At 37.7% G+C, this 72,089-nt stretch overlaps 2 long non-coding RNA genes across 3 annotated transcripts; both read right to left on the bottom strand.

Moving 5' to 3' along the window:
* Positions 1-17,293: 17,293 nt before the first annotated feature.
* Positions 17,294-23,393, bottom strand: LOC310880247. 2 transcript variants are annotated; one of them, XR_014571567.1, is made up of 4 exons: positions 23,305-23,393; positions 18,909-19,091; positions 18,291-18,410; positions 17,294-18,177 (listed from the first exon to the last, which is right to left on the bottom strand). It is a non-coding gene; the product is annotated as an uncharacterized lncRNA (long non-coding RNA). The 2 variants fall into 2 exon arrangements; XR_014571566.1 differs by having other exon boundaries at positions 17,294-18,410.
* Positions 23,394-43,699: 20,306 nt separating this feature from the next.
* Positions 43,700-52,641, bottom strand: LOC310880258. Its single transcript, XR_014571575.1, has 3 exons — positions 52,618-52,641; positions 44,799-44,821; positions 43,700-44,349 (listed from the first exon to the last, which is right to left on the bottom strand). It is a non-coding gene; the product is annotated as an uncharacterized lncRNA (long non-coding RNA).
* Between the last annotated feature and the right edge of the window lie 19,448 nt (positions 52,642-72,089).

The raw sequence follows: 72,089 nt of genomic DNA, 5'->3' as shown, positions 1-72,089 counted from the left end.
ACAGGACGAGAGGCAGCGGGCACAAACTGAAGCACAGGAAGTTCCAGCTGAATATGAGAGGGCACTTCTTTACTGTGCGGGTGACAGAGCGCTGGAAGAGGCTGCCCAGAGATGTTGTGGAGTCTCCTTCTCTGGAGATATTTAAAATCCGCTTGGATGTCATCCTGAGCAATGTGCTCCAGGTGATCCTGCTTGGCAGGGGGGTTGGACTAGGTGATCTTCAGAGGTCCCTTCCAACCTCAGCTATTCTCTGTGATTCTGTGATATAGAAATGTGAATAGAAATGGACCTGAGAATTTTATTAAATTGTAAACTTGCTCTATTTGTCGATTCTTTGTTGTTTCCTGAACAAAGCTTAAAGTAGAAATGTGCACCTACATAAACCAGTCAAAAGTGAAGAACAAAATGGGTCCTTCAAATATTTTCAGCTTTTTGGAAAAAAACCACAAATGTATACAATTGGTAAGGAAAAAAAAAATCCATGGACCAGAAGGACCAAAGAACTATCTATTTATTTTTGAAAAACTTCTACCCCAGGAACTATTGGACAGGTACACAAGGAAAAAAGATGGATAATTTCTTGTCTCTGAAAAGACAATTTGTTGAACTAAGGTCAACGTTTGGATAACATTGATAATTCTGCCTTGCAGCTCCTTACTTTGAATCCAGCCTACAGACACAGGCTTCAGCTCAGAACAAAGCTATTTTATAATTTTCTCAATAAGCATAAATATTGGTTCAATAAAATGTATGACTATTTCCATCAGTCCTTTCTGGGCAAATAAAACATATGTATTGACCGTTTCAATGGTTACGTGGGATTGTTTTACATTGTATCTTTTCACTAATAGCTTATAAAATGACAATGCAGAGCAACCTGTGTTCTAAATATAGATTTTTTTTCACCACTATTATTAAGATATGTTTGCAATTTATAACTGATTTTGGATGAAAGGGGATAAAATCTATGATCTGTTAGATTCTGTGATGCCAGTAAAGAGACTGCCAATTCCCACTCCCTGAATGTGTTGTAGCAGCACAATATCCCCAGATGCTGGCTGGAAAGCTAAACCACAATTACTTACCAAGGAGAGAAACTACTGAGACACAGTGCAACATTGTTTGATTTTTGTGGTGAATTTAACTAAAGACCACAATAGAAGTAGAGCCCTGATGCTAATAAAGCTATCCAAGGACTGAATATAATTCTTCCTCTGCCTCCTTCTGGCAAAAGCTTTTCATATTTATTTTGACTTTTATAACATTCCTTATTAAACAATATCCCTTCTAAAATAGTATTCCCACAATCAGTTATCTCTTTCCAGTAAATCCAGGCTTCCCTAAAGGTATTAGCAACTTTAAGGAGTGTAAGCAAGAAGCCTGCTCTGCACACTCATGGACTGTATAACATCCTTGCATTTATAGGGAACAGAAGCCCTGGTGGTGGGTATTGAGCTAATTAGGTCCCTAGGGTCTCCTGATATTCACTGAATAATGTTTCAGTGGCTAGGGTCTCTTTCTCATCTGGAAAATACAGAACAAGGCAAGCTCTGAAAATCATTGCTGGATTTTCTTTAAATTTCCTGATGGGTTTAATAAGTCTGTGTTACTGTGCTAAACTTTTAATTAAGCTGATATATATTTTTCAAATGTTTGTACAGTATTTTTCTTTCCATGAAAATATCCTGCAGTGACTCTCTATTTGAAAAAGATATTCACAGCATGCTCACAGCATTGCAGTAGGATCAGATGGGATAATGAAGGGAATATGTACTCTTCAAAAGATCTGGTAATGTTGTGGATTTTGACAGAAAAAGGCAAAGCAGTGTTACATATATTTTACTGATTAGCACATAATCCACATGAATAGCTAGTTCAAGAGTCTTCAGAGTGCTTATATACATTTGGTAAACATGACTTGATGCTTAAGACTTTTGTTGCTCCTGCTTTTGATCAAGTGCCTCAGGCTCAGATAGCAATTTGTGTCCTTTCCTCTCCAATCTAATTTAACGAAGGAAAGATTCCTATTTTCCTTTTATTTTTAAATTGAAATGTAAATCTTTACTTTTCAGGTGGCACTGGGTTTAGGCAGTTGGGAGGTTTTGGCATCTCAGCAAACATAAGACATGTTCTTAGCCCATTGAAAACCCTCTTTGCACCTTCTCACTTGCCCCTCACCAGGAGCTTATTGGTTCTTGTCCTGCCTGACTGCTCCCTTCAAGCACAGGGAGAAAAGGAGGCTGAAACCATTTTCAGTATGTCAGACATACCTTTCTCCTCACTTGTTTATAACCTTCCTTTCAATGCAGGAAGAAGCCTCATTGCTACCAATTGGTTTGAGATGGCTGCAGGGAGAACCAGGGTGGACAGCTGGTTTCCCTCACCCATTGTGTGCTGTCCTGCAAACAACCTCTGCTTGAGTAAGGCAGCTTTACCTTCTATCAGCCTGCCTTTCAGATGTTGTAAAGGCATATAGTCTCCCTTAAAATTAATTAAATGTAGGTTGACTTACACAATGAAGAATTTGTCTGCTTGCTGAATTTTCAGTGGGACCCTTATGTTTGTGTTGCTCTAATGACCTAACAAGTAGCCACTCTTTGCACAGCAATTTGGAGCGATGAGCTTCTGCTGAAAGGCAGCTCCGGCTGTCAGGCTCCGGCAGTGACAGACTACCAGCAGTGAAGCCAGCCTTCCCTGCTGCCCCATCTCCCCTCACCCCAGCAGAGCCCTGGGGTGGTGCCAGCTTGCGAGGGGAGTGGAGAGCAGGAGGTAGGCAGGAAGAAGAGTCGACCCTTCACAGAGGAACGGATAACACTGGTAATCAAAAGCACTGAGAGGTCATATGGGTACGTGCCCCTTCTCCCTCTCCTCCAGATTACAATAAACTAGATATTTATAGTCTTTCCCAGAATCACAGGGTTTCTCTTCACAGGAGCTAGAGCATGGAGCCAATAGCTAGAAGATATGTTTTAAACTATGTAAAATAGAGCCGTTACCTTTCTTCACTCTTAATAGTTTCTTGTAACAAGCGTGTACTCAGTGCTGAAGATGGATTACAATATGTCTCTGAAGGTAGAAATTCATTTGATGGCAGTCTGACTGGATTTTGGCAGTTAGAGCACTCAGTGCACCATTGCCAATTCTCTGTGTTGCTTCACAGTAAGTGACACTTCCTTCAGCTCATCTCCTGTTAAAATTCACAGAAGCTTCCAAAGAAAGCTTTCCAAAGAGCAGTGCTCTGCTTTGCATTGCAGACTTCATGAGAAACTCCCCTGCATAGATCATTGGAACAGCTGAAACCTACATGGCAGAACATTTAAGCATGCAGTTATAGACACGTTTAAGTGTATTTCCAAATGCTTTGAAGTCTCTGGCTCGTTGCTTGATCCTAAGGGCTGACGAAGGAAATGGGACATTTCCAAGCTTGGGTTTTGGCTGGAAGCTGGTGAAATTTTTCTTTCCATATAGATGTAGCAAAGCTTCTACACAGCGTAGAGGACTCAAACGTCGGAGGGTAGGATTTGGCCTGTACACACAGATATGCAATTCTCTGTCATAAGAACCAAAAGAAAATCCAGTTATAGAGCTGTTGTTTTGGCGAGGTAAACGAGTCACACAGATCTAAGGAAAAATGGTGCATACCTGTAAGTATATTTGTTTGTGTTCTGTTAAGAAAGAAGTATTATACCAACAATAAAGGTGATAAGACTAAACTTTGATCCTTGCAGATTTCCTTCTCTGTAGCTGGACTGAGATGTTAGAAAATGCTGGGGACCCTACAGAAATGAGTGTGATTGTTTATTTTTACTTATTGCTAATAAAAGTAGCTTTTGCTTTCAAATCTATTGCGTGGTAGAGATTCTGATAGCTTTTTGTATTCCTTTAAGTATCTCAGACAACAATCCAATCCTATTCCAATCTACCATCTACTGTTAATAAAGAATATGCAAAAGGTCATTTCTATGATTCTTTTCATTTTCTTTCTCATTTCCATTTTCAAAGAGTTTAATGACACTCAGCAGAAAGAAAGGGATTAGGATTCAAAGGAGTTTGAAATTGCTTCCTATTTTTTATTTGCATGTGTTTTTTTCCCCTACTTTTTATGATGATGTAATATTCTTTTCATTATGCACTAGCTTCTAATGGGGTTTCTGTGTGCTTAAAGTTAAGGATGTAAAATATTTTGCATACATGGGAAGTTATTGTAGGGCCCTATCATGTTTGTAGACATTATTGAATTGCTTATTGTCAGTGATTGATTTAAAGTCTTTTCCCCTGTACACACCTGATTCACAGACGTACAGAAAAAAGAACAATCTCCTGTATCTGCAAATGAATAAAAATCAACAAATTCCAAATGGTAAGTTTCAGATATTAGGAAAAGAAAGCACTGGCTATTACTCAGTGCCCACTTTTCTTTGTGGTTCTGTGTCTGGCTGAGAGCAAAGCTGGTAAGTAAACCTAATGTCAGTTCTAACTCAGCCCTGGAATTGGTATGAGTTTTGGATGTTTTCAGTACCACAAGGTAGCAGCTAAATAAGTTGTTATGTAACTGAGAATGAAACCTTATCCTTTCACATTGGAAAAGCAAACTAACGAAAAAGTACTTTTGCAATAAAGAACTGTAAACTTTCCTTTTTGAGCACTCTGAACAGTTTAAGTTGGAACAATAGTTTATATGCTAGGCTTTGACACTAAAATATTTAATATTTAATTTCCTGAAACATGTATTCCTGCTCTTGGCTCCTTAGACTGACAGTAAAATGAAGTACAAAGGCCTTGGATATAATATACTGCTCCTGTAGTCTGGAGTGGTCTCTGCAGGCTCCAGGTAAGTTCCAAAACCTGCCAGGAGACCAGCTATACCACAATTAATTTATTGCATATTGCTCCTTTTAATGATCTTTCAACAGTACCGAACCGATTTCATTTCTCCAGCTGCTGTTCTTCCCTATCTTGTCTTCATTGTCCCTCTCAGCTTGAATTAAATAACAGAGATGAGAGATTTATTTTTGATAGCTCATTGTTATAAGCCAGATAGCTCTGTGGCATTGGATAATATAAAAATCTTCATTACACAGATAAATTTGAGTACACTCTTCTCAAAGGAAAGTCATATAGCTGAATTAACTCTTAGCATACTCAACACATAAAACATCACTTTGATTGTGGTACAGCTCAGTAAGCACTGCTGAATTGCAACAGGGTGGGAAAGGTTACCAGCGCTTTCAAAAAAGGTAGCAGATTATAAGCTCACTTCCTATAGTCACCCTGATACACAGTAATAAAAATAGGCAATCCCAGTTCTGATTTATATTTTAGTGACCACACAGTTGTACAAAGACACTTCAATGTGCAATCACTTGACCACACACTGAAGTCACATTGTGAATGCCTGTGTATTGTGTCCTACAGAGCTTTTGACACAGAGGTGCCAGAAACTCACTGCTAGACCATTAAAGCTGCTGGATCTTTTCTGATGCCATCTTCAAAGAAAGATAAAGTGCTTTTGGGAAGCTGTAGGAAGTAATTGCTTTTTGGCATATTAGATGGATTGAGACAGCCAGGGAGTTGCATTTCTCCAGAGATAATTTTATGATTTAGTTGTGTGTATACATCCAAATTCTAATTAATATTCTAATTCCGTATAATCAATAAGGAAAGCACCCTGTGTATATTCTGCTCATTACACTGAATTACTAATAGCTTTGGGCTAACTTGTACCCAGCAGAGCAGAGATATACATACAGATGGAAAAGCTCAAGGAAGCATGCTATGCCTGCAAGAGTCAGGAACAGTCATAACTAAGAGTCGTGCTTTGCCTCAGTGACATGGATTGCTGTGATGAGTGTCATTGCTCTGATGCCAAAAGATGGGAAATGTCTTGTTTCTTTTCATATTGAGCAAAGGAGGTGGAAATATGCACTGTATTCTCAAAGCTAAAGCAGTAGTCCCAATCCCCCTTTTTATTCTACAGGAGGTGTGGTGTCTTTAGTACTTTGCCCCTGACGCTCCTGGTGGACCAGCATGGTTGTATCATATTTCCTATCCTGAAAGTTACTTCAAAACTCCCATATAATCCTTTACTCCTTCCTTCCTTCCTTCCTTCCTTCCTTCCTTCCTTCCTTCCTTCCTTCCTTCCTTCCTTCCTTCCTTCCTTCCTTCCTTCCTTCCACCTATCTGTCTGCCTTCTTTTGAGTAAAAACTTTCTGAGCATTGGTTTCTTTTAATTATTTACACAAATTAAAATTATTTACATTATCACTGTGCCCAGCAGCTCATGCAAGATGTTAGGTAAGCAAAGGATATAAGGTTGTTAGAACAGACATTTTTCCAAATAGCTTGCAATTTAAATGCATCACAAAATTAATCTGATGCATACAGAGAGATGTGGGATGAAATGAAGAGCTGATCCCAGCCAAGCTGTTATCCGTTTTTACTTCTGAATAGTACGGTGAGGGGAATTTTAAGGAGAATTTGTGAAAAACAATGAAACATCTTTGTGGCTGGCTCCTTGTACATATGAACATAAACATGTAAAATCCCAGTAGTATCTCTTCCAAAATGTAATGAAACTGTCAGATGGGGCGGACAATGCTGTCATATCAAACAAGAATGAATATGGTGAGCATATAGCAAAAAGGGTTTTGACAGTGAAGACTATCAGCTTGTATATGACAGGAAGAAGGGCAGCGAACAGCAGACGCAAAGGGAGAGATGACTTTGTTAATGATCTTTGGAGCAGCAATGCTCCACACATTGCTAAGAGAATATGGGCTGTGTGACAAGGTGGGTGGCTACTCAGAAAAGGCTGATCTTAGAGATGAAAGAATGTGTAAGGCTTAAAAGCTAGAACTGTCAGTGAAGGCTGAGTCAAAGCCTATAGACCTGAATGACAGGCAAAAGGACAGCTCTGTGTAACAAATACGAAAAATGAAGATAGCAAAACTGAAGGAGGAGAAAATGAACTCATCTGATCTCAGAATTTCTGCCAGGTATATTTCCCAATATAGGATCAGTAATGGAGCTACTAATGTCAAAGATAAGCCACATCTAAAACTACCAAAAGAAGCATTATAATAGGAGAGACAAGAAAAAGAATCAAGGGGGCAACACAAACATAAAAGCAATCAACAACTGTATCAGTGGAGGAGAGGAAAGCAGAAGATGAGAAATCAATGATGTTGGAAGACATGAGATCAGAAAACATAGTGTTCTGAGGCATGAAGGCTGGGGCTGATGATGCAGTAAGAAAACTGAAATCATAAACAGAAGAAATTGGTGCTTGTGGAAGATAAGTAAGCAACTCTTGATGGTGAATAGGAGAGCTCCGAGCTAAATGTTGTCAAGGGAAGACCATCCTATGTCACCTACCTGAACTTCTGTAAGACTTTTGACATAGTCCCACACGACATTCTGGTCTCCAGTTTGGAGAGAGTTGGATTTGATGGGCGGACCATTCAGTGGATAAGGAATTAGCTTGAAGGCCACACCCAGAGAGTGGTGGTCAATGGCTCCTAGTCCAGATGGAGGCCAGTGACAAGTGGTGTCCATCAGGGGTCTGTCCTGGGACTGATACAGTTTAATATCTCTATCAATGACATAGTGGGACTGAGTGCACGCTCAGCAAGTTTTCAGATGACACCAAGCTGAGTGGTGCAGTCGATACAACAGAAGAAAAGGATACCATCCAAAGGGACCTGGACAAGCTTGAGAAGTGGGCCCATGTGAACCTAATGAGGTTCAACAAGGCCAAGGTGCTGCACCTGGGTCAGGGCAATCCCAGACATGAGTACATACTGGGTGAAGAACTCATTGAGCAGCCCTGAAGAGAAGGACTGGGGGGTTCTGGTAGAAGAAAAGCTTGACACGAGTCAGCAGTGCACACTTGCAGCCCAGATGGCCAACTGCATCCTGGGCTGCATCAAAAGAGGTTTGACCAGCAGGTTGAGGGAGGCGATTGTGCCCCTCTATTCTGCCCTCATGAGGCCTCACTTGGAGTGCTGCATCCAGGTCTGGGGTCCCCAGCACAAGAAGGATGTGGATCTGTTAGAATGGTCCAGAGGAGAGCTACAGAGATAAACAGAGGGCTGGAGAGCACCTCTAATACGGAAAAAGGCTGAGAGAGCTGGGGATGTTCAACCTGAAGAAGAGAAGGCTCCAGGGTGACCTCACTGCAGCTTTTCAATACTTAGCTTACAAGGGGGCTTATAAAAAAAAAGATGGAGATGGACTTTTTGCTCAGGCAGAAAATGACAGGACAAGGGGGAACAGTTTTAAACTAAAAGGGGAGATTTAGATTTAGATTAGATGTTAGGAGGAAATTCTTCACTCAGAGGGTGGTGAGGTACTGGAATAGGCTGCCCAGAGAGGTTGTGAATGCCCCATCCCTGGAGGTGTTCAAGACCAGATTGGATGGGGCCCTGGCCAACCTGATCTAGTGGGTGGCATACCTGCTCATGGCAGAGGGGTTGGAACTAGATCATTATTTAAGTCCCTTCCAACCTGAGCCATTCTATGATTCTGTGATTCAATGATTGTATGAGTGATAGAATCAGAGTGAAAGAAATGGAATTACAGGCTGAAATTTTTTATTGACTAAATTCAACAAGGGTAGTGCTGAAGGAGGTTACATAGAGAACCAAGGCTCTGATTGCTACTCCAACAATGATTTTAAATTGCTTTCAATCCAAAGCTGGTTTATGCATAAAATACTCCAGGGATCTTGATGAGGAACCTTATCATACCCTCCGTTCCTTTTTCTCCTTCTTTCCTTTTGAAAATTTGAGTTTTAGCAAAATGAGTAAAGAAGATAGTTATTCAGGCCAATCAGTCAAAAGCCCAGAATTCATATCTCTATCTTCTGCCACACCAGAGGTGTTGGTCATTGATCTGACTACAATTCTTTTTAAAGTTTGCCAGGCAATTCAGTGGTCCCACCTAAGCTTGGATCATATTTGAACTTTATGCCTTATTTATACCTACGAGAGTAGGTATTTATGGATCGGTATTTATGTATTTATGTACCTGGTTGCACAAATGAAGTTAAGCAATGCCTAGCCAGGTTTTGGACTAAATAAAAAGTCATCTAAATAACTTAGCTGCCAGCCCTAGAAATTAAGAGAGTATATAGATGACACAGATAGCTAAGTCTGGATGCCATTCAAAGTATTTGACATACATTTCTGCTTATGTGCTTGTGATACTCAGTTGTTCACCAGTGAGGCTATTATACATGTGATCTCAGATTGTTTTGCATGACTCATCTTTTTAAAAAAGTTGTGAAGTGGGATTTTGGAAGTTTCTGATTCATATATTTTAGTAGTTGTAATTATTTAAACAGAGGAAGAAGATCATTGTCATCGAACTGTACAAGCAAAGAAAGTAGTGAAATGTAATTAAACTTTATAGCTTATAATATAAGTAAATCGCTTGTGCAGAGCAGGAATATTTTTCACCTCTATTATTCTAAACATTAAATACTGGCTAGTGCCCAAAAGAAGATAATAAGCAAGATGGGACAGTGACGATGTGATATGTAAAATTCAGGTATTCTTCAAAGGAGGGAACAGTAATCTTGTCTCACATCTCCCATAAATACAAGGAGCCATCTAACAAAGCACTGAACTTCTGTTTTTCTCTCCTTGTGACTACAGTATGGCATCCTTTTGACATTTTGTCTAAATACTTAAATCAAAATGGCTGTCATTATGTATCTGGTACACCCTGCAGCTCAGAGGGAGGTGCATTTTTTTTTTTTCTGATGTGACAAAGCTGTTAAAGAATCTCTTTTTAGTTTAAGTGTATTTAGCCATATGGCATATCAAATTAAGTTTTCAAAATGCCCTTAGTCTTTATTCAACTGAACATGAAACAAGATACTTGATAAACAGACAGATCAGGTATATATAGAAATAGATCAGCTAAAACTATGGTAGGATTTTTTTTTTTTTAATTTTTCAGTTTTCTTCTGAAGACTATCTAGATGAATGGGATTTTTGTCTCACTCTTGGGAAAACTGAAGTAGCTAAAATGCTTTAGTGCTAAATCAATCAGTTCATTTTTAAAAACTGATTTTGTGCTTTCCCTTTGTCACTTCATTTTTATTGTTTCTTACAGTTATCCACATTCTTTCCTGATAGTGACTATCAATTCATCATTTCACACTCATTTAATCATTTCATTTTGTACTACAATCTTCATTACTTCAAATTCTTTAGATTATAGTTAAAAAGGAAAGTACCAATTGTTCAACTTCCCTCCCCTCCCCTCCCCTCCCCTCCCCTCCCCTCCCCTCCCCTCCCCTCCCCTCCCCTTCCCTTCCCTTCCCTTCCCTTCCCTTCCCTTCCCTTCCCTTCCCTTCCCTTCCCTTCCCTTCCCTTCCCTTCCCTTCCCTTCCCTTCCCTTCCCTTCCCTTCCCTTCCCTTCCCTTCCCTTCCCTTCCCTTCCCTTCCCTTCCCTTCCCTTCCCTTCCCTTCCCTTCCCTTCCCTTCCCTTCCCTTCCCTTCCCTTCCCTTCCCTTCCCTTCCCTTCCCTTCCCTTCCCTTCCCTTCCCTTCCCTTCCCTTCCCTTCCCTTCCCTTCCCTTCCCTTCCCTTTCCTTCCCCTGCCTTTCCTCTTGCCTTTCCTGTTTTTTTCTCCTTCAAAAATTTTAAACTCAGAGGCAGAAAAATGAAAACCAGCAGTCCTACTAGTCCTAATTTGTATTTATATTATTAATATACAATATAATATTCCATACTTGTCAGTACTTAATTAAAGTATTGACATTGTTTAAAATTAAACATCAGATATTACTGGTGTCTACAATAATTTCACTTTTCCTTGTAAGGTCTTCTTATTCCTATTACCCTCAAAGCAAACATTGACATTTATATATATTTTTTCCTTTAAAAACACAGCAAATTCATAAGTAGAAATAGAGGTAGTATATACTAGTTATATATATATATATATTGCTTAAGTTTATTTAACTCTCCTCTAATACCCCCAGATCTTAGATCTGCTATTACATTCTTCCACAGGCTACCTAATGCATGGAATGTGATTTTGTACAGAAGCTGTTTCATAGGAATTTCTCCTCCTACAGAGGCATTTTATGGTCTCTTAGGATCACCTCTGTTCCTCCCTCCACCTTCCAGTGCAATGACAAGTATAATTATTTTTAACAACAAAAAAAGTAATAGCTTGTGCCAAATGTAAAATGATTTTTTCCCTACACACACAATGGACTGAAAGACAAGCTAGGACAGCTCATAGACAAGTGAACTGGATTTTGACAACTCCAAACCTTTTGTTTTGTATCGCAAAACATCATCAGAAAGAGCCTCTGGAGAAATAGAAGATGTTCTGCTATTCATTGTACCTGACTATTACATATTTGTATATCTGAAGTGCAGAAAATTTGGACTGATTTATGTCCTGGCTTGGGTTGTCTATCATTTTCACTGAGTGCAATAAAAGAAATTCCCTATGAAGTCTTAAGATCAGCCATTTGAATTAGACTGTCACAAAATAATCCTCCTTCCTAATACCAAAAGGTGTACTGCCAGAACAGCTGACCTAGTTTACTGAAGTAGAAAAATAAATAAATCACCTTTTATTCTGAGATCACAGCTGAACACGAACCTCTTTGTGAAACTGAGCCTGCATATATACATTAACTTCTTCCTGTGTAGAACTCAATTCTCATTCCCAATTACAGCATTTGTTATATGTTAAAGCAATAGTTATGAAGTTATCTATTTGTTTATCTTTCAAGGCAGAAGGCCCTTGTGGGGGAATGCAGATAATTGTTGGCAGAGGAAAGGGAAAAATTTCTAAACAAGGAAAAACAATGCTCCAGGCTTTATCATATCATCCTGTCAAAATCTGTTACGCTACAAGGATCTTCAGATGTGTATGATATTCCTGCCGACAGTCCTGAGTGTTTATACATAGACAGATTACTCCCCAGTGTCCTCTGAAGATGATAGTGGCGACATAGAATGAACTGACTTTTTCAGCATTTGTTTAAACCTCAGTCAATCCTAAATTCCATCCTTTGAGTTCAATGAATCAAAACTGAATGCTAATAATTATTGTATTTGCAATCCCACAGACTTTACAACCCTTGAGACAGAGCAGGAGCATTCAATTAAAGAAAGATGAAACTCAGAGTGCTGACTTGTTAATTGGCCCAAATATCACGCAGTTAATGACGTCTTTTTAAGGTTTATGTAAGCTCGTGGGATGTCTGAGTGATATTGTTGCTGTGGACTCTATTAAGAAGGGGAGAATCTTTAACAATACCAATGAAGGCAAACAGTCTAGACAAAAGGGCTGACACATTCACAGCATGGAAATTAATGTAGCCTTGATTCTCTTTTTCTTGGTATCTTCATATCTTTTTATACAACCTTCTTTCTAAATCTTTGTTAAACCTTCTCATAGTAGGAATGAAGTAAATGTTTATAGACCCTGTCACAGTTCCTTATACCACCAAATCACATACAGAGACTGTATATCAATATCAATAACTGAAGAAGATTCCCCAGCTTTGCTCTTTAAAACACCAGCTTTAAAACAGCTCAACCTCTTGGAGTAATTGTTTGGTTTTGAGGAAGGAGAGGAGATGAAATGGCAGATTTATCAAGGGAGATACAGAAAGAGCTGCTTTTAATGAACAGCAGAGCACATCTTGTCAAAAGGAAGCTTAAACAAGGGACAAAGCTTGAAAAAGTTGGCTTATTTTGTGCTCTTTTCTGCACAGTGTTTTTAATAATGTCCAACTGTACAAAAACAACCAAACAGCCTAAGGTGATAACCATCTACTAATAATTTTATTTTTCTATGTTGGGCACACAGGGCAAGCCCAGTTACTGATACTGAGAATATACCAATTAGTTTAAGTTTGGAATCCATTTTTTTTTGTGGATAAGAGCAATGGGAGATGTGTTAAAAAGAGGATTTTTTCTCTGATTTTTTTTAGCTACTGACATGCCCCCCCCCCCTTTTTTTTTTTTTTTCCATAAAGCTACCTTTCATAACTGAATACAACTGTTAGCATGTGTAAACATTGATTTTAACGTCTGGTTTGCCTTGACTAAAGGATGTCACATTGTTACAACATAAGACTGTCATTGCATCTATACTTTAGTATCTGTCCCAGCTGTGAATTTCTGGTCATCTTGCCTTATTTCGGTAAAAGCTGTATGTATGAAACAAAATGTGTATGTGAGAGCAGTGTAGATAAAAACAAGCAAAACCATCAGACTGGTAGGATATTCCTAAGCCTGTGGTGTCAGCCTAATTTTGCTCCCTTGAAAATCAGTTGTAAAGCTCCTATTGCCTTGGGGGTAGAGCTAATCCATCTTTGAACACTTTTGAAAATCCCATCTCTGGTGCCTTGAAATCTCATTATAATAGTGAAGGGCAGAAGTAATTGCTCATAGTGTAAAGGAAAGTTATAACTTGCATTGTAGGAAAATATAAAATTGGAAAAAATTGGAACATGCTCAAAACACACTTTACAAAAGGTGGAACTACTCTGTGAATCAAGAATGCAAGTTCCAAGTCTCTGAGTGAATCAATGTGTTATGCCTGGAAAAAGAAGAACAATTAAAAAGACAAAACAAAAATGAAAACTAAACCCCACTGAACTTAACCTGTAAGCAATTAAAAGTTTTGTACATAAATTGATTTTTTAAAACAACGTTATTTTGAACTTTGGATCTCTGTGCTTGTGACAAGCATTCATCTGGAATAATGAAACAAATTGAAATGCAATTAAAATCAATGTCTTTCTTTGTCACAGGCCCATTATATACATTGCTTTTGGTTTCTCTTAAAAGCACAGGACTTTCTGAAGAGCCTTAAATCAGCATCTGCAGGCAATGAAAAGTGTTTGAAATATCTTGGCTGCTATAGCAAAATGACCAGTTTCCCTCCTCCGGGAGAAGACCATTTAATTGCTGTGGCAGTATTTATCTTTCTTCATATTTTATTTTATTTTGTTTTAATTATTTTATTTTATTTTGCAGCTTACTGTATAGATACTCATTGTATGTTATAATCTAATTCAGAAACTGACTAGCTGACTACTCAGTGTGTTATTCAGTATAAATAATGGTGTCTCACTCTAAGAGAATAAGGTTCTATTGATTTGCTCTGTAGGCTCTTTTGAATTGAAGGTGCTCTGACTTGTCCAGGCAGAGCAGCCACTTTTAATTACTACCTGTTGGCATGGAGAGCAGTAGGCATTAAATATAATGTGTTATCAAAATTTTACAGAAACATGTACATTCACAGGCAGGGCAGAGACTTTTATATCATTCCTGAATATGAAGAAAATTCAACAAAGAGTACAAGACTACTTACATTTAAGGTAATTAACACTTGGTAAAGTTGGAATCATATCACATCTTTCTCCTCCTTCCCACTGTCCCTCCAGCCCTGTGGCAACCTCTAGTCCACATGGCAAAGTCTAACCTATATGGGCGCAAATAGTGTAGTTGCATAGTAGAAGAAAATGCTTACGTTGCTTAGCTTTAGCATTTCAGTCAGGCAAATTGTCACCTCATCAAAGTCTTTTGCAAAACTGTCAGCATAGCAGTCTGCTTGAACGTTAGAGTTTTCCATCCATTTTGAGATCAAATGTGTGCTTCTTTCTGCCACTTTGCTTATCTTTCCTTCACACTACATGTTTCTATCCTCTTAGCACTGTGATGGACTCGATACTTTTGGTTTGCCATGTGGTCTGTAAAGTTATTGTTTCCTTGGAGGTGCCAAGACATTCTTCCTGCAAATCTTTCAGTTTAATGCTTGAACTATGTTCATTGAAAGACAGAGGGTAAGTTCCACAGATCTATCGGCTCTTGGCTTTGGAGGTCAATAACTTATATATCAAAGAGAGGAGGAAGAAATCCCTAAGGACAAATACAGGCTCACCTCCATCAGGAGGAGTTTCTTCTTCCTAACCCATCTAATGCTTGCACTGAAAGATGAAATCTGTATCCATTCTTTTTTTTTATTATTTTTATTTATTTACTTATTTATTCAGTGTTATTTATTTATTGTAATCTGTATAATCAGAGTCTGGATATTATAATGCATCTCAGTTTTGAGTCATTTTAATTCCTTGGCCTCCTTTCTAGTTTGATATCTTATTCTATTCTTTCAGAGATCTCATTATAAAGCTCAACCATTTGTGCACCTGGGTATTTTAAATGTTTTACTCCACTGGTTTTCACAGAAGTAAATATCTAAGATAGTATGGGATTAATGTTTGCAATAGTATCAGGTTATTTTATTTATGAAAATTTGACAGAAAGTGTGATCTATCAAAAAAATCCACACATACCTATTATAAGAAGCAGTCAATAAATCAGTAGGAATTTTGCCCTGGCAAGGAATGCTACTGTTTACTCAGGTGTAATTCAATCTGAAAATGCAATGGTTTGTTATCATTAAAGTAGTGAAATTTGACAGACTTCTCAAAAGGGCAGTGGGGTCAGCTTGTTTCCACCTTTTCTCCCTCCTAGTCCTCAGTAGTTTAGGGAGAATTTTGCTAAGATTTATCAGAGAGTATTTTGTGGTGTAAGCTTGTTTTCAGACTTTCTAAGTAGAACTTATTGAAATCACTGGAAACTAAAAATTTAAGAATACTTTTGGCCATTCATGCAGACTATATTTTATTCAACTATTTATTAGTTGAATAAATTGGATTAACCTAAAAATTTAAGTGTTTCAACCTCAACAAAGAAGAAGTAAAATTTATTTATATTTACAGGACATCTGATACTTAGATAAAGTAGAAGCTAGAGAACAGAGAGACAAGGAAAACCAGATTGGGTTACTATTGCTTGAGAAAATATGTCTTGATAAACAGAATCTTAAGTGATTGAAAGAATATCTACTAACAATTGAAGGCAGTCAGAGACATTTCTTTAGAGAGTAGGTGAAACAGAAACTCCTTTCAACAAAGGGTAGATGTTGCTGGGTCAGAAACTGGATTATGCAATAAAAGGAGCAAAGCAACAACTGAAGCTAATATCACTAAAAAAATAAAGTGGCAAATGCAGCAGCTCAGGGGAAACACACTGACAAGATAGAGAACAGAAGGACAAAAAGCCAATTTGCCCCTGCAAGCAAAGTAAGAGAAAATTGAGTTGAGGTGATAGAATCACAAGCACAGCAAATAAAGGACAGGAAAAGGAAATGGAAGGTAGGAAGGAAGAGGCCTCCCAGACAAGAGGCATTACAGTAGAGACTTATCATGAACTGACAGTCACATTTTTGGACTATGATAGCTGGAATCAATTTTAGTACATCTGAACATCCCCCTGGATGTGATGTTTCATTGTTGTTTTTCAGGATGCTAAGAAATAATACAGCATGAGAGACCTCTTCTTGTTCACTTCTTAAAAGCTCTTTTCTTACTCAGAAGCCTTTTGGGAACTGACAGCAGCAATTCAGCCTTTCCTCTGTTGTGTACAATGGGGGTAACGCACTTGTGTTCTGGGCTATTACACAAGCTCTTAAAGTTGTGGAGGGTAGCTGCCATTTTGTGTCTGAATGTTTCACCCCAGCTTCCTAGGTAATAATTTAATGTTGTTGATTTTCAGAAATTGGAATCAGTGATTTCTAATGGAAAACATTTTCTGCCAATCCAATCAACTAAATTAAGGTACTCATTTAACTTAACATTACTTTAACGGAGTATTCTTTTTGCCACCATGCCTATTTAATTTTGCCATGGGCAAGAATCTTAAAGCTTGTGTTCTCAGCAAAATCTATGCAAAATGGTTACGGCGCTTTCAGAGTCCTTAGTGCTTCCCTTCTGAAATATCAGATTTAGTGGGGTGGAAACAAGTACTGGAAAGAAAAAGAGAGAAAGATCTTCACCTACATCTGCAAGCTTACATATAACCCTGTTTATATCACCCCATAGAAGTGTACTTGTCCTTTGCCACACCACTCTGTCAGACTTCAAGATTTCTCATTATAGAGATATTTTCTTGCTACTATATTGAAAAATTCAAAATTTATTCATGTCCGCAGCTCACCCCAGTGATTTGATGTTGGGGACATGGGTATCACAGTTTTCTGTCCATCAATGCAGATTCCATGATTCATCATTACTGCTGTCTTTACAAAAGGCAGCATGGCTGAGATAGAGCTTACAGAGACTGAGATGCTCTCAAAATCTCTGTGCTGCTCAGAGCTCTGCTTTATTGCTCTGGGGTGTGGGAGAGAATTACAATTCAAGGCCCCCCATGTTATGTGTTTTAACTCTTTAATTTATATCTTTTTTTTTTTCTTTTTTTTTTTTTTTTGTAACAGAAGGGTTCTTGAATGGTAACTAGTATTGTTTATGCATGTTCTTTTTTAGATGGTAGGAAGCTATACCTGAGTTGCTGAATTGCCCTCTCTTTCTTACGAAGTCATTGCTAATCTTCTCTGGTATGCTGAGGCTGCATTGTTTAATTGGTAATTATTTTTGTTTCCTTGACTGAACTGTTACTACACTCTTAAACAGCTTTTGGCTTGTTACATAAATTACAGCAATTTCTTCCTTTTGTAATAGGAATGCTGAATATTCAGCTAGTGCAAAGCCTGGTTCACACTCTGAGAAAAGGTGTCCACTTGAAAAATATAGCATTACAGTGTTTTCATATTGCTAATGGGGTGTTGAGGTAAAGCAGTCTGCATCTGGCTGGATACCAGATTTCACTCCAGGGCAGCGTACAAAAGGTTGTGTTATCTTAGATTTAAGCGTGCAGTCACAGATACAGACAAGGAATGCCTCTCCCTCCCTCTCTCCCTCACACTTACCAGCCCTCCTTCTGAATCCATATAAGTTCCCAATTTTATACCTAATGAGGTCTCCAGGGCCTTGCCACCTCTTTGGGTTCCCAGACATTGAGATTTAGCCCGTCCAGAACTCCTTTCCCACGGACTCTTTGGGAAGACTGGTTTCTGAGAAGGAGTTGGGGCCTGAAGGTTAAAAAGTAGCAAAGCATGGCCTTGGAGGGAGGATGCTTTCATAGTCTGTGTCTAGCAAAGACTGCCGTATCCTTTATGGTTCCAGATGTAAGAGAAACATGACCTTTTCTTCTCTGCAGACTCACTCAGTAACAGCCTGCTCCAGTCCAGTGTCCTGCCTCCAGAAGTGTGCAAAGTGGAGACAATGATTGCTCTGTAGGACACAAAACAGTTTGTAAAGAACTTGTAGTGGAAGCAAGAGGAGTGGCTGGAGCCTCATGTGGTCCAGGGAAAGGGAACTGGGCAGGTGTCTTCCAAGGGACCTACTTGTCCTTAACTGCAGCCAACGTCAGAGCTGTTGATGCTGTCTTTGAGTCACCTCTGAGAGCTGGTGTTGGATGCTGTTGATCAAGGTTGTCCTGCTGTTAACCTGAGCTTCTGTGGAGGCTATTAGGGAAATAGAAATTAAGAGCTTACCACTGGTTCACATATAGATTTCTCTCTCTCTCTCTCTCTCTTTTTTTTTTTTTTCCTCATCAGAGCAAGTTTTATTCTATTTGGAGAAGATGACTGGTCTTTGTTATACACTCGCTTACACTTTCACTGCTGAGCTTGTTCTTACTCAGCTCTCAACTGAAAAGGAAATAATGATTCTCTATAGCTTTGTTTAAAGATGAGAAACATCTGCCAAACATAACTACAGGAATCAAAATAAAGCAGAAAAATAACTATCTGTCCACTAACAGGCACATATACAACTACTACTATTAAAAAAAAAGTAAAAAGCATACTTGCTTTTTAACAGGTTGAGTAACAGGGGTACTGATAGGAAGTGGCTCAATTAAAAAGCAATTAACTACTGTCACTGATAATGCTAAAGAAACAGGGATATCTGGACAATTAGGGAAAAATAAATAAATAAATAAAAGATGGAGCCATGGTTACCTGATGTTCCCTATGTGTTTTTATGTGAACTCTGGCACATATATGCAGTCTAACTGGGTAGTAACTGCCTCCCATGTGGAGTCACTGGAGCATCTCTTTGGTATGGCCTGAACGGGTGCCTACATACTCTTAGCACTAGATGTCTTTGGCTGTCCACCAAGGATTAAAAGCATCTCAGGCTGCCTAGAGTGAAGGAAATAAGAAGGAAGTAAACCTCAGCCTTTGGCATTGGTAGACCACATCAGTTGTGCAGACTTTATACTCTCAATGGAGAAGAATAGGCACTCTAAGACATATTTAATCTCTTAAGATTGATGTGTAAAATAGTTTATATGGGTTGTGCTGTAGATAGGGCTGTTTCATTACGTTAATTAAAGAGGGAGCCTAAGTGAAAGGTAACTGTTTACACAGTAGATATATTAAATTAGGTGAAAATAATATCACCTCCATCATCTCCAAGGAAAATAAATGTGGGTAAGCCTTTGGAGTATCTCACCTGGGTTGGCCTGGGTCCAGGACTAAAAATCTTGTTAAGGCAGAGTGTCCAGGGAGAAAACAGCAAGACACTTTGGGAACGGGAATGATTTAAGTGTAGAGAATGATTTTTAAAACTTTGTTTTCAACATGTTAGCAGACATTAAGTGCATGGTAATTTCTGCCATGGGAGACAAATGGGAAACTACAGTTAGACAAAGATGGGCCTAAATAGCCAGTCCTGATCACTTAATTGGAGGAATCAGAGTTGACCAGATCACAGACAGCAGGAGAGGTCGTCTTGAGCAGGGTGAAATTGCATATTGTAAGGTGATGTTGTTTGGCCAGCACCATGTACTATGACAGGGTGCACTCTGTGCTCATTGCTGAGTGTGACTTGTGATGAACATTGTTACAATCAGAGGGGATAGGTGTCATTCCTCTGGAATATCCACCCCATGGACAAGTGGGAAGAGAGAAGGCAAAGGACACAGCTGACCTTGTCAGCTATGATTTTCATGTAGAAGTTCGGAGTCTGCCAGCCAGGAAAGTACAGAGTGGTGCCAAGGGTAGAGTAGAAGCCAAGGAAATGCTCAGCTCACTGCCTCCTTTACATCTCACCCTCACTTGGTGTCTTGAAAGGTCTTCGCTCCTGGCTATGCTCTTGTCTGGTTTCCCAGGAGATGAAAGAGGTCTGCTTGTGCAGCACATACATTTTGTTGTGCGAGAAGCTGACATTAATAGGACACTCAGTTTTGGGCATGTGTGATTCAGGGTGTCCATACGAGAGACAAATCTGATGAAAGGCTGTTGTGATGAGAGATGAAAAAGTGTGAGATAAAGATGTGGTAATTTTTTCCCAACTCAGAAATACTGAAGATAATAGAGAAAGCACAATAAAGATAGAGCTGTTCTGTAAATATATTTAGGATCTTAAACTTGCCCCGTGTTTTTATTTATTTATTTTATTTATTTATTTATTTATTTATTTAACATTCCTAGTCAGTGGAGTTTAGGTTGCTTTGCCTCAAAGAGTGCTTGTATTAATATTATTTTTAAACATCCTTCTTTTTTTCAGTAGTTGCATGAAATATATACCAGTCCATTTAGAATAGTTTGTGCTTTCTCTTTAGCAGCAAATAAAACTAGCCATTGTCTTAATTGCGTTCTTCTAAAAATTGGCTCTGAGATACTGAAGAAACTTCATGAATGAGCATAGAATGAAACAGGTTATAAAATCTGTTTTAGTCGAGCATGTTTACATCTCTGAGAATGGCATATCTGGCAGAATGAGCATATTTCCTTGATAAAACTGTTTTTAAAAAAATGTTTCAAAAGTACATCTTTGGAAATGTTATATTCAAATTGTGTAATCCCATTGGTTCCAGAAGCCCAGAGGCTTAGTAATGCTCCTTTACTGAGCTAGGAAATGAGACGGGCCACTGCCTATAAGAGAGAGAATTGAAGTGGGAATAGGACAAGTGAGGTAACTCACTACAACTAAATGCCACATCTTACCCTACCTCATACTATAAATACCAGTGGCTGTTGGGCTGCACAAACCAGAGCAGCTACTGCCCTAAGTCATGTCAAAACATTAACTGTCATTCTGAAATGTACTATTAAAAAGTTATTTATGCAAATATGGTCTCTTTTGTTGGGGAGTGTAGTAATTTTATGCAGTCTTCTTCCCCATTCAGTCTAAACATCATTGTTCTACTTCACCTGAACTCGCTGTGGGGGGTGAAAAGCACTTTCAATGATTGTCTGCAAGTTTTTTGCAACCTCTGTTGAAGATACCTTGTGAACAACGTACAGAGATCTAGTACTGCCCATCATTACTCCATGTATACTTCTAGCCTAATTTATACCCCTGACACAGGTGAAAACTCCTCACAAATGACATCTACCTTGGGTAGAGTTAGAGGCAGTTCTCTATTTCAGTATTAGAGTTGACGTTCGGGACTACATGACAGTAGCCCTTGGTACCTTTGAGAAAAACAGACTTTGCGTTGCTGTAAGGAAGTTTTCCTCTGTGTTCCTGTGCTCTTCTGTTATATTTTCTTAGTACAGTAGGGAACACAGGAGACTGCAGTTCCCTTGAGCCCAGTTTTTCATGCAAGGAACACATATACTAGTTACAAATAAAATTAAATTTTAAATTCTTTTCACTACTTGTAGTGTGGAGAAACCATGTTAAATGCAGTGATATTTACACTTTCATTCAATTGCTTCTAAGTTTGCCTAAGCAGTAAAAATGTAGTTGTAGACACATTTATTCATACTTCAACAGTTATACCCTTGAGACTATTTCAAGCAAAACTGCATTCAAATAGGCTGTTTATTTGTTTTAAGGACTTTTTAAAAAATCAACAATTAAATAGTCCATCTGTTCCCCAAACACTTTCAGTTAAACATTTGACTATAGAGTTTTGAAAAGGCAATTTTACTAAATTGAACATTCTGTGTTACATATGTATAAATCCTTGACTGCTACAGGGAAGCAACAGAGTAGACAAAAGCTTAAGTTCATCAAATTTAAAGATAGTGTAAATCAATGGAGTTACACCCACTTACAGTACAGTAGATCACTCTTTTCCTCTTTCTTCTTAGAAAAGTAGAAGTTAAAAAAGTTCCATTCTGAAACCTGGGTTAATCTTGCAATTAGAGATCACAACAAATGGCTCTAAAATCCCTGGGAGAGTACTTTCAGAATGCATTTGTGGAAATCACTTTTCAAAGTGGGTTTATATCCCATAGAATTCTTGTTCCTGCTTTTTAGTGTTGGGCAAGAAACGGCTGATACTGCTATTAAAAGCAGGCTCCGTTCTCAAACTAGGACAAAGTATTAAAATGTTATAAATGCATACACACCAAAAATGTGTGATTAAGTATAATTTATAGTTTTCATTAAATGAACCTACTTTATTCTCAGAACAAAGTGCTGTATTATTAATGGAAGTTCATGATTGTTATTAATTACACATTTTTAAATGCTTTCATTTTAACCTGTCATCAATTTCCCATAGCGAAATGATATGTTCCAACTTGAACATTCTGAACTTTACTTTGGTCTTAAATTGTGTCAAGATTTTCCTTTGGGCAATTTTTTTTTTTTCCCAAACATTTCTTCCATTTAACACTAGCCATCCTTTGAGTCTTCATCTTATTTCCTCAAACTACTAGTTTTAACCATGAATTTATATTTCCTAAGGTAGAAATGTCTTAGGAATACTGAATGAAATTTAAAACTGTTGTTTCATTGTCCTTATTAATGGGTGTTTATTTGTGCAACAATTCAATCAGGAAGAATATATGAACTCAAAATACTCATTTCTGTGTGCGTTCAAATTAATTAATTAATGAATTAAGCTTTCTTTCAGGAATTTTATTGCACATAGACTGGCAACACTTCAATAAATAATTCCTTGATATTATTTCATTGTATTTGACTCCTCAGAATGTATCTCCAGAAATCAATCTGTATATGCAAAAGAGATGTGGAGGCTGAACAACTTTGCAATCACAGATGGCAGGACAGATGTTACAAATATATTACAGTTATAGGGAAACATTAGCACTCTGAAGGATGAAAACATTATCTTCAACATATCTTGAAGATTCCAAATAGAATTGCATGAAATGGGGCAATTTCTACTTTACTGTTATTTCAGTTTTATTTCATGGGCATGACTGGGAATACAATTTGGCCTTATCTTTCTTTGAATTACAGTATAGAAATCATGGAATATAAAAACCTGATTTAAGAAAAAAACAACAACAACAACATCAAAACCAGCAAAAACAAACAATCCAGAAATAGTTACATGGAAAAGAAACTAGTTGATCAAAGAGTATAATAACAAAATGTAACTAGAGACAAACATTTAACAGGCATCCCATCAGTGATTTTGTCTAATACCTTGGTTCTTCCTCAGTGAAGATTGTTCAAATCTTAGCATACTTCTTCCCAAACTCTTATTTTTTTTTCCTTTTTTTTTTTTTCTTTTTATACTTTTACTTTTCCTTTTTTGATTATGCTCACTTTTTCTGGCACTTTGCCTCTCTGACTTTCATTCAATGTATTTACTCATTTAATCTTTCTTTCTTTCTTTCTTTGGATGTTCATGATTGAAGAGCGACAGGAAAAAGACCAAGAGGAGGCAAAACTACTTGGTGCAAAAGTAAGGAGTCAATTCTTAACAGTACTAGAAAGGAATGAAAGCTGACAGGCTGGTAGAAGAAAAATTTGGAGATACACAGAGAGAGAGGTCAATAGACTGGAAATTCAAAATGAACTGATGGGCAAAAGGGGGATGATACACTGAACGGTAGAGCAATGGCTTAGACACAGTAATGAGAGAGTTTGAAGTGGAGATAAGATAATTTAGATCTATCTGAAAGTCTAGGAAAGAAAGCATGCATTTTAGCAAGGATATAAAGAAAGGAAAATGATTTAATGGCTGCTTGCAGGCTAGGGAAGCAGGACAAAAATGAGACCAAGTGAAATCAGGGGACACTGCAAATTAAATTAAGCCTATGGAAGACAGAAGCTGTGGGAGGAAATATGATATCTCATTTACTGTGATGACTTCACCTGTTGTCACTCCACTGGATTTAAGGATGAGTCACCAGGGATGACTATTACCTTATTAATTTAAAGATGATAATATGTTAACATTAATTCCAAATGGACAAACAAGACAAGTTAAAAAATTAACTATGAACACTTTATGCATATGAAATTAATGAATTTGCTACTGTTGTGTCTTTGGAGAACTGAACAAAAGAAAACAATGTAAATATGTTTTTTTTAGTGCTTTCTTTTCTCATTTTTGTATGTGAATTATGACTTGTAGAACGTTTCTCTGCTCTTTTTCCATTTTTCTTCTTTTGTAGTAGCAATATAGCAATGTTAAATAGACTGTTTGCCAAATAGGAAGAATCAGAGAGTTTTGCAGAGTTAGTCACCTGCTTTTTTTTTTACTTTATCACAGTGGTGATAGCAGAGTTGAGCCCTAACATCAAAATCAAAACCTAAGCTCACAGCAAAGTACCTGACAACAGGCAAGCTGCCCAGACAACGAGGGTACATTCTGCGTCTTTGCGTAACCTAAATTTATCTACCCATTACATTTTAATATTACTCATGTTTTTATTACTACTTATGGAGTCCCCCCAATTCTGTAAATACTTTATGAAGCAGATAAAAAGCACAAGGTTTCTTCCCTGAGAAACTGTGACACAGATTCAGATGTGAAGCAGCAAGTGAAAGAAACAAGGAAAAGGGTGTGAGGAAGAGGAAGAGCTCACAGAGAAGTTGGGTTGCTTAGTTGCATTTCACTTCTGGGATTGTCTGGCTAAATTCACAAGAGTAAGAAGAGTTCACAGAATCATGCAGGTATAAACTGAATATTTTATTTTCTTTCTTTCCTTGGCTTTAACATTTAAATATATATGCTGATATTAAATAAGCATTAGCTTGGCTAACAGGGTTTAAAACTAATGTTTGAACACTTTTCTAACTAGTTCTATTGCATTATGAATTGGGAAAAAAAACATGCATCTCAGCTAGCATGCAATTATTTATCACTTGACATAGACTACTCACTCTCCCTAACCAGCTTGGCATTTAACCTTCCTTTTTGCCATAGAGCCTACTGCTAGTAACCCATGCTAACAGACTTTATCAGGAAAGCAGTTTTGGTCTTCCAGCACAAGGAAGAGGTAGTCTCTTAGGTTGGCAGATTACAGGCTTTGTTAAGGTCTAAAATATTTTAAGATAATTAATTGATCAATTAATCACAGGTTTAAAGATAAAGATTTCCTCATGCATTTAGGAGTCAAAGAAGAAGATAATCCTGGTCAGTATAAAGACCACAACCTCTTCTACAAGAACAGATAAAAGCAAGTAAGAGCTTATTATGTTTTCCTGCCTCAGCTGCTAGAGTTAAACAGAATGGTACCAGATAAGCGTTGGAAAAAAGCATGAAATGACTGTTTCGAAAAGATGTTTCTGCTCAAGAAAAATATTCTGCCAAAGAGAGATTGCCAATGCTGCATACAGACAAGCTTTATATTAATTATCTGTGTTCATAAAGTAAGAATGATTACATCAGTAAAGGGTGACTCATAGTTAAATGGTGCCTTTCAACCATACGACATCTATTGAGAACAAACACTGTGCTCCAGATTGAAGCCAGCTAATGCACTAACAACATAATTACAATGATTGCAGCTGTGACAAGGGGTATGAGTGGCTTTCAACCACAGCATATAACAGCTTACAAGAAATGCATTTCTGTTAGTTAAGTATGTTGTAGTTTGGTTATAAGAGCAACTAGAATGGAATTGGACCTATTGGCTTAAACTAGATGTTGTAGAAATTGATAAGAGTAGAAGCTATTAAAACTGAAAGAGAAAAAATCATCTAAAACTAGGATAACATTCTGCTATTATTATATATGAGATTGCTGTGCTGTCAGTGAGTGTTCATGTACATACAAGCACAGAAAAAAAAAAGAATAGTTCCTGTTTTCAGATGCTCACCCATGACAAAAGAAATGGAGGGCTAGGATTCTTTTAACCGGACTTGTGAAAGCCTCAGCTCAGGGCTCCCAGTACAGTTACTTGAAATAAGCAGACATTTTGAGAGTGTGATTAATTTTGCCACATTTTAAACTTCTATATTCAGGTGGGAATATTTTTAAAGTAGCTGATTATCTCCACTGAGTAAATGGAACTAGGGTGACTTGCTAATATATGCACATAGACATTGCAATAGTCTTTATCTGAGCAGTTGAATTATACCTTTGGATGAATAAAGACAGATGGATGAGGTGGTGCTAAAATAAATAAGACTATAAATCCAAGTTAGAAAATAGTCAGAATACCTCAACATAGGATACCCCTCGGGTACGATAGCAGAAGTGAGCTTCATGAGAGGCAAGACTGGTGAATATTTAAAGACTGCTCTTCCTGGAACAGATGCAACATGTAAGAAGTGGTGGAAAATAGTGTTTGCTTAGAGATTTACCGGCAATGACTATTGCAAACGTCTTGTGAAAGGAACTCTGCATATGAAGTGACAGACTTTGAAGTGCTTTGAATGCAGAGGAAAAATGCAATGCTATGGGGGTGTGCAGAAAGATTACTGGTCTGCAAGCATAAGAGGAAGGTTTTTCCTAAAACTCAGTACCCTGATGTATGTCATCACACAGGTGTTTACAGTGTGACTTGACTCTTGCATAAGCCCCCCCACTGCTCTCTCTGAAATCTCTGCTAGTGAAGAGACAGTTCACTCACAATCTGACATCTTCATTCCACTCCATTTACTGCAATAACACTGAGCAGGCTGAATGACAAAAATGACAGCAGTTATTAAGCCAAACTTCAGGTCAGATAACTTACTACAGAGCTAGGAAAAGGTTGCATAAAACAAAACATTCTTTTTATTTTATTTTATTTTATTTTATTTTATTTTATTTTATTTTATTTTATTTTATTTTATTTTATTTTATTTTATTTTATTTTATTTTATTTTATTTTATTGTATTTTATTTTATTTTATTTTATTGTATTTTATTGTATTTTATTTTATTTTAAATTCTGGGGCCTCCCTCAGAGTTCAAAGAATAATCCCTCTTTCCTCCCAGCAGCTATCCCTGTCAGACCCCAGTCCTTTACTCAGGTGGAAATGTATATTCCCCATAGGCAAACCCGCTATGGGCATCCCCTCAAAATTCTTTAAAGTACTTTCCGGGTTATTACAGTCTGAAGCCTTTTTCAATCTTCTACAAATTACATATAACATGTATTAGCTATACACATGTTCTATTAAATTCATTATCTGCATTGTGGCCTTAGCTTTTGTCAGGGACTCCTTACTTATAACAACTCATTAATACTTACTGACAGGCTTGAGGAGTGTTTTGTCCATAGCATCTTCCCCTTTACCTCATTCTTCTACTTTCAGAGGTATCTAGAACAAAAATAGGTAGTTAAAAAAATTGAAAAGAATTTTAGGTATTTTTTTGGAAAATCAAAAAGCATCATTATGTCTCTGTATAAATCCAGTATATAGTATATAAACAATAGTGCTCTTAAGCACTATTTGCACTTCTTACCATCATATCTCAAAGTGATATAGTAGAAATTCAAAAAGTACCAAAGTTGCCAAGGTAGGCAACAAATGTCCCCAGTAGCACGGAAAAGCCATACAGAATCTGAGTAGACTCAGACTGTTAAGACTGGGGAAAAACATCCAAATATCAATAAAATAGAAATTTATATAAAGGTGGAGAGAGAATTTATTCAATAATTACTACAGTGAAATAAACGGAGAGCACTGACTGATATTATTGAACAGCAGGTTTAAAACAAATTGAGTATAATTAGTGGAAGATTAAATTGTGGTTCTCATTTGCACAGATATTGTGGTGTCCAAAGTATAAACATATAGAAAAAGATTAGGCAAATTCAACGGAACAGACTTGCCCAGGCTTATTAGGTACCATGGACCCAGTGGCCCCCAGCTCAAGAATGACTGAGCTATTGACTGCCAATGCATTGCAGGATTTGCTCTGGAGAACAGTGGGTGGAATGATTTTTTCATACCCCTGTCTAGCAGCCCTCAGTTCATGCAACAGGACTAAATAAGGTTGGCTTCATCTTCAACAGCAGTTTTAGGCAAGCCATCTGGCTTTGCCTTGACCTGAAAAGTCTTTGCCTTAAATAATCATGTCCCTTTGGCCCAACTGAGTTAATTCAAGCAGTTTGCAGATCACTCTAGTTAAACCACTTCAGCTTTTTTTCAAAGATAATTCATAATCTCTACCAGCTTGAATTGAAATGTAGTTTAAGAGTGTGCACAGTCATTTGAACAGTTTTTAAGGTTTATAAAAGTCATTTTTGAAAGTAGAAAAGGCTTGTGAAAGTGGGAACTCATTGATATCATTATTGTATTTTTTAAAGGGTCACTTTTCTGTTAAGCGTACTAATGAGCTAGAAAGGACATGATTACACACAGTAGTACAGTCAGATCAGATTGGGGGCTTTCATAAGAATACCAAAATCTTTCTCTTCCTGCATAATATTTTCTGATGGGGAAGCTGTAAAGTACAGAGGGAAGCAGAGCAAAAACCATTTTGAAGAAAGTTTTTGTTTTCCTAAGGAATATAATAAATATAATTTTCCCTATAATTTAAATCCATGATCCAGAACTAAAAGAAACCTTGAGGCTTCATTAAAAGTTACCCAGATAGGACTATGCCTCTAACACTTAGAGGTCAGATTGATGATGAGTGATTTTCTATACCATACTTTAATGATACCTGCTACAATAAAGTTTTAAGTTGGAGATACACTTGGGTAAGTTGAATTTGATAAGTAGTTTACTTATCTTTGGTGTTGCTTGTATGTAATTATTTTTATTGGAAACAAGTTGATATTTTACTGCTGATGGAGTTTTCTTGCTTTTACCTAAACTGTAAGCAACATTTTGTCCCTAAAGTTTGTAAATATGATTTGTCCATAATCTTTGCATGAATTAGATCAGGTGCCTGTGCACCAGAAAAGAATTTAAACATCAGTTCCAATGGCTGTCATAATCTACAAAAGTGCAGGCATTCCACAACATTGGAAAACAAGAAAATTCTGTCAGACATTGGCTATTTGGCTGCTTCTAATTTGCTACTTTGGCTTTCAGAGTGGTCAAACCTGACCTCAGAGCTTGGATCATCCACACTCCCAGTGAAGTGCTCTTTTTACTAAAGTTAGAAGCACAATTGCTTTTCACAGAATCACAGAATTGTCTAGGTTGGAAGAGACCTCCAAGATCATCTAGTCCAACCTCTGCCCTAACACCAACAAGTCCTACACTAAACCATATCACTAAGGGCTACATCTAAACGTCTTTTAAAGACCTCCAGGGATGGTGACTCAACCACCTCCCTGGGCAGCCCATTCCAATGCCTAACAACCCTTTCAGTAAAGAAGTTCTTCCTAATATCCAACCTAAACCTCCCCTGGCGCAACTTTCGCCCATTCCCTCTCGTCCTGTCACCAGGCACGTGGGAGAATAGACCAACCCCCACCTCTCTACAGCCTCCTTTAAGGTACCTATAGAGAGCGATGAGGTCTCCCCTGAGCCTCCTCTTCTCAAGGCTAAACAACCCCAGCTCCCTCAGCCGCTCCTCGTAAGACTTGTTCTCCAGACCCCTCACCAGCTTCGTTGCCTTTCTCAGGACTCTCTCGAGCACCTCCATGTCCTTCTTGTAGTGAGGGGCCCAAAACTGAACACAGTACTCGAGGTGCCTCACCAGAGCCGAGTACAGGGGGACAATCACCTCCTTAGACATGCTGGCCACACTGCTTCTTATGCAAGCCAGGATGCTGTTGGCCCTCTTGACCACCTGAGCACACTGCTGGCTCATATTCAGCTGCCTATCAACCAGTACTCCCAGGTCCTTCTCCGCCAGGCAGCTTTCCAGCCACTCATCTCCCAGCCTGTAGCACTGCTTGGGGTTGTTACGCCCCAGATGCAGGACCCGGCACTTGGCCTTGTTGAACTTCATGCAGTTGACCTCAGCCCATCGGTCCAGCCTATCCAGATCCTCCTGCAGAGCCTTCCTTCCCTCGAGCAGATCGACACACGCACCTAACTTGGTGTCATCTGCAAACTTACTGAGGGTGCACTCGATCCCCTCATCCAGGTCATCGATAAAGATATTAAAGAGGACCGGCCCCAGCACTGAGCCCTGGGGGACTCCACTAGTAACCGGCCTCCAACTGGATTTGGCTCCATTCACCACAACTCTTTGGGCCCGGCCATCCAGCCAGTTTTTAACCCAACAAAGCGTACGCCAGTCCAAGCCACGAGCAGTCAGTTTCTTGAGGAGAATGTTGTGGGAAACGGTGTCAAAAGGCTTACTGAAGTCAAGGTAGACCACATCCACAGCCTTCCCCTCATCCACCAAGCGCGTCACTTGGTCATAGAAGGAGATCAGGTTCGTCAAGCAGGACCTGCCTTTCATAAACCCATGCTGACTGGGCCTGATCGCCTGGTTGCCCTGCAAGTGCCGCGTGATGACCCTCAAGATAATCTGCTCCATGAGCTTCCCTGGCACTGAGGTCAAACTAACAGGCCTATAGTTCCCCGGGTCTACCCTCTGGCCCCTCTTGTAGATGGGCATCACGTTTGCTAGCTGCCAGTCGACTGGAACCTCCCCTGATAGCCAGGACTGCCGATAAATAATGGAAAGCGGCTTGGCCAGCTCCTCCGCCAGTTCGCTCAGTACCCTCGGGTGGATCCCATCCGGCCCCATCGACTTGCGTACATCCAAGTGTCGTAGCAGGTCGCCAACTATTTCCTCATGGATAGCGAAGGCCACATCCTGCTCCCCATCCCCTTCCACCAGCTCAGGGTACCAGGTATCCAGAGAACAACCGGTCTTGCCGCTAAAGACTGAGGCAAAGAAAGCATTGAGCACCTCAACCTTTTCCTCATCTTTTGTAACTAAGTTTCCCCCTACATCCAGTAAAGGATGGAGATTCTCCTTAGTCCTCCTTTTTGCGTTGATGTATTTGTAAAAATGTTTTTTGTTATCTTTAATGGCAGTAAAAGTAAAACGGCAGTAAAACTTTTGTTGTCATGAAAGCTAGGTTTTCGGGATATTTTCCCATAGAAAGAAGGTTGTTTCTGAAATTTCAGTAGCCTTACTATTGCATAATTTTGTTTCCATAGAGTTCATATATTCAAAATTTACTCTGCATTTTATTATTTTATTTGTTTTATTTTATTTATTTTATTTTTCATTCTGAATTGTGCTTAATTCTTTTTGACATACTCACCTGTTAAGAAATAAATTACACTTTCATCTGAGGTCTATTGATACTGGTAAATGTAGGAATTCTTCCAATTCTTTTTCCCTGATGAATCTCCATGTTTCTCCCTATATCATCATTCTTAATTAAAAATGACTTCTGTCACTACAGTATGTTTAGATACTGCACATTTTGGGGTAACTTTACTGCTACTCTTTACCATGGCCTGTCTTGTAGTTTATAAAACTGTTACCATTCGTAAGGCACAGTGCAAAACCACTGTTACTGAGGCAGAGTGTGTGTTTTATGTTATTCATCAGTATCTAATAGATTATTTTTTTTAAGTATACAACCCCCAGACCCCAAACAGTACCCCCCTCCCCCCCTCCCCCTTTTGATTCTGTGCCTATACAGAGTAAAATTCCATATGGTTTATCCCAAATAAAACTAGCTGCATATGTTTTATCTGACTTTTTAAAACAACAACAGAAAAAACAAAAACAAAACAAAACAAAAAACAACAACAACAAAAAAGAGCAAACCCCCCCAAATCCAACAAATATTATTAATAAACAATAGAATTTATGCTGGATCCCTGTTATGCAGGTGGTTGCATTTGAACATATCAGCTATACTGCAGCAAAGCACAATGTATCAAATGTCAATGACTATGACTCTTAATAATCTGCATTAAGTGAGGGAACAATTTGTTGATATCTTTGCTGTGCAACAACAACAACAACAACAAAATATGTCTTGTTTCAGGTGAACCTCAGAAACTTCAAGCACGCCATTCAGATAAGCTTGGTCACGTGTGGATCCTTATCTGAAGATTATCAAGTCATTGTCTGGATGTAACTATTTGCTAAAATATGGAATAAAAGTAAGGAACTGTGAGTACTTTTATATTCAGAAACTGCAGGCACAATTTCAGCTAGAGTATGGTGTTGGGAGTTGAATAATGAGAACTAATTCCCTTCTATTTAAGATGGTTTTAAGATTTCTGAAGTATGTTTTTTTTTTTTGTTTGTTTTTTTTTTTTTTATTAAAACTGGAAGGAAGCTCCAGCTGTGGAGAGCTGAGTCCAATAGCAAGTGTTTTGATAATGTGTTTTTGCTGCACACTTATAAAAAATAACTGCAGTGCCTCTGATACAATTAACTTCATTGGAACAGCTGGCAAATCCTGTTTTTTAAAAAGAGGACCCCTGTTGAGCATTCCAGTCACAAAGAGGATACAAATTATAAAAAAATAAAATAAAATCATGGTGTATAAGAGACAAGACATACATGATCAGTGGTAGCTTGCAGTGAGCTAGATCACACTTTTCATAACACTTCATCAGTGTTAATAAGTACATATTTGCATTTTTCTCCTTTTAGAAAAGCTCTTCAGGATACACGTAAGCTTAAGCTGAAGTTAACATGCTAGCTTGCTGAGGTCTCCTTGATCACTTACAAATTATTTTTATAAGATGTGAAACATGGAGCCAGGTTTTACTTTACTTAACTAGCAGGTGTATTTGAAACCTGGATTCAGAGGAGAAATATATATTTTATTATTTTTTTTTTTTTAGAATTTGTTCTACTGTACTAGTGTATTTTCACAGAAAATATCTTGCTGTTCTAGGGTAGAAATCTAGGCAGAATTCCTACATCCTTCATAGAAATAGAACAGACACTGAGGAATAAGGAATTTTGTCAAATTTGAAAAACAAACAAACAAACAAACCAAAAAAAAAAAAACACACTTGCCCTGCTCCATTTTAAAGTCTGCTCAGTTTTTACTGTGGCAGGAAGAGCCTAGGAAGAGCCTGCAACTAGTTACATGTGGTATTTTCCTATAAGGGTAGAATTTTCACTGGGAAACTGAGCTCTGTTAACATTAGGTGGACTCGGTTTCCTAGAAAGGAACGCACAACCCCAGTCCCCAAAGTGCCTTGGGGGCCATAGGCTGGAGGTGTGTGTCTTTTTCAGGGCAAGTCCAGAGGTATTGGACGAGCAGGAGCCCATGCTGCGAGGACTGGCATAAGGGAATGCAGCCAGGTGACTTCATGGTGGTGTCTGATCTGCTGGGCTATGAGCTGAGAGGTTCTGGGGCTCAGAGAAGCTGAGGGCCACATATCTTGGTCATGGCCCCCCTGCGGAAAGGCTCTGGGAACATCCTAGAGGAGATGATGGACAGGAAGCAGGAATATTCCTTTGTCTTTATGACTGTTTTGCTCAAGAAGGAACACTGGTATTCCAAAGGGACTTAAAATTAATCCCATATGTCTTCTGGCGCATAATAAACTATAGTAATACTATAAGAACACTACAAAGACCTTTCTAATGCTTAAGCTGGTCCAACTGAGCGTCCCCAGTAACTGGTGAAGGTCCACAGAATGTGGTTATTGAGTTCATTACACTTCCTTATTGTATGGTCCCTGAGCACTGTCACAGGCTGCCCAGAGAGACTGTGGAGCCTCCCTCCTTGGAGATCCTCAAAAGCTGCCTGGACGTGGTCCTGGGCAGCCTGCTCTGGGTGTCCCTGCTTGAACAGGGGATTGGACCAGATGGGCTCCAGAGGGCCTTTCCATCCCCAGCCATTCTGTGGTCCTGTGATTTCTGAGCATAAGACAATTTTTTCAAGATCCCCAAGAGCACTCTTGAATTTCCATGGGATTCTGGAGGTTATAGAGTTATGAATAGTTTATACCATACAATGAAAGGAAGTAGTAGCTGGGATGCTGAGTGCGGCACCAATCCACAGAGATAGGGCTATCAGTAATATGCATGAGCATCATTCTGGCCCCAAAGAGATTGCATAGAAGAGGCATCAGCAGTGTGACCATACCGTTTTCTCCTATTGTTCAATAAATTCAGGTCTGGGTCTTGGTACCGAAGCACATGGGAAAAAAAGTTGGTGGGGGTCAGCAAGGGGCAATTCTCATCCCAGGCAAATAGATTGTTGTGTTTCTGAGGAGGTGGAAAAAATGGATCATGTCTGGGAAAAGTGGCCTGTCTGGCACTTCAGATGAAGGTAAAAATTACACTGAGAATATGTCTGAGAAACAGCCTTGGTAGAAAAGTTCTTTTTGACCATTTCAGGTCATGAGCCAGGAGACCTTGGGCTTGGTTCAAACATTTTCTTAAAGCACAGATGCCAGTATTATCAGCTTTCTGAGGTATTGCAGGGAATCTGGCTCTTCTCACAGGCCAGGAAAGAAACAGAAACATCTTAAGTACACGTACACCCATGGGGACCACTGCGACAATCCAAATGAATTCCAGACACAGAGAATGAAAAAATATTAAAGGGTACAAGCACACTGAGCGTACTAGCTCTCTTGGTAAAGCTGTTACAATGTTAAATTGCCTCACATCTCTCATTTTTTTATTTTTTTTTTTCCTGCAAAACTGAAATTGTCTGACTTTCAACTATTCTTCTGGGCTGCACACAACTTTCTCAGCAAGATGGGAAAGGATCCCATCCTTGAAAGTCTTTCTGTATGTAAGACAGTCACCTAGCTGTGCCTGTACAGCCTCTTTGTTAAGCTGGCTGAAATCTTCAGTCCTCACATTCAAAAGGCTGGTTTTCTGTTTGGGCCATTTCTGTGTCTTTTTTTTTTTTTTTTTTTTTGAGCTTTTGTTTGTATTTCTATTTCCTTATCCATTCAGTGTGAAGACCAGCATTGTGATAGTGCAGCTGCCTAGGCTTCGTATGGGACCAGATAACTTTTTGGTTTCCTGCAGTACTTCTCAGAAGTGTGCTGGTGTTTCAGGATCATCTTATTCAAGACAAGGCCCAGGCAGCATGCTGAGGAGACAAGTATTTTTTCTCCCTTCTATCTCATATGTATAGAAGTGGGAGTTTCCAGACAGGATTCTGAGCAAGTGACATTGCTTTCCTTGTGAAGGAAACTTGGGTATGGCAGAGAAACCTTTTCTGACACGTTGAACAGGAAGATACAGCTCAGTCATCTCTAATGAGAGAAAGGAAGTGATGGTGACAGGCAGGGAGGTCTATGGCTCCAAGGATGGAGGTGGGAGGTGAGCATCCTGAAAACCCAGAACCCTGGGACTGCTTTGCTGGGCCTGCACAAGAAATATAGGTCTGTGTTTTCAATATCCACTTTGGTGAGCTGGACCGAACCACCCCCAGCACCATGCTGGATATGTTCCATTTTTTAACCTGCAAGGTCTCCTTATTGCTTTTTGATCCCATTACATTCAGACTGCACATTGAGGCTGTGGTGTGATGTCTCTAGGTTTTTGATCACAGCTATCTAAAACAGTAGCAGTTTCTCAGCTAGATACTTCCAGATCCGATGCTGACTGTATTAAAATATTCAGTGGTTTATAAGCATTTAACTAGGGAATACATTATTCTGCAACAGTAGATTGGATTCCTCATTATTTATTGTTCCACCAAATTTTATGTCATTTACTAAGTTTGTCAGCAAAGATTTTATTATGTCCTTTAGCTTTCATATAAGCTGTATTTTATAGCACAATGCAATTATGAAGCAATATCTGTTGTGGGCTATATGAAGACATTTGTTTTGGTTACTTAAAAAAAAAGCGTCTGAATTTTCATGGCAGGTTTTACAAATAATGCAAAAGAAAGACAAATAAAACAATAAAAATACAAAACCTAAAATCTGCTCTAAAACATGGCCAATCAGTTCTTCATTGCTGTAAAAGCAAGTTACCACACAATTCTCTTTTGCCTCATAACCTCCTCAAGAAATGAGAGACTATAGCTTGAGTGTTATGCTGCCCTTCAGATCAGCCAGCACGGGACTCTTTCAGATCCACTGAGGGCAAAGTCCAAGACAGCTTTGCCACCAACACTTATTAAAACAGGTCGTGTTTGAGTGTTTCTGCCGCTCTCTACATGTGGCATGAACCATCTCACCCTGACTTTCCTGAGAAGGGCTCAAAGGCCACGAGCACTGAGAAATGTCTCTACAGCATGCAGTCTAATGATCATTCTTAAAGAGAAGTTACCAATTTAAAACAAAAGAAACTGCTGACTATTCATATCTGCTGCAATGTTTCTGGAGCAGCCTGTGTGGTGGCCCTCCATTACCACAGACTGTGATTACATGGTACACATAATGCTGTTATTAAGTAATTATTATATATAAGTAATTAAGTAATTAAGTAATTCAGGATAAATTGTTACAACAACCACTATTCCCTGTGAAAACAGCCAAGACTGTGAGGTTACTTTGGATCTATCAGCATTCTGCTAGTTTGAAACAGCTCTCCTTCTTCAATATGTCCATGTATTTTATACTATGTATATTTTATGCAATCTATGGTGTGTTGTAGTTAATGAGGCTTAGGTCTAGTGTTTGTCCACAGTCCAATTTCCTTCCTGTTTTTTTAATAACGACCACTTAAAAGTTATGAACCATCATCTAACCTGCTTGAGACCCTTTGTATGTATACCTGGATCAATTTTCTGCGATTTTCAGGGATGTCTGTTGCACAGAGAGCTACATTGGAGAACTATTTTGATTTACAAATGATTGATTTTGAATAGGTTTTTCTTTCTGAAATATTCATGGATTATTTAGGATTTTTGATAATTCATCCACTCCTGTGCTGAAAAATAATGATTAAACAGATGAGATGCATAAGAAAGGCTGTTGATCAATTAGCTAGGCAGTTTACTATGCTTAATAACCACTGGTATTCCCCTGACATTACCCTCTAGTGTAGTTTAAAGCATGTTATATATCCTTGAGGATGTTATTTATACATTGTTAACCAATGACCTCCATTAGATGGCTAAACTGAATTGTTATGAGATTGAACAGGAACAGCAGTGGATGTCATTTATTTCCAAATGTAAAGTACAAAATTAGAGTTAAGTTAATGTTAAGTTGCCTATTACTTGGAAGCCGTTAGCAAAATACTTTATTTGAGTAAGCTGTGTTGAAGAAGTGTTTTATATATTGGTTGATAGTTGGCTGAATATGAGCCAGCAGTGTGTTCAGGTGGCCAAGAGGGCCAACAGCATCCTGGCTTGTATCCGAACCAGTGTGGCCAGCAGGACTAGGGAAGTGATTGTCCCCCTGTACTCGGCTCTGGTGAGGCCGCACCTCGAGTACTGTGTTCAGTTTTGGGCCCCTCACTACAGGAAGGACATCGAGGTGCTCAAGCGTGTCCAGAGAAGGACAACGAAGCTGGTGAGGGGTCTGGAGAACAAGTCTTATGAGGAGCGGCTGAGGGAGCTGGGATTGTTTAGCCTGGAGAAGAGGAGGCTCAGGGGTGACCTTATCACTTTCTACAGGTACCTTAAAGGAGGCTGCAGTGAGGTGGGGGTTGGTCTATGTCTCTATTGATAGGACAAGGGGGAATGGACTAAAGTTGCGCCGGGGAGGTTTAGGTTGGCTATTAGGAAGAACTTCTTTACTGAAAGGATGTTAGGCATTGGAATGGGCTGCCCAGGGAAGTGGTTGAGTCACCATCCCTGGAAGTCTTTAAAAGACATCTAGATGTTGAGCTTAGTGACATGGTTTAGTGGAGGACTTGTTGGTGTTAGGTCAGAGGTTGGACTAGGTGATCTTGGAGGTCTCTTCCAACCTAGATGATTCTGTGATTCTGTGATATATTGAAAAATTTACTCTGAAAGGCTGATGCTCTTACATGGAAGCCAGTTTGCTGCCCAGTACTCATATGGAGGTGACTGTGCAATTCTTCCCTAGAAACCTTTTATTGTAAGACCCTCTTGGTAGATGCAGTCAGATTTCTACCTTCATCAGGAAGCCCCCTGGCTCTGTCAGCATGGATTCAGCTGCAAGAATCAGTTCTTCCTGGAGGACCACATTTCCAGATGGAACTGAGAGCCTCATCTCACAACTGTCAGTTGTGTGCTTGTTCCTTTTACTGCTCTAGTGGGACTTCTGCCATGATTAAGGATTAATCAATGGAATGAAAGTTTGCTATGCCAGGTCCTAATTCTGAAATGTGAATAATTCATTGCTTTTAAAAACATGTTGCAATTTTCAAAATTACAAAAATTAGTAATAAATAAACAAAACTGATGTACTTTGAGGTTGGTTGAGGATTAATCATGAATTCCAGTCTGTGAATTAGAACTGGCAGGCTGTGCAAGAGTTTCAAATCTAGCGCAATGGATCTCCTGGGAGCTATTTCCAGCTTTTCTAGTTATGCAGCAGCAGTGATGTTGATTGTATAAGAAACCAACAGATTTAAGAGGAAAAGAAATGGGAGGACAGGTATAGTAAATCAGAAAGTTATTCCCTGTTACTGAAAACATTTGGGAACATAGTCAGGTACTTCTAACCTGTAAAAATTTAACCTTTATTCAGCTGATGATTGTAGTACTTTCTCTGAATTAAAGAAAAAAAAATAAATTAACATAAAAAAAATCAAAACCCAAAACCACAAAAATACATAATAAAAGTTATTAAATGTATTAGGCAACTCTCTTAACTGTCATGAATTTAATGACTTCTTCATCTTATATTAATTTTTATATCTGTAGGCTGTTCCCTTACATTTTACTTCTGTTAAGACTGGTTAAGACTGACTACATTTTACCTATTAAGCTATACTCGTTTGAAATCAACTAATATTCCATGATAGTAGTTTGGATCTCACATTTAAAATTACTTCATTTTCTGAAAATGTAGACTCCTTAGGACTGCACTTGTCCATTAGGGTTTGGTTACCGAGGTGTCACGATGAAGTTTCACTCTGCTTGCAGAGTCACTAGAGGGAGCTCCGGGTGCATGGCAAGTGAAGGCTTTGTTCTCAAACACCGAACAACCAAGGAAACCACAAAAAATACCTTTCCCAGCAGACAGTGATTGCAAAATGCCTAAAAATGGAAAAAGAAAGCCCTTTTTAATTCTCAATTAGAGTATTTTATATGCATTTTCTTGCTAATAATACATGCCTGACAAGCTAATAACTACGTTGTTTAAAGGCTTGTAACAAATAGTGTCCTGTTAAAACCTTTGCAAATAAGAAGTTTGAAAAATGCATAATACTAATGCCTTTGAGCCCTTTTAAGCAATAACAATCAAGATACATGGCTTTTTCAAGTGGCTGGTTTATCAAAGCTGATGAGATAGATATTCAGAAAGTTGGAAATAAACCTTTTCCTTTGATGCAAAGCAATGATTCTAAAACAGCAAAACATTTCCTTAAGTCCACTCATCTGATGCCTGATATTCATATAAAACAACAGGTCTCATGGTGCTAAAATAAGTGCTTTTTTTTTTTTTTTTTTTTTTTTTTTTTTTATGGGCACAAAGACATTCTTTGGGCAAAAAAGAAAAACGGGAGTGAGTACAATATACAGTGAGTAGCTTCAGTGTTTGTTGTTTGTCAAATTGCTTCAAAGGCCCAGTTAATTATGAAGACACTTTCCTGGCCTACACTTGGTGTCCTTTTGGTTTATTTTCAGTGTTTTTAAGAACGGACCTTATCTTTATAGCACTTTATCACATGAGAAGTTGTCAAAGGATCTAACATCTGGTAATAGGTAGTGTTAGTATTTCCATCACATAAATGAAGAAGTTGACTAATGTTAAGACAGGAGGAATTAATTCTTACAGATCAATGTTTCCATGCTTCCACATGAGACTTTCATTATGTTTAAAGCACAGACTATATCAACATGTACACAGAATCCGCAGATACCCTGGGGAAAAAACCTCCAGCAGTGACTGGGCCAGCTGCTGTTTGCTTCAATGACAGGGTGTGGTAGGATTCTGACAGAGTGACCTCATTGCCTTAAGACATGTCTATGGCCATAGCTAGGATATTTACCGCACCTAATTGTTTAAAGAAGACATATTGATATATCTTAATATTTGCACAGTGAACTTCATGATACTGAGATGTTATACCCTAATTTGGAGAAAAAGATGATGGGGCTAGCCATAAAGGTGACCTCGTGTCATGGACAGAAATGATACACACTTCACTCATAAGAGTGAAGCAGCTATATATTTAATTGATATAATGTAGTGATCTAACACTTACTCATAAACGAGACAGCGACTTAATGAGATTTGAGATGGTGAGGTACACTTGGATATTTACTGCAGAGAGGACAGTGTCAGACAAACTGTCAAGAGACCCTCCTGTTGAGTCGTGGGACTCAGAGTGGAGCCCCTTGCATTCTAAACTCCTTCTCAGAGCAGAGCCTAATGCAGCTGGAGCCAAACTTAGTCCCAGACTTGGTCAACAGTTTATGTCTAAAGGATTTGTATGTACACAATCAATCTAAGCTATAATCTTAGTGAAGCTTACAGAGGTTAGCAAGCTATTACTACTGAGTATTTGCTGCGGATAAGGAATTTCTCAACTGTAAGGAGTCTGTGAGCCTACCAAGTAGACTTGAGAGGCATCCCTACTCAAGGGGAGATTTTGGTATGCAACCCACTGCTGTGCAGGAGAGTTCAAAGGGCTCTTGGGCTGCTCGCTATTTATGGGACAAGAAGACTGACTAATAGTCATATTTAAATACCAACTGCAGATGTGAGTTTCTTCCAGATTTGGCTTGAGTCAGACATTGACCAGTGCTGTGGTCAGGTGAGTGAATTACTCAGCTAGACCCTTGGCTATTGTATTGTTATCTGCCTCTCCTAAATCCACCATGAGCCAGATACAGACATCACAACCAGATGGCATCCATCATGACCACCACTGATGCTTAAGCAGGGTTCCCAGGAGATGCACCCTCAGACCAGGTAACCCTTCAGGTCATGACAAAAAAGTCAGTTTACTCACTGAGCCTGCAAGTGCATATACATGTCCTTATTTTATTCCCCTGAATAATTTGAATTGTCAATGGAAATTCTATAAATATGCATGCACATGTGCATTAAGAGTGTTAGGATGAGCTTATCTTTTGAGCAAAATAGTGGTCATGGGGTCATTCCATTCTCATTTAGCCAGAAAACACATAAAACAGTGCTTTAGTTTCAGCTATACATTTCTGCTTTCCTAGTATAGTATGTTTTTGTTGTTTTTGTTTATTATTATTATTATTATTATTACATATGTTAGGTTTTATTTTCTGGAGATTTATTGCCACTGATTAAGTAAAAGTGTTTTTATTTAAATACCATGAAATAACAGTGTCATCAAGAATTCATTAAATCTTATCAAATATACTTTGTGGAAATTCTGAGGCTGTTACCTGTACATTATAATCAATATATTATATTTAGGGTATATTACAAAAAACTTTTATTTCAGCAACACTCAGTGATTTGTGCAGAGTATTTTGTGCATAAAATGTTCCATTCAAATCTTCTGTTTCTTCACATTGGAGGCCATGTGTCACTGGTGCTGTAGAAAACAGAAAAACTAACTTTGTGTTATTGTATAGATGATATAGAAAGGTATGGCACATTAGAATAAACAAGACCATCTTAGAATTTATCAGAATTTTAGTCTCTGACTTCTGCAGTATTCATACACCATTCACAAAACACTATGAGGAAGGAGACCATCTTTGTACTCAAGGCTGATGAGCACTGCTATACATTTATATGTATTGTTAGGTATGCATGACTGTCGTATGATGGTTATTGTTTAGTGAATGGCATTATAAGTAGAGTGAAGCACTGCTCAGTTTTACAGTCCCTTGAATTATCTCCATGTGGTACAATTTTTTGGATCTCACCTTCTGTATAGCTTTGGATTAAAACAAAACAAAACAAAACAAAACAAAACAAAACCCTTCAATTATATTTTAATCTAAAAATGTTATGTTTGAGTTTGAAAATTGTAGAAAAAGAGAAAACAGTTTTCTCCCCTTCCCTGCATTCTACATGCTAGAGGTTAAAAAGATTTTATTTTTCTTCCCTGCAGTGTGATATGAAGTATCACAAAGCATTTCCTGTAAGAGTTTTGCATACACGTTGCAGAAGGATCTATTTAAAGCTATTCAATGTTTGAAAGATCAGACCAGCAGAGAGAATCAGATAAAACAGATGAGAGAAAATGTCACAAAATCATCTTTTGTGCATCATTAGGACGAATCTTCCATAATTTTGAATAAGGCTATATATTTTTATTTTTATTTTTTTCCTTTTTTATCTGTTGTAGTTCAAATGTTTATCCACGTTAACATAACACACAAATAAAACCATCTGGGCATGTGGCCATATATGTTTTTCTTAACAAGCACAAATAAAATAAAGGTTGTGATGTGCATGTTGTGCATCACTAGAGAAATTCAAAGAGAGATTGAATTCACATTATTTTGCAGTGTTCAGCTGAAGCTCAGAAAGACTGTATTTTTTTTTAGTCCTGCTTCTGCTTTTACCACATCTGTCTGAAATGTATATTACAGAGACAGATCAACTTATATGACACATTTACTCCCAAGATTTTCTCTCCCAGCTGAAAATAGTCTCTCCAACAATATAAGCAGTAAATTGTAACATGATTTTAGCCAGAATTTGACAGGAAGCATCCATGCCGAGCCCAGTGTCTGTTTGTCCCAGCCCATGTTTTTGGTAGCACATGTAACGATCTAAGGAGATTTTCCAGCTTTGCAATATAGGCCAAGTCACCATGTAGCTCATGGTGCTTTACGTTTTACAAGCACTGTGCAAATGTTAACGGGGCTTCATGACACCTCAGTGAGGTAGGGAAAGATTATTAACTGCATTTTACAGAAGGGAAGACTTAACTAGGGAAGAAGCGGATCCTGCGAGGTCATATAGGAAAGCAGTGACAAAACTACTTTTAGAACTGAGAAATCCCTGGCTTCATCCCACTAACACACAGTGTCCTGGGCTCAAAACCCTCAGAAATCAAGCTGTGTGATTATTACCATAAAAACTGTAGTAAACAATATCATTAACACAGGTCTAGTATAGAATGCCAAGGCATAATGATGTCATAATGTATATTTTAAAGACTTGAAACACACAGAGAATTCAAGAAATTGCAATTATCCCTCACTAATATTGTTGTGGGCATTTTGATCAATAGCACATCATAAAGTTCATTTGAACAGCTGAAGATATGTTCCATTTTGTAGAAACAAATGTACCAAACTCATGGTTATGGGTGTACTGTGTCTAGACAACAGGGCAATTATAAGGAAAATTACATTTTTGTTTCTATTGCAAACTGTCTTGTTAGTCTGCTCAATATTTCCTTGCCACTTCATTTTGACCAGCAGTTCCCTTCTTAAAGAAGGTCAAACAACCTTTTTTCATTATTACTGCCTGCTGTAGCTATATTATAGGTAATAATAATTATAGTTCATTACTATTATACAAAATAAAACCCATCCTTTCTTTGTAGTGTAGCTAGCTGATATTTTAGAACATACTAGTTTACTTTTAAAGTTTTAACATTTTAGCTGGGATGTAGTCTTTTCTCCTGGGTTTATTTCTAACATAAAAAGAATAAATGCATCGGGGAGCAGGATGTGGTGAGTTCCCCTTCCCTACAAACTCATATTGGCCTTTGTGCTCACTGATTTTCTAGTATCCTGAAGAACTGTAAAAGGTGGCCAACCATTTCCTCCTCCTTTCTCCTCCAGCTGCAAAAGAGATAGAGAAAAGACAGAACAAAATGTAAGCTCCCACTGCCAGGAAGGCATACCAGGCAATGGATTCCAACATGGATACAAAGCTTAATAATTGGAAATTACATGCTTTAAGAAATGGGAAGAGTGCTTTTGAATCCTCTCTGACTGGAGAAGCAAGTGAACCCCAGGTATCTTAACTCCTAGGAGGCATATAATTATTGCGATGAAATCATCAACACAATAATCTGGAACAAGAAGAGAAAGTGTGCAATTGTCATTATCAAAAATCCATTTAAGCAGCTAAGTATGGAAAGCACTTTTTTCCTAAGTATGGAAATTCATTTCTTCTACTGAACGCTGCTTTCAAGGAGGTGCTTCATGCTAGCTTCTGTAAAGGTGTCCAGGTCCAAGAGCAAGACGGTGCTTCCGTTGAAGAGTTTTGGTATTTTCTGTTGGCTGCTTTAAGTACAGCTGACTGTGGAGCCCTTTTGTAAATGCCTGTTTCCCATGTGACAGTAATGAATGTTGGCTTTATCACCATAGCACTGCACCAGTACTTCTGGAGCTGAGTCCCTTTGCGCACTGCAGTGTCAGCCATCACAGCACTAATGTGTCTCTGGGGGAAGAAGGACTGAGCATAAGTGCCAAGATTTTCCCACCCAGGCACAAATATCTTCTACTTCTGCTTAAACTTGCAAGTTTAACAGTATTTGTTCTAAATTCTTATAGCATCTAATAATAACCTTTTAAAAACACTTATTTCTGACTTATAAAGTAAAAGGCTGCCTGTGACTGAATAAAAGTGAGGAAATGACCACTGTAGAAAATAGGAGAACAGTGGGTAAGCAATGATTCACTATGACAATTATGCAAACAAATAATAATGTAAACTACTCAGAAGGCATTTCACCACTGCAAATTGTTAGCACTGTCAACAGTTTCTTGAAATCACAAGCTGTTTGCTGAATTTCTGAATTGTTCCTACATATGTGCATATTTCTATGTAAATGAAAGTCATTAAACAAATGTTCCTGTGGTGAGGACGCAAGTTCCTTTCCACATTACCACAAGTTCTTCTCTTAGGCATTCTGTAGGGAGAAAAAAAAAAAAATACATTTTGATTATTCAATGTCTTATTTGTTTCTAAAATACAGCAAATTTCAAAAATCTTATATCTGTGTGTAGGGGGTGTATAACTCATCTATAGGGCATGTGCCTTTTCCTAATTCTTAGAGAATCTGAAAAAGTGAAATGCCCAAATTTGTGCTGCTTTTTGTCAAGCTCATCAGTATAGTGCTATGTTCTTGTTCTGTGTCATGCAAATCAAGGACTGTGGTACCCCTCAGACTAACTTAAATCTGCAAGTGTGTGATTCTGAATACTTCAGAACACCTTTTTAGACCATATTAAATGTTAAACAGGGCTTAAATTTCTCTTTAAGATTTTCTTATGCCACTTTAAACTCAACAGTGTTCAAGAATTCTTGAAACAGTTATAATCAGAGGACAAATAGTTTAGCTTATGATGTTGGCAAGTTCTGATTATGTCTGGGTCATGATCAAACACCATTAATCAAGCAAAAGAAATTCACTGTCTCCAGGAAACTCATGATTTGCTAGGCATAGATAGCTGCCTTCAGGATTTAGAGGTGTTACATGGTGGCTCTTCCAAACATTTCTCTAACCTTGTAATCACATCACAGACTTTCTCATTTTCAGCGTAGTAGTCCTCAGCTTAGAAGAAAGTGAGAGCAAAAATAGGCAGGAGAAAATGTGCTAACTGAAATATTTCTGATGTTGTCAGTGAAGAAATATCTTATACCAAATAAATAATCAATGATATTTGCAGGAGAGAATACCCTGTCCACATTACCAGCCTGCTTTGCCCATATCCTTCACTTACCTCATTGTTCATGTTTTATGTAAATAATAATAATAATAATAATAATAATGTCTATTATACATTTTTGCTTGAATGAGACAACTTCACAAATTTCCAAAGTGTCTTAAGAGAAATATACAGTTTTTACTCAAACAAAATTTATGCCAAAAAGCATTATTCAATCTAAATGAAAGAACAGCTGTGAAACACTTCAGCTTAATCAGAATTAGGCAGAGAAACCTGAAGGCTTTTTAGAATGTAGTACTTAGTATACTGCAGTATTTGTATTTGCAAAATTTATGTTGACTGAGGTGAATTCAAGAACTGAAAGAATAATAAAATAAACAGAATTGGTAGACAATCAAGGATTCTACAACTTTCAAATTATAACAGAAAATAGGCAGTGAATATAGAGTTTTTTTATTAAATCTAATTGGCATTTGTTTCAAATACTGAACATGGAGAATAAAAGAGGATATAAGCCAGATACCTCTAGTCTAACAGAGGAATTTTTAAAGGGACTATGATAATATTATAACACGATATTTTTAAGAATGTGTTAATTTTTGAGGTTTTTACTGTCATTATATTTTTAATGGTACAGCATATGATATGTGGAGGAAAGAATAAACCCTGTGTATTGTACTTTCTTGATTCTTTCCCCTTCTGCTTTGAAGTGTGTATTTTGGTACCAGCTTTACCTTTGATCCAATTAGTAAGATTTGAAAAGTTCTGCACTTTTGCAAAAGGATGTGGTCAATCATATGGTCACTTGGTCAGTCAATGTCCAAACAGCATTTGGATATTCATGGAGTTTTGTTCTTTACAGGAAATCATGCTGTCCTAAACTCCATATATAGAGATTCTAGATAATCTTTCACTCAGATCTTTTCATGTTAGAAAGGTCATTATAGTTTTTGTTTGCTCTGTTGCTGTTTTGGTATTTATCATGTAGATGAGATCTATCTTCAGGCAGTCTTCTGAGAACCCCTTGGCTTTGGTTGATGCAGAGTGAAATTACAGCTTACCCTTTCCTGGCAAATGGGTGTTTGACTCCTTCTAGATATTTTTTATTCCTAGAAAGCAAAAGGGACAGCAGGGTATGTTTTTAATGGAATTGGTGAAAAAGTTTGCTTTTCTATCTCTGTTCTGACAATGGTGAATAACAGTTTCTAGTGAAGACATAAAGGCCACATGAATAAAAGACAGAAAAAAATCGAGAAAGAGATAGATCTGCTGTAACGACCTTAGATCGTAATTCTGGCCTTCACTCAGATAATGGTTTGGTCTCTCAATTTTCCTTACATTTGTTCAGGATATATTAGGACTGAGCTACTTCTCTTGTAAAGAAAAAGTGTACTTATGTAATGGTTTTGTTCAAGAATACAGACACAGTTTTACAAAAACTGATGAATTGAAGTAGATTTTAACTTTAAACACAAATAGACCTTTCCTCTTGTTGCAGTGAGTTAATATTTGAAATTGGAAGAATAACAAATCATTGCCTGTGGCCTTTCTTTTATCCATCTGCCTTAAATAATAATAATAATTAATAATAATAATAATATTTTTTATGCAGGTTAGATGTAACAAAATGTAGAAAAGCAAGGTAATGTGGGTATAAATGAAATGTTACCTAGGTATTTTTTTTTCCATTAATTTTAGTTTCCATCATTTAAGCTGTAGTTCATTTCTAATTTTGACTTCATAACAAATGAAATGTCCCCCATTTGAGACCAGGAATCAAAGAGGCATTGTCAGTTCAAATTTGGCCCTCTATTTAAATTTTACAAAAAGGAATATGTAATTAAATCTAACAGTTGCAGGAAAACAAAATCATAATTAAAAAGACTTGAAATATCCTGTGTTGGCAGACAAAGATTCTCATGATGCAACAACAAGAATATGACTTTAAAAGACAATTACTTTAAATGAAATTAAACAAAAATTGATTCTTTTTTTGCTCTTTGCTGCCTCAGTTGTAGAAAATTTAAATCAATATGAAACAAAAGATAAAAACAAAACTATTTTTTTTGTCTTTAAAGATCAATGTTGATAACAGATATATAAATTGATTTTAATATGTGTAATTTAAATAGCAGAAACTGTGGGTAGTAAGGGTGAGGAAATGGTTCTTGTGAAAGCTTATTGATTCAGAAAAACATTACCGGGGTAATTGGCTAGTAGAGTTTACCAGAGAGACTTGTAGTTTTCTTTAAAAATATTGCATTAAAATTACCTCTTCACCTGAATTTACTGTTACGTGCTGATAAAACTTTGTTTTCCTTCTCACACTCAGAATGTTTCTAGCTTTGCCTTTTGTTGTGCTTAGTTATATAAATATTGCAAAGACATTTTATTTACATTAATTTCCATTCTACCATATTAGTAATTAAATACAAGTTGACTAATTCTTCACTACTGCAATGACATTGTAAAATAAGAACAACATGTGGTTCTCTGATATTTTGATCATTTTGAGTCTTAGGCATCTTGAATAGAAAGGAGAACAGTTCCAGAATTCATGACTATGATAGTTTCTTTCAAAAAGCTGCCATACAGAGATGTGTTGTGAATGGACTTCTGCTTTCTTAGCAAGTCATGGTAAACAGAGGTATACGGAACAGACACAAAGTGACGCAAGAACTAGAAGTCAAAGTTTTTTGTTGTTGTTGTTTTGTTTCATTTTGTTTTGTTTTGGTATGGGGCTGGGAAGGAAGGGAGGGTTGTGGGGTTGTGGTGGTGTGTTTCTTTTATTTGCTTGTTGGGAGCTGTTTTGTTGTTGTTTTTCTTTATACTTTTTTTGGATTTTTTTTTTGTGTATGCTTTTGTGTGTGTGTGTGTGTGTGTGTGTTTAAATTACAGTAATAGGTATGAGAAGCCATCCCTTCTAAGTGTGAGACTGTTCAATTATGTTCATATATATACAGGTCATTTGGAACCATTTCCAAGCAAAACAGAGGCCTATGGCACCTATAAGTTACAAATGCACTAATTAGCAAAGGAATTAATACTAGCTCACATTTAACCCAAGTATAAGCATACAAAATAATGCAAACCATAATACTGCTATGTATTGTTGGAATAACAATGGGGGAGAGGGTGAGGGGATGGAATTGTTTGATCTTTAAGGTCCCTTCCAACCCAAACCATTCTATGATTCTATAATTCTATGAGATTTTGTAACATTGCTACCACATAGGCAGATACAATATATAAAGATTTTAGAAAAGGTAATAATGAAACAAGCAAAGGGGCACATGATTGCTTGTGTAGTTGCACATAGGAGTCATAGGAAAACACGTAATCAGAAAGCCATTTGACAGAATTTGTGAAATGGACAAAGAGCAAGGTAAGCACAACAGACTGCAAACATATAGGACATGCTACTGCATTTGCAAGAAAGATAACTAGTACAACCAAAGCCAAGGACACCTGAGATAATCCTATTCAGAGTAGGGAAATATATAAACATTGTGTTGAGTGAGGAAAATGGGGAAGCTGGAAGACATTTGGTTCCTGCTTTGATGAGATCTCAAACCTGGCCATCTTAATTTTGGTGACCAAGACTACACATAACTACACCACATTAGCTCTGTGGTACTGTATGATTACAGACAATTTAGGGTATGATAAGGATTGACAGCTTTGAATATGTAGTGATAATGTTTGATGAAGGATAAGAAACAATTTAACATAAATTGTGCGTTGTTAACAAATGTCAATATAATGAAGCTTTGTTTTAAAGTTTAAAACTGTCCTGACATCATTCTTCTAGAAAGTCTCAACACAGCAATCTCCAATTCCCTAAATTTCACTCTAATTCTTGATCTCTAATTCTCTAAATTCCCCTAATTCCTTAAATTCCATAAAGGGGGTCTCCTAAATTCCATGAATCCCCATATAGCTATATCTACACATATATTCTTTCACACCCCACTCTCCCCAGAACATTCAGGAGGAAGGTGAAAACAGAGGAATGGAGGTTCTCTCACATCCCTTCATAAGTCTCTTGAGGCTGAAGAAAGAGCATCCAGTAAGGCTCTAGAGCTGTAAATCAAATCTGGGACTCACATTTGAATGTTGAACCTGGAAAACCAAGGACCTCATAGAATCATAGAATGATGAATAGTTTGGTTTGGAAGGGGCTATTATGATCATCTAATTCCAATCCTCCTTACTTGGGCAGGGACACCTTTCACTAGAACACATTGCTCAAAGTGCCATCCAGCCTGGCCTTGAACCCTTCCAGGGATGGGGCATCCACAGCTTCTCTGGGCAGCCTGTTACATTGCCTCACCACCATCTGAGTGAAGAATTTCTTCCTTATATCTAATCTAAATTTACCCTCAATTTACATTTTTCTCAGGAATGCAATGGGGAGAAGAGAACATAAATTTTGACTTTGCTTAGAAACTCTAAGATTCTTCCTTTTCATTGAGCAAATTCACAGTGAATCCAAACAGTTAATCTGGAACATCCACTAGTGAAATAAACTTTCCACAAGAAAATCCACTCAGAGTTGGTGTAAATGTGGGGTACTGATTTGATACTTCTCCCACCTTCTCCTGTACTTCTTCACAAATAATCTTTTTTACTATTGCAGTAGGAAAACACACATGTATAGAGGAACAGAGATTAGGGAGAATGCTCTGTGAACTTTAAATGGGAAGGAAAAATCTTGAAGACAGCAAGTCAGAGTAACAATAAGCATGAGAGTGTGTATATCACTAAAATATGAAACAGGAAAGCCCTGCGTAACAATGATTGACTCTTTTGCTAGAGAGAGTCTGAGTCTGGTCTCTTTCTGCAACAGCCACGGGAAGTTCTGACCCAACACCCTTTGGAGTTGACATGCCCTGACTGTGCCCGCTCCTTGGCCTATCTCTGATAAATGGATGTTGTGTTTTAGTGACATATGATGATTATAGCTGCAAGCAATATGAACCAAATATCTGTAGGAAACCTTGATTTTAGGACTATGCAATCAAAAACATCTGGATTAAAAAACTGTCTTTAGTTTACAGATCTTGAAATAAAATATGGCTCAGTGTCTGAAGGTAATAAGCAAGCTATTGCCCCATGTCCAAAAGGCTGAATATAACAAATTCACAATGGAGTCTCTGAGTCTGATGGATTACATTTTTACTGTAGAAGATGAAAGTATGTCTATGTTTGGTATGTATAGTTGGTGAAATTATTAGACCATGTAATCATTTTTTATTTCTGAGAAAGATTTAAAGAATGTAGGTTGTATAGAATGAATATTGAGATACTGAATGAATCATTAATATAACATGGACATCTTCATTGGCCTAGAGGTGGATTGTCAAATGATTTACCTGCAAAAAGATATTTGACCCATTTCATCGCTGAAGAACTTTGCTTGTACATCAGGTATATTAAGTTTAGCAATTGTAATTAAATGGTTTACCTTTGCCTGGCAATTACCAGTGTCCTACTTACAACATTTATATTATTTTCTATCAAAACTATTTCTAATAATTGGTTTTAATATCTAATTAGTCCATAATTGCAGTACACATCCAGAAAAGTAAAATATAGAACAGAAAAATTATACCTTGAAAATTGTGAGAATTATGAAGTAATAGGAAAAAAATAGAAATGATATATATTTTTAATTTGTTCACTGAAATTGAGGGGATGAAGGTCACAAGCTTTTTTTTTTTTTTTTTTTCCTCTGAGTGATAATTCAGATCACAGCTCCAAAGGGGTTGGAAGCTTCAGCCCTAAATCGTAATATTTTAAAGAATAAGGGACGGGGTGAGTATCGAACAAAAAATATCACAGCATGCTTTGCTATATGTATTCTGTCAGCCCCAAATGTAGGTGATGTCAAATTAAATGAAGTCATAAGAGTCCTCACTGACTTGAAAAGGTTCAATAAAACCTTCAAGAAGAAATGTGCGTACCAAGTACTCTGTTGCTTTTGCTGGTGATGTAACCAGAGAAACAGATTCCTCAGTCCCAATCACTTCAAAGTAGTACTGGAGATGTTTTATTTTTAATAATATGTATACTGGGGCACAGATATTTCTCATCCTATAGAGGTGACTTTTAATATTATGTAGTCATTCTGCTTTTACCTCCTTTTATATGGTTTTCCAAAGAAAATTCCAATGTCAGAGAAAGACATTGTGGAAAGAACTTTGGTGGCATACATTAAACAAAAGAGACTTTTGTTTGGCTGCTTTTTGTCTTCCTGGCACCAGACCTCCACATATCATCAACGCACAATATTCTCCCCTTCTGTAATGCTCCTACAGCTACAAATCAGGGTAAAGGCAGCAACTTAGTGTCTCTTTCAAAGCTTAGTTTTGCAATTCAGTATTTTCTTTCCCCTCTTATTTGTATACAGTATAAGCATTTGTTTCCAGGTCTGGAACCCCCAGCACAAGAAGGATGTGGAGCTGTTAGAGTGGGTCCAGAGGAGGGCCACAAAGATGATCAGAGGATTGAAGCACCTCTCCTATGAAGATAGGCTGAGAGAGCTGGGGCTGTTCAGCCTACAGAAGAGAAGGCTCTGGGGTGACCTCATCACAGCCTTTCAATACTTAAAGGGGTCTTATAAAAAGGATGGAGAAGGACTCTTTACTTGGGTAGATTATGATAGGACAAGCGGGAATAGTTTTAAACTAAAAGAGGGGAGATTTAGAGATTAGAAGGATTTTCTTCATTCAGATGGTGGTGAGATCTCAACCCTTGTGCCCTTTGCATCATATTTTCTCCCTCTTCCCCTTTGAGGAGGGGGAGCGAGAGAGTGGCTGTAGTGGAGCTTTGCTGCCCACCTAAGTAAAACCACCACAGTTGTGAATTAATTTGTCTTCAGACAAGATGGAAAACATGCACCATTATCTGCAAAGAATTATAACTGTAAAGTTGCAAAGAACGGCTGCAAATAATTATATAAAAATGCATTGTGTAAAACTATAATTAGAATAAGAAAACAAACACTTCACCTGTCCAACTTGTTTCAGCTCACCTTTTCCTCTTTTCCTGGTTTTCAACTCATGTCTCCTAACCATGGTACACAGAACAGGTTGAAGCTCCAAGTCTGGGCAAAGATTAAAAGATCAAGCTGTCAGACAATAAAGATGAAAAGCAAAGATATTTTATCCTAGAATCATAGAATTTAGAATCATGGAATATCCTGTGAGTTGGAAGGGATCCACAAGGTCCCACATCAAGTCCAACTCATGGCTCCACACAGAACTACATAAACTATGTGTCTAAGGTCATTGTCAAAACTGTTCTTGAACTCCAGCAGGTTGGTGCTGTGACCACTTCCCTGCGGGCCTGTTCCAGTGGCCAGTTACCCTCTCAGTGAAAAACCTTTTCCTAATATTCAATCTGAACCTCTCCTGACACAGCTTCATGCCTTTTCCTCAGGTCGTATCACTGGCCCTTTCCCCCTCTGTTCCTGCAATGAGATCTCCTCTCAGTCTCTTCTCTGGACTGAACAGTCCAAGTGACTTCAGCCACTCCTCATGTATCTTGCCCTCTAGATCTTTCACCATCTTTGTAGCTCTCCTTTGGACACTCTCAAATAGTTTTAGGTCCTTCTTATACTGTGGCTCCCCAGACTGCACACAGAACTCAAGGTGAGGCTGCACCAGAGCAGAGTAGAGTGGGACAGTCATTTCCTTCGAATGGGATATGGTTGGTCCTTTTGGCTGGCAGGGCACGCTGATGACTCATACTCAGCTTGCCATTGACCAAAAACCCTGGATTCTTTCCATGGTGCTGCTCTCCAGCTTCTCATCCCTTAGCCTGTACATATAGCTAGGATTGCCCTGTCCCAGGTGCAGGATCCGGTACTTGCTCTTGTTAAATTACAAGCGGTTGTCAAGATCTCTCTTTGTCAAGATCTATACGCAAGGCCTCTCTGCACTTGAGAGAGTCAACAGCTCCTCCTAATTTAGCATCATCTGCAAACTTTGTATGCATTCAAGTTCTGCATCCAGATCATTTATAAAAACATTGAAGAGAACTGGCACAAAAATGGATCCTTGGGGAACCCCACTGGTTACTGGCTGACAGTGTGATGTAACCCCATATACTGTAGCCTTTCGAGCCTGACCTGTCAGCCAATTGTTCACCCACTGTATTATCTATTTATCTAGCTGTATGCTGGATATTTTATCCAGAAGGATACCATGAGAGACAGTATCTTTCTCTGCTAAATTCTGAAAAGATCACATCTACTCTCTTCACTTCGTCAATGAAATCCTTATATTCTTCGTCATAAACAACCTTTCCAAAGGAGAAGAGCTGCTATCTTACCTCTAAAAGAGGGCAAATGCTGTCCCTCAAAATAACAGTGGCATGGCAATGATGGGGAAGACAACTGTGCTCTGAGTCAAGACACTTGTTGGCACTTTTCCCATTGAGAGTTCAGGATGGAAATTAAAGCTGCTTTCCTGACAGAACTAGAAGTAGTTTCTTTCCTCATGTGACAAGCCTTATTAGCAGAGAGCAATGCAGTTTTCACCTTTTTGTGCCAGGAGGAGAGATTCTAGCACAAAGAGTAAGTAATATTCCTTTTTCTGGACAGCTCATAAGCTGCCTTGTTTGGAATGTTATGGGGTGATGCTCATGTTCAAGTAACAGCAAAGAAATAAAAGTGTTGTTATGGTAATTCTTGTTTCCTTTTTATTTATTTTGTGTTACAAAGGAGATAATGGCAATCCTTTAGGACCTTTCAGATACATGACACATTTAAAATAATGACTGTTCTGATCATTCCAAATTTCATTTTGAACCACAACATCAACAGCAGGAGTTTCTGCATCAACAGGAAAAAATGCAACCTGCAACAGCTTTGCACAGATAAGATAAAAAAGCCAATGTCATTCTATGAAAAAATGAAGAAGGCTTTCTATGTTTATTATTTAGATCAATGAGGCATGACAGATGTATGAAGACTTGCAGATACCTCTATTTTATATTAGAAATACAGATCTGATAAGTAGTGATTAATCTTAATTTCTGCATTAGCAATATTATAAGTCATATGTGAATGCAGCATGTTTATTTCAATGAGTATTATTTCTCAATAATTGTCAAGAACATATGGAAGTTATGACATAAGGAAAAATTACAGGAATTGCTATTTTGATGCAGACCAGTGATTTCTCTAATCTAATAGCCTGGCTTTTGCAGGGAGCGGGACAACCTGCCGCAAAGGATGTATGCAGTCTTGGAGTGGATAGCAGTTTAATACTCTGCAGATTACTCTGATGATCTCAAAAAGTTTGGATTATGTACAAAGCACATTATTTAACATTTTTCCTGATATAATTTTGGGTGTTTTCAAAGTATTGTACATATATATGCATGTGTGTGTATGCAAACTTTAAAAATCATGACATCCTTGGACACCCTTTAAGACTTTCACCTGTTGATTATTGTGGTGGTTTTGCCCAGCTGGGCAGCTCAGTTCCACCACAATCGCTCTCTCACTCCCCCTCCTCAATGGGAAAGGGGGAGAAAATACGATGAAAAGGGCTCAAGAGCTGAGATAAGGACAGGGAAATTACTCACTAATTACCACCATAGGCAAAACAGACTTAAAATAAGGAGATTAATATAATTTATTTCCTATCACTAACAGACCAGAACAGTCAGAAACTAAAAGCAAACTAAAGCCAATTTCCCTTCTATCTACCTTCTTCTACCTCTTCCCCCCGCCCCAGCCAAGCAGTGCAGGGGAATGGGGAATGGAGGTTGTGGTTCAGTCCCTAACGCTTCATCTCCACTGCTCCTTCATGGTCACTCTCTGTCCCTGCTCCTCCTGCCAAGCCTTGTGTCCTGTTATTTTAAGCATACGGTCTACCTTCTTTTTTAAAAAGTAATCTGGCATCTTTTGCTTTCCTATTGAAATTGAGCCACTTGCAATCAAGGATGCAGGAGTTACAAGAACAGAAGAAAAGCAAACAAGACAGACTTACTGCAGTGAAGGTGGAATGTAACCTCCTCAGATTCCATGGAGCAGAGTCTGGGACACCACATAATCCTTTTCTTGCCCAGTGATGTATCGTCCTTTTGCCCTTGCATTCTTGGTTGCATAGGGCAGTCTCAGTGAGTGGGTCATCCACAGTGAGGAAGGTCCAAGTCCTCTCAGGCCACAGATACGTTTTTTTACACAGGTTTTGGATAGGCTATAATACAAAATTTAGGGAAGGGCAGACATTTCCACCTGCTGTGCTCAAGAAAGAGGTGTCAGAACAGCTTTTGGACAGATGAACTGAATATTCCCTACCAGTCCCTAATACATTCAAGTCAACAATAAATGTCTAGACTCTAACTCACTTATTATCTGGAGATTACCAGTTTGCGTCTCTTATTCAGCTACACAGGGAAATTACATGTTTGTGTAGGAAGGCCCTGTAGACTAGATGCTTAAAATTTCAAAGTTTTTCTCAAGACTTCTACATTTAGGCATCTTTTCCTCCTAATTTTATTCTTTTACTATACATATTTTCTCCTGCTTTGATTCAGAAGACATGGCCAGAACTATATGCAGTATTCCAGCTAAGAGGCTGCTGTTCATTTGTATAACTATATGATAATATTTTGAGGATATCTTACCTTGCTCTGTATGTCATCTAATATTTCTTTCTTCAGCCAAGGTGAGCATTGACTTGAAGTTTTTACTGACCTATTCATAGTAATGACAGGGTTCTCTTTCTGTATGACTGCAGTTAATTTAGAGCCCTATAGTGTGTATGAATTCTTCATATTTTATTCCCTTCCAATATGCCTTACCTTGCATTTGTGATCAATTGAAGCTATTGTGTTAAAGGGTAAAGAAGTTTGGCAGGAACTAAGCCTCCTTGCATTCTAGCTTGTCCTCAGATATCAGAGGGGTCGAGGGTGGCTGGGCTTACATTCTGAGTGATGCCCAGTTTGGCACTATAAGTCCAGTCACATTCAATATATTGAATTACCACGATCACAGATACACAAATAAAACAATACAACTTCAGTCTAGTAGATTGACTGGTGCAGCTTATGGAAGCAACAGGAGTACAGATTCTTTTGGACTGACAGTGATAAATACAGTGTCTGCAAAGCAGTTGCAAATACCAAGAATATGACTAATACAGCCAACTGCAAATGAGTTAACTTATGAAACAACTCTACAGAGAATGTTAGGTTTCCTGGGGAAGCATTCAATATAACTAAGTTCAAATCACACCCAATAGGTGCCTCTATGGATGGGAAGAAATGTTCAGCCTGTTGACTGATCCCAGAAGTCAGTGATGTCCTCCTGACTTGTCTGCAATGGTGTCTTCCCTGAGATTCTTTCTCTCTTGAGCCATTTTTATACTATTTTCATACTTGGAGTTGAGTGACTCTAGTCATACATACCTGTTCTGATTGGTATAAAATCTTCTCTCTTTGCCTTAAAGAAATTTTGAGCACATGCTCAGAGAGGCGTGGTCGCACCTTGGAAGTAAGTGGCTTTTGCAATGGAGGTTTGTTTTGGTATTATAATGAGATTATAATAAGCAAAGTTCACCCAGAGGACATGATTTCAACAGAAAAGGGAAAACTGATGTCTCAGGGCTGGCTCAGGGTAATGGCCATGCAATTTACCATTTTCATAGTACCATCAAATAATACCATCAAGTTCCCATCCCTGTGGTGGTATCACAGAGCCTTGCTGCGGTGTTTCCACCCTGCCCCATCCTCCATGTTATTTCTCTTAGAGTCAGCACACTAAGCTCCCCTGGTGTTGCCAATAGCTAAGGTTGCAGGTTAGGTAGCCAAGGGGACTATCCTGGAAGAGAGTCCTTGCATATCTACTGCATTTCACCCTGGAAGTTTCTTCAATGCTGTACCTTCTCCTAAGATGTGGAATACCTTTAGTCTCAACAAGTCCCCTCCAGCAACTATTCCACAGATGCCCAGCTAGCAAATTTTTCTGTGTTGTCATGTCATTAAATAGCATCAGTTAAATGTGTATATAAATGACAAAGGCTCTGAAAATCAAAATGTTTTCTCTTTAGTTCTTGTTTGTTTGGAAGTGGAGATGTTGCAGCTCTGGACCTGTCATGTATGAATAATGACCACATTCCAGCTTTGGAAGCACATTATACTTTTAATAAACCATTAAAATATTAACTCTTTGTAAGGGATGTTCTTAAAGTGGGTGCAATAAATGCTACATCTTGTGATCCCTAATTCCATAAAGCCTTCATCTTGCTGGACGTTCATTCTACTGACAGGTCTCAGTGCTCTCCTTTGCAATGGAAACACCAAGGAAATATATATATATATATATATAATATATCTCCATTAAAACACAACCTGACACAAAATCATCATGTTAGAAATTTTCATATTTCTTCTTTTCAGCATAAGGTTCCATGCACTTATATGATAAAAGGGTATATTTGAGCAGTTATTCCATCTGCAGACCTTCTGCTCTTTACACACTTTCTGGAAGTGCAGTGGCAGGACAGTGACTGTGCTAGAACCAGAGCTTTCTGCCTGACTCACAATCTGTGAAGTAGTTCTTTGCACGTAGCCATGAAAATCAGGATTAGGAATAAAGGTGTAGATGTTTTCTTGCTGCTTGTGTTATCCTTAAAAACATGGACTCCTCACTCTGGAAACCTTAGACAACTCTCTCTCTGGGGTACATTCCTGGAATTTCTTTCTTATCAGGAATTCCACCAGAGTGAATCAGTATGAGGACTTCCTGAGTGAGGTATTACTATCTCTAACCATGTAATCACTTCCTAGAAGCTCATGTTCTCTCTAGTGCGTTAATAAATCTTATTACTTCCCAGAAGATTTATCTCCACCAAATGAACTTTTTATTGCATATATATTAATATCTTAATTTTTGATGGTTTTTATTTTTTTTATTTTTATTTTTTTTCTTCTTTTAAACTATGGAAGAGATTTTGCATCACTTAATTGCTCTTCTGAAGACATACTAGAGAGTTTTATGAATGTTGTGGTTTAACCCGGCCAGCTCTGTCCTAATTAACTCTGTCCTAACTGAAACCAGGACAATGAGTTATGCTTTAAAACACAGCATATCATTTAAGTGGTTGTGAATCAGTATTCAAATTTGAGTTATATTGCCTTGGAAGTGGTGATGATTGTAGCCCCCTCTTGGACTAGTTAGGAGGATTTCAAGTTTTCTTTGTGAATTAATGAATCTATCAATTTTCTCCACCCTGAAGCAATAGTTGATCTTTATGGCATAACCTGCCTAGCACCTTGGAACTGCAAGGAAATTCAAATGATCTTGGGAGATTAAAAAAAATTGCCTTTCCTTATTCTAATTCCTTTCAACACTCACTTTAATTTTCACCTAAGGGCAGACCATTTTTGTTTAATTCCACTTGTCTTCTCTAATAAATGGACATGTTAACAATGTCCACTAATAGGGATGATAATTTTTCCATTTTAATCTTAAAACTTTCTTGCCAATTCATGATTCAGTCAGAGATACATTTAAATAGACTATGCTGTAATTTCTTTGGAAGCGTAGTAGTTTTCTTTTTCCTCAAAGCAATAAATATTTTGTATTCTATTATCAGGGATACATGGTGAACCACAAACACTATAGAAGTCAAAGTGAAAGACAGTTTTAATGTTATTCTTTCAGATAAGAATGGTGATAGGTTTTATTTTTATTCCATATAGTTTTAAAAGGTTCTTAATACTAATAATTTGTGTGTCCCCTTCTTGGCTTTCAGTGGAATTGGCTTGAAGGCCATACCCAGAGAGTGGTGTTCAATGGATCTATGTCCAGGTGGAGGCTGGTGATGAGTGGTATCCCTCAGGAGTCTGTCCTCGGACCGGTATTGTTTAATACCTTTATCAATGACATAGACAGTGGGATTGAGTGCACCCTCAGTAAGTTTTCTGATGACACCAAGCTGAGTGGTGCAGTTGATAAAACAGAAGGAAGGGATGCCATCCACAGGACTTGGACAAGCTTGAGAAGTGGGCCCACGTGAACCTAATGAGGTTCAACAAGTTCAAGCGCAATAGGTGCTGCACCTGGGTCGGGGCAATCCCAGACATGAGCACAGGCTGGGCGGAGACCTCATTGACAGCAGCCCTCCAGAGAAGGACTTGGGGGTTCTGGTGGATGAAAAACTTGACATGAGCCAGCAGTGCATGCTTACAGCCCAGAAGGCCAACTACATCCTGGGCTGCATTAAAAGAGGAGTGGCCAGCAGGTCAAGGGAAGTGATTGTCCTTCTCTTCTCTGCCCTTGTGAGGCCCAACTTCAAATACTATGTCCAGGTCTGGGGCCCCCAGCACAAGAAAGATGTGCACCTGTTAGAGTGAGTCCAGAGGATGGCTACAAAGGGCTGCCTCTGCTGCTCCCTGGAGTAGAGTCTTGATATTACTTAGATGCCATCTTCTGACTCTTTGCTTTTTTCCTTTCCATATTTTTATGTTTCCATGTTGCACCTTCTCTTCCCAAATCCTGGTGGCCCCCTCTCAACAGTCTTGCCTCTGTCTGATCTTTTCTTTTATTACGTAGCTCTACAGTACAGACTTTCTCACAACTCTTTTTCACAGCATAGCTATTTCTTCAGAGACCTGAGCTATATTTATGCCCAAGGTGCTTTCTTGCCAAGGAAATATTTCCCATTCTCTTCCTCAGTATGACAGGAACTTTTGTCTCATTTATCTCCATCTCCTCACCCCCTACCAACCCCTACACTCTTTCTTTTCTCCAAAAGCCAAAAATCCAAGTGAAAGACCAATTGCAGCTAACCAAAAAACAGTCAGCAAAGATGTTCAAACAACCAAAATTCTATTCTGGAGAGAACCAATATTAGTCAGAATTCGCAGGGACAAGAAAAAGGTTGGAGTTTTAGCTAGTAATAATGAGGAAAGGGTGAGCATCAGTATGACAAAAATACGTTCCTGTGTGCCAACAAAGCCACTGAAGACCAGTGATGAAAAAAAAAGTTATCAACTTCTAACTAGAGCAGATGAAAAGTTCTTGACAAAATCCATTTTCTTGTTCTTTGCTCATTGTAACTTAATGTTACAGCTAAATTTATTGTATATGAAGTCTGTTACATAGGATGGATACTGGAGCTTTGTTCTCTCCTACCTCTAAACTCAATTTCACCCAGCAGCTAGGTTCTGATCCTTTAATAAATAATAACAGACCACTTCAGCTTTTTACGTCTAGCCCTGTTATCTTTCTGTGTCTGCAGTTTCAAACACACTATCATCTTCTTTACTTGTACTTTTGGGTGCTCTTCTAGCAGTCACCCTCTTTTTCTACCACAGACTTCAGGCTATGCGTTCCTCATACCACACATCTTTGTTTGAGGTTTATTAATACTTCATACTCCAAATACAATGATAAGTTAGAAGGCTCATGTGCATATAGATAATGTTGGTAACCACTCACTAACTATGTTTCCAATTATGATGATATTATTCGTACATTATTAAAATTGCCTTACAAGAGTATCTTTCTAATGAAGATAAACTTCTAATGAAGATACATTGCCTGAGGTGCTGTGGGATCTTCCGCATGTTGGTTCAAGATTTCTCAGATCATAAAATCATAGAACCATATGTCAGAAGGGACCCACAAGGATCAATCTTGCTGATCTCAGGAAAAAAAAAAAAAAAAAAAAGGAAGCTGTGACTCAGAGTTACAGTGTACCAGAGAGACAGTATAACAGTGATGTTGGTGGCATATTGCTGTTATAAAGACTGCTGCATCTGGAGACTGCTTAGTCCATGGTGGTTGCAGGCACTTATTTAGAGAAGCAGCTCCTGTTGAATTTCTGAAGGCATTTACAACTACTTTTCCCAGAAGTAGCTGTTTGCCTAGATAAAGTAAATGATGGCAGGATGGCAAATCACCATGCTGTGAGCAAGGCCTATTCATGAAAATCTTAGATACACAGCTCTATTGAGCATCTTTTCCTTTTCTACTCTGTGGGATGCCAATGGTTCAGCTTTGCCTTCACTCCGTGACTTATGTGTTCTCTCTGTTGTGTACCCTTTTTTCTTCCTGACCCCTACTTTGTATTTACAGGCTTCTGGTAGAAAACAAAGTGAACAACTGTGAGACATGTTATCAGAAGTTAATGTAGATGCATAATTTTTGCAGGTGCACTCCATGGATTTGGAGGAAAAAAATTGTGCAAGAGTCTTGCCAGCTCCTGAATGTACAGATGCAGAAGGCAGCACAAGACTGCTTTTGTTTCCTATCAGCAACAGAATGTCTGCCTAAAAAAAAAAAAAAAAAAAAGTGTATAAATGTGATCAAATCAAAAATCCCTTAAAATGTCAAACACTCCAGGTAAAGATAGGCACATGAGGATCAGAGACAGACAGCAAAATATCAAAATATCATCTGCTTATAAGGCTATTCAAAATCTCCCTTCTACTCCTGATCCCTTCAGGAACTGTAGGATATATTCTCAAGACTGCCAGTGCTTCTGTTCCAGGGAATTAATGAAGATGAGATAGAGCATCCAGATCCCGTTCTCCCATTGTGCTTTTTACTGGGGAAAAAAAAAAAAAAAAAAAGAAAAAAAGAATGAATGAAACTCACCAACCCATTCTTTGTGATAGACAGTGATTCACAGTGGTGAATCTAGACTTTAATTTCTTAGCCTTCTTTTCTGATGTGGCAAAAAGTATTGCAGTAATGCTAATTATAAGACCCACCTTTTCCAAGCTAAAAGGCAGTAGGCTCTTATTCTTTTGTTTTCTGTAGGTATGAACAGATTTTTCAAAAACCTTGTTGCAATTGTGATGACCTATATTTATCACTTATTTCAATATATTTCAAATGTTTTTCTTCTCCCAGTAATTTTTAGACTAATTTATAATCTCTACCTAATTAAAAAAAAAAAAAAAAGTTTTTCTAATAGAAATGTATCAGACCTTTACACTTAGGTGAACATGCTGCCCATATCTAAGTGGGAAAAGATTGTCTTTTGGTATACCTTTTGGAAACTTTTGGCTCCAGCATTTCTTTGTTATTTATACTTTTTGTAGATAGCTACACAGATAGAATTAACTATGTACAGTTATGTGCTGCATAAGGAAAAAAATTCAAAGCAAGGATTGAACCTGAACAACAAATCACTTGAGAGGTCTAAATTACAATATTCAAAAATAGAAGGAATACATGGGACACTTCAGTTATTTTTTTCTACTAATCCTATAATATAAAAGGACTCATTCAACCAGACAAGAATGAATAAAAAGCAGATGTCTCTCTAACGAAAAAAAAATCAGGAAAAAACAAGCATGTAAAGATGTTTTTTAGGGGGTTTTATACTGACATTCCATTCAATGTTGAAGAGCTAGGTAGCAGAATAAATCCCTCAGAAAATCCCTGTAGAGTCTTCCTTAGTTAGAGTACTGACTAGAGGTTCCTAATTTGAAGATTTGTGTATGAATGACATAAAATGGCAAAAGTTAAGAAAATCTGTTAACAATCCTTGCTTTAAAATGACAAGAAAAGACAGATGTTGGAAAGCCAGAAGGGGTGTTTCTGCATGCAGAGACTAAGAGAAAACAAGATACATGTCTTTTGTGTGAAATTACATATTTTAGTAACAAAAACTCTGTTTTTCAGTTTCTGTCTATATTTCAGTCCTCAAACATTCTCAGAATTCATCACTGTTCTGAAGCAGTACATATCCAGGCAGTGGATCCCCTTACCAATAGACAACTTGGTTCCATTTTATATTCTACCAGTTTAATCTGCGGAGTTCACATCATTTATATAAAAATTAAATAATTTAGACAAATTTATATGGAAATGTCTGAAAGCTCTGTGGCCCGTGTGGAGGTCACATTCTGATCTTGACTCTGTACAGTGTGGAGAGCTTAGGCATATATTTTTAATACTTTCTGCTTTTTATCTGTCCATCAGCTTCACTGTAATGATGACAACAAATGGAAGGTTGAGTCTTTGCACTCCATTTACAGTTTTCTGGGAGCCCATGAAATTTTCTGTACTAAAATTCTGGTATTTTCAGGATTAAAACTTAAAGAAAAGTTTTATTTTATTTTATTTTATTTTATTTTGTCATGAGGGAGAGACCAGAATCTCTTTGCAAGGATTTGCAAATACAGAACTTCAAACCTTATTCCATTCTGAGTGCTCTCTTCCACTGACTAAGTACTACTGGGTTACAGTCATATATTGTAGCGGCACTGCATAGAGCCAATGTATATGTCTATCCAAACATAACACAGTTCCATACAACTGAGATAATAAACACCACTTCCAGAGGCTTTAAATATTTCTCATTTCTTTATTCAATCGCAGATAAGAAACAACCACATGAAGGTGATTGAAATAAAATAAAATAAAATAAAATAAAATAAAATAAAATAAAATAAAATAAAATAAAATATAAAATAAAATAAAATAAAATAAAATAAAATAAAATAAAATAAAATAAAATAAAATAAAATAAAATAAAATAAAATAAAATAAAATAATAAATCCCGCAGTTGCTAGGCTTTCAAACAGTTGCTAGGAGATGGGTAGCAGTGGTCTGTGATTTTGGAAAATTAGGTAACACATTAGGTGAACAAGGATTGATTTTCAAATAACTTGCAGGTTTGTTGTCCTTGTACTGAATGAAATAATATATATTTTTTAATAATGATATATCTGTACACATATGCAATGACCATATTAAAACTAACTTGAAAGTGCTTGAGCTTTCAGTGTTTCTGAAATTTAAAAAAGTTTTACTCTTTTTCAGCATGGGCTTTAAGGAATATTAGAATCAGAAACAGCAGGAGGACCTAGAATCATTAGAAATAGTGTATTTGACATTTAAGTTCAAGTGAACCAGAAAGGTTTTTTTACATCAGGTTGTGTGACTTTTCTCTTTGGAACATCTCTTCCCTTTCATTTTCTTTTCATTCCCAGGAGTTTTTCATTTTTCTTCCCAATATGAAACATTAGACAACCACACTTCATAATCAAAATGAAAAAATTAATGGATACTGAATGCTGAGTCTTACGGCAGATCAGAAAAAAAAAAACACAACAAACACATTTGTCATAACTCTGTCTCTTATTGTGATACACATAAGCTGAATGTCTTGGAAATTCACACTTCTATTTCTATGATGGCTGAGAGTAGCAGCACCATACTGGGTTCTAAATTAAATGTGTAGGATTAATGACTTGATCAAGACTTGGTGAGAGTTTTCTATTACTTTGACTGGATTTTGAGTTTATCTAAATTTGTTTCTCTATTCTTGGGGAAAAATATTAAATGAGTCAAAAGGTCTTCTGAGGTGCACTTTGAATTAGAATGATCTAATTCCATTAATATATTGGCTTTCTAAGATTTTCAGAACCTTTCTCAAATTAAATTTATTTGAATGAACATTATAGCTTGCTATCTGTCCATAACACTAACCAGAGAGCTTAGAGCTTAGAAATTCAATTATATTTATTTATTTTTTAATTGATTTAATGTTTTATTTACAGGCTTTGATAATATTGCGATTGGTGTTCGTTTTCTTGTTCTTTTTTTTTTTTTTTTTTTTGTCTTTGTCATAAGATAATTTGGAAAAGACTAGAATGTGAATGTTAAATTCACTAATTCTGATAGAGTTACACATTGTCCTGGTTTCAGCTGGGATAGAGTTAATTGCCTTCCCAGTAGCTGGCATGATGATGTGGATTTAGCATGAGAATAATGCTGATGACTATCTGATGTTCTAGTTGCTCTCCTCAGGGCTAGGCTGGACATTCATCAGCAGGTGGTGAGCAATTGCATTGTGCATCACTTGCTTTGTATATTATTTTATCATCATTATTATTATTTTCCCTTTGTTTTCTGTCTCATTAAACTGTCTTTATCTCAACTCATGAGTTTTTTACCCTTTCTTTTTTGATTCTCTCCCCCATCCCACTGTGTAGAGTGGTTGGTGAGGAAGTGAGAAAAAGGCTGTCTGGTGCTTAGCTGCCTGCCGGGTTAAACCACAACACAGACAACTAGAGGAGATAACTAAATGACCCTAAAAGTCACATGCCAACACTATCTGAAATGAGAACATCATTGCTTGCAAGTGCTTTCAGAGCCTTTTGTTAACTTACACATATTTTTGCTAATGTAGAAAGGGATAAAAAAAGCTAATCAGAACATAATGTGAGCTTGTATCAGGTCATAGCAGACTGATTTGGTCAACTTGTAATTAAGTTTTAATTCATTTCACAAAGGCTGTGAAGCCGTATTCCTGACTTTGGCCATAACTGCTTCTGTCACAGACTGGAACAGAAAACACAGTTTGAGGCCTTCTGTCCATTGCCCTGCTTTATGAGAAAGGGATTCTAGCTCTTATTTTCCACTGAAGACTTGGCAATTTGCAGCTGAATGAAGGTGAATCCCCTACGCTAATGTGGCATCTCTGACAACTGGGTAACTGGCTTTTTCAATGTGAATTTATAACACTCCGGATTTGGAATGTAGGAAATTTATCAACCCGGAAATCACTCTTAATGCTGGAAAACTTTTAAAATGAAATAAAATTTTCATTTCTTATACTACAATAAATAATTTAATAGGTGCAGAGAAAGAAAATAATAGTACTAAACCCTCTAATTGAGCGTCAAGGTAACATTTGTGTAGTTTTCTGCTCTTAGACTCCAAAGTGTCTGCAGCTCTCTGGAGACTTCCTGCCTCTCAGAGCTGGGGTCCAGTTTTCATCACAAGACTCTCCCCAAAATGTTGCTTTTCATGAAAGGAAACTGAATTTGGATGGAAAAACCTTTCTTTTCAATTCTCACTTGCATTTCTTCTGACTGTAAATTCTTCTGACTGTAAATGCAGTCCTAGGCACCCCATGGTGTTGTCTCTTTTACTAAGAGCATCAACAGGATCTCCTTTCTTGCAGACTGCTTCTGTCACCTTCATAATCCTGGTCGCACAGAGAACATTTTGCAGTGCAGCTCCATCCTACTGCACCTGGAAAAGCTCACAGAACAACAAGATTCTCCAAAAGTACACTTGTACAACACAGATACATTCTTTCTTGACAGCCAGTAATTGAGGGAGTCTTACATCACCCTGAGTTTGCATAAACTCATAGACATAGTTATGGGACACCTAACTGGAACAAATCCTTAACCAGCATAGTATTGAGAGTAAAGAATGCAGCTCATTGCTGGCTCCTGATAGGCACTGGACATCATGGCACGTATACCATTTCTGGAAGTGAAGTGTTTAAATTAGGGGATCCTTAGATGTGACTTGCTGGCTTTGCAGTCTCTTCCATCTCCAATCTTCATCTAGCAATATTCACTCTACATCCCACTTTTCTTTGGCATATGTGCAGGCAACAGAATCAATGAAATACTAGGAACGCTAGAAGTATATTTAAAAGATAATAGAAATTGCACTCGTGATAATGAACTATAGTTATGGCCATTATGATAAAGGCAAACAAAAGTAGTGCATTAATGGTTCTTTTGGAGAATGAAATGACAAAATAGAACGTTTTTTACTGGTGGGTCATGTGAGAAAATCACTTTAAATCCATTGCTCCTGTATTTAAATATTACTGCTTTAGAAGTTTCATTCAGGAAAAATTACGTGGATTATTCACACACACACACACACGCACGCACACACACACACACACACAAAAAACTTTCCTGAGCAAGAACAATCAAATATAATAAGATTGAGGTTATTTATGTTTCAATAAAACCTTTACAAGATGGTTGATAGTTGCTTTCCCCTCCTAGCCAGTTGTATTACAATTAAGAAAGAATTTTTCTCTGTTGCCATTACAAGCAAATTGTAAAGCTTGCCAAATTTGCAGAACACATCTATGGAACATTATTCAGTGTAGCACTTAATACTAACACGTAATGAGCCACATTTGCATTTTTTTCATTAGCCACAGTTCCTGTATTTCTTCAGTGATATCTTAATTATTCTTGGAGGATAATGTCCTACTTCTGCATAAACTCCAATGTGTGTTCATAGTTGAAGTGTGTTTTAAAGAACCTTATAATTCTACATGTATTTTTGGAATTGTGCCCAGCCAATTTCACTAGTTTTGTAGTTTTAAGTGAAGATGTAGCTGGAAGATTTTACGTGCTTGACTGCATATTTTCTAACATGGCTGTTAGAAATCAAACTGTAACTAAAACCTGAAATCAAGAGTAGGCAAAACTTACTAACTGTTCATTGAAGCCCATGATATGGCTCAGTTCCTTTAGTCTTATTTGTTTATATTTATTGCACAAAATTATCCATACACCTATCCATTTCTTAGGGCACTTGTCACAAGCATCATCTGACTCCTCCTGTTTCTGAGCTTCCTCTCCAAGACTGTTCAGTCCCTTCTGTTGCTGCTCAGAAGGAGGAAGAGGTAAGGACTAACAAAGTTCTCACCAAATGCTTAAAAAGTCATGAGGCGATCATCTCTGTTATCTGTGATACCATCCATCTGCCTATGCCGGTATGGTAAGCATTTATCCTCCAAATAATCATCCTTTTCTGGATTTATTTTACTTTATTTATATATATATATTATTTTATTTTTAGCAGGGTGGGGCAGGGGAGAGGTGTACTGATTAAACCTTAGTCCTTTTATTCTCCTTATGACTGCATTTTCCTCAGCCTATAAATAATTTTATTTTCCTGATCTTGTAGTTGATCAGGTGATATTTTCCTCTTTATGGTACCAATTACTTCTGGCTTAGTTTAAACCTCTTTAGAGAGGATGGAGGATTTTTCTCTGCTTTCAACTCTTTACGGGATGAGGCACTGTTCGCAGTTCCAGTGTACTTGCATTGATGTGGTTAGCCTAGTCTGTGCAGAGTGCCATTTGCTGGTGTCTGACAAAATAGCTTAGTGAAGTACCACTTGTATCACATTTGCCTTGTTTTTAATATTGTTTCTGTGGCATTTGTTACTCTTTGCTGTCAGACACAAGGTACTGGTCAAGGTGGACACGTTATTTCCGATGGTGCCATTGCCCTTGTGTTGTTACAACAAAATGAGCCAGAGACTTGTTACTAAAATAAAGCACTGGGTTTCCCGTTAGCTTTCTCTTTGGCCTTTATTTGTACATGGCAAGGGGGAAGGAAAAGAGTCCTTTCCAAAGATGATGTGATGGAGGTAGAAGAGTCCTCCTGAGAACCCCTTTGTCTCCACAGGGATGTAAGGTGTGGTGGCAGTGGCTGAAAACATGAAACAAAACAAATGTTTTGTGCTGGTCTCCGTATGTCTTAGCCAAAGGTGAGGCTCATCAGACACCTGTGCTTCTCCCCTGTCTGTGAACAGTCTGCTGAAATAGTCTTGCTTTAACTTAAACATGGGGTTCTGAGTGTATAAAGTTCTTTCTTTAATGCTTTTACTTCTCTGCCTGGAGGATCAGCATGTACTGTCAGACTGAGAGATGAATCTTTAAAAAGGGTTACTTTACCTCCTCCAGCCATAAAGAAATTAAGCTCTTAGGACAGATTTTCTTCAGTCACAGTGAGAGGAGGTTTCCTCTCCCATGCAGTTTTTGCTCTGCAGTGAAATGTGGAAAAAATGCTTCTAAAGTGAAAAGCACCAAAGATAAGCACACATCCCAACAAATCTCAGAATCATCTGAGGGAATCATCAAGATATTTCCCTCCTCAAAAGACAGCAGCAGATCTCTAGACTAATGCTGGGTTTTGTATTCAAATGATAAGATTAGGAATCTGTGTGTTTCTCCTGAATATATCCTATAAATGGGCTTTAAAGCCTACATAGTATTTCAGAAATGCTAAGGATAGTGTTTACTGAATGACTACACAATGATGAGGACATGAAGAGGCTTTTTAGAGTGCATATATATATATACACACACAAATAGACAACATTCTTGATTAGGATAGTTACATTTTGTTCTTATTTTTCCCGGAATGTATTGGAGGTACATCTTTCCCTCAAGTAACATACCAAATACATACAAAAAGAAACAAAATAATCTAATCTCAATGTGCTATGGCAGTACACAAGAAAGAATTGCTGAACTTTGCTAACAGACAAATCCTGCAAAACTGCAAAGCATAGAGGCTTAAGACCCATTTTGCTTAAAGATCCAGAACTGCTAATATTTTATGTAGAGTCTTCAAGGTTAGTCTGAGATATGGGATGGGATTCACAGACATGGGCGTATCCTAAATTAAGCATCTTTAGGGTGAATTATAACCTAAAATAGCTGTTTCACTATATTCACGTAGAAGGAATTTAAATATCTCGTTCAGAGTTTAGACATGGACACGTATTTTCAGTCAGATGAATACCAACAGTAGTATTCATGAATCCCTTTGCTAACACAGCTGGATATCCAGAACAGGGCACTTGTTCCACTCTCCCTTATTCCAGGAAGACTTCCAGGTGACTCATATTCTCTCTGTCTCAGACACTAGCAGTTAAACACTAAGGGTGTTTCATTTTTCTGCAGAAATTCTCCTTCATCTAGGTGCTATATGATTGCTTATTATGGGAAGAAATTCGGATTTCACAGAAACCTTGCTACAGCAGATTAATCTGGCCTTCTTCCTAGAACCCTGCAGTGTTGTGATATAAAATATATACTCTTTCTCAAGGTATTGTATTAAATGATTATCATAAACGGACAAGTATTTCAAGTAAAATTTGAGCTTAATCATTGAATTATATCCCATTTTGATCAAGACTTATGTTACAGGAAAATTTAAACATATACTTAAAAATAACAGATGTGCCATGATGCAATGACTAGGCCTGAAATTGGGTTGTCTTAAATATATGAGGAGTGCTGAGTTGCTGAGTCTTACTTGATATGAGTAATTTCAAAGGCACATTAGCACAGATAGCAAGAAATGAACTAGTCATGACAGGAAGACAGTTCAGAACTTAGCTCACTGGTGAGTTAACTTTATTATGCTTTTAGTTTAATTCAAGGAAGTGAGCCCTAGATTTTATAGAAGTATATCATTCCCTACAGTAAAATCTGTTTAATGATTTGCATTTATAATGTATTTGTAATTGATTTTGGAAAACATGTAATGATAAAAGTAACTGCAGGATTCCTATCAGGTCTAGCTCACATGCTTTAGTCCCAGCATAAGTAGTATACTGGAGAAATAAACATAGACAGAATTTTCTCATTGAAGTTGACAGTTTAGAGATAAGCTGGTGAAATTAAAGAGAAAGTGGTTAAGATTCTATATTATAAAGTAATATTCCAGCATGAGCTGAGACTTTTGAATTTGTACTCTAGGACGACAAGAGAAAATGACATGCAACTAAGGGACCTGTTCACACCTTGGTGTAGTTGCAATAGGAGCAAGATAAACTATTACACACACACAAATGTAACAAACGCCCACTTTATGGGTATTCTAGAACTTGTGCAATTTGTTGAATATTGCACTACAACCTCATTTATTTGATTTTTTTTTTCATCGGTTATGCTTTTGAATATTTACTGGGAGTAGGTTAAACTGTTACAGTGACTGTCTTCTTTCCTGTTTGATTTCTACCTTTTGTCTACAAACCAGTACTTTAATTGGGATATTAGTAATGTGAAAATGTCTTTGTTTCCATTATTTAGATAAACATCTCTACTTGCTTGCTAAGAAGTAGTAGCCAGAGTTCAAAACATCATGAACCACATGATATTACGCTGCTGCCCAGTTTGTTCTCAAGCTGAATTAATCTAGGTGTCTCTATGTGCTGATGGGTTTTGGGCAACTTGATAGATGGCTCCCAGAGCTAATATAAAAGATCAAGTTCAAAGTAATGAGATGTATTTATATGAAGAAACTACCAGGGTGCTTTAAAAATGATAAACACAATAGAACTTCGCTCTCTGTGTTACAGTCCTTAGAAACACACTGGCCTTGATTTAAATCTCAACACCTAAACCAGATATTATAAAGATAGCTCAAACAGGAGGCAACATATTTCTCTTGCTTTGTTTTCAGGAAACATCACATCAAAATGCAAGAAAAATATCATTCTCTTTATATAGCACCTCAGAGCAGCAATATAGACAAAAATGCTTCTAAGGAGTCTATGCCTATATTTTGGGACTTTCCTGTGAATCCTTCAGTGTTATGATGGCAATTTGTAGTGCATAAATAACATCTAGCCTTGGTACTTTGAGTATTTAAACTGAACTGACTTTCCATGTTTTGGAATACTGAAATCTATACTGAGCTCTGTGGAAATTACTTCATGTTGTATGATGTAGAACACATCCTCCTTCCCCCCCCCCCCTTTTTTTTTTTTTGTGTCTGTATGTGTCTGTGTGGATTGCACAGCTAGAAAATAACTTGAAATAGAATTGTTACTAGTTATTTATTTGCAAAATCAAAGCCTGTTGAGTAGCTTTCACACCATTTTCAATTGCCTGCCTTATATGAGCTGTTTTGCCCACAGCTGTAAGCCAACACGCTTCTTTACTATGGAAGAT

Source organism: Anser anser, assembly GCF_964211835.1.
Source record: "Anser anser genome assembly, chromosome: 1".
Classification (NCBI taxonomy): Eukaryota; Metazoa; Chordata; class Aves; order Anseriformes; family Anatidae; genus Anser; species Anser anser.
The sequence above is the reverse complement of the archived record's forward strand: the minus strand, read 5'-3'. Positions and strand labels throughout refer to the sequence as shown.